This window comes from Acomys minous (assembly GCF_964271855.1).
Source record: "Acomys minous genome assembly, chromosome: 2".
Lineage (NCBI taxonomy): Eukaryota > Metazoa > Chordata > Mammalia > Rodentia > Muridae > Acomys > Acomys minous.
In genome coordinates, this window is record NC_140484.1 from 82770162 (window position 1) to 82842250 (window position 72089).

A 72089-nucleotide genomic window follows, 5' to 3' on the forward strand; every position below is an offset into this window, starting at 1 on the left:
AAAAAAATTTATAGTTAACATAGCCAAAGTAAGGCACTCTCTAGGTGTTCTTTTATACCCTATTCCCCTTTTTTGTTTTTGAAGGCATTCCTTAAGGGTGCGATGTGCTCTTTCAATGATGCCTTGTCCCTGAGGATTATAAGGGAGGCCATGAAGTAATGTAACACCCATCTGTGCACAGAAAGAGGTAAAAGCAGCAGATGTATAAGCTGGACCATTATCAGTTTTATAAGTTTTTGGCATGCCCCAGGCACTCCATGCCACAAAGCAATGATCAATAACATGATGGGATTTTTCTCCTGTATGTGGGGATGCAAATATAATACCTGAGGCAGTGTCAATCGAAACATGCACATATTTTAGCTTCCCAAATTCTGGTATATGAGTGACATCCATCTGCCAGATATGCAAGGGACATAGGCCTCGAGGATTTACCCCCAGGGGTAGTTGAGGCCTAAAAGGAGCACATGCTTGACATTCTTTCACCACAATTCGTGCCTCCTCTCATGTAATGGCAAAGCCGGAAGCTAAAGTTTTCGCATTAACATGGAAATAAGAATGGAATTGATGAGCTCGATCCAGATTAGTCAAAGCAGTTAGGATTAAATGGGCCCTGTGGCTTTATCTACTATATCATTACCTTCTGATAAAGGCCCTGGGAGCCCGGTATGTGCTCGAATATGTTGAATAAAGAAAGGTTGAGTTCCAAATGAGGGTTTGTAATTGGGATATCAATTCTCCAATCACACTTTTCATATTAATTTTCCCTGTTATCTCTAACTCTTTGACTATATTAACCACGTACTTGGAGTCAGAGAGAAGATTAAAAGATTGTGGGAATTCTTGAAAAACAGTGATGACAATTTGTAATTCAATTATTTGAGGTGAAGCAGAGGCAAATTTCTTTATTACCGGCTGGCCTCCATCAACTGAATATGCTCCATGCCCTGTTTTAGATCCATCAGTAAAAATAGTGAGGCAATTTTTTAATGGTTGCTTAGATGTGACCACAGGAAAAATAACAGGATGCTCTGAGACAAACTGGAGAATGGGATCTTTGGGGTAGTGATTATCAATATCACTAGTATAACTACAGCGAAGTATTGCCCAATTATCCAGAGTATGAGAAAGTACTTCAAATTGTTGAGCTGTATAAGGTATAATAAGCTTCTCAGGCCATTGTCCAAAATATTGAAGGCTTTGATGTAAACCTACAAAGGCCAATTGTGCTACTGCATCAGGATAATGACTGAGTGTTTTTCCTGGGGAAATCTTTGGATGAATCCATAATAAAGGTGCCAATTGCCATAACACACCCGTAGGTTGTCTATATGAGGGCAAGGTTAATAATTGGAATGCTATATTGGGATTCCATCTAGTAAGACTTGCAGTAATTAATCCATCCTCAACAAGGGATAAGGCCGCTCTTGCCTCAGTGGTAAGAATTCTAGGGGAAGTTAAGGCAGGATTCCCAGGCAAAATATCATACAGTGGTTGTAATTGGGAATTAGTGAGTTTTAAATAGGGTCGCAGCCATTGTATATCCCCCAGCAATTTCTGGAAATCATTAAGTGTTTTCAAACTATCAGTTCTTAATGTAATTTTTTGTGGGGTAACTCTATCTTGACATATTCTTGTTCCTAGATAATCAATAATTGTAGCCTTCTGCACTTTCTTTGGAGCAATGAACAATCCTTTTACCTTTAAGCTCAGGACTAGCCGGGTGTAAGCTTGAACTAAAACCTCCTCAATCTTTGCACAAATCAAAATATCATCCATGTAATGAAAGCACTTAAGTTGAGGAAATTCTTTCCTAAATCCCTGAATGGCATCAGCGACATATAACTGACACATCGTAGGACTATTAGCCATACCTTGTGGTAACACTACCCATTCAAATCTCTGATCAGGCTCTGTATGATTTATCGAGGGTACTGTGAAAGCAAATCTCATTGTGTCTTTTGGAGACAGAGGAATGGAGAAGAAGCAATTCTTGATGTCTACCACAATAATATGCCAATTTTCATGTAAAGTGGAAGGCAACGGGAGGCCTCTTTGGACTGGCCCCATTGGCATCATCTGGTTATTAATAGCTCGCAAGTCATGTAATAACCTCCATTTGCCTGATTTCTTTTTTATAACAAAGATGGGTGTATTCCATGGTGAAACTGAGGCCTGTAAATGACCTAGTTCCAGCTGTTCCTTAACTAACTCACGAATGGCTTGCAATTTTACTGAGGGCAGGGGCCACTGGGGAACCCATACAGGTTTCTCAGTTTTCCATGTAATGGGAATTGTATCCTCAGTGGCCCCTAGGAAAAACCCAGACCCTTATGGTCAAGCTTTGGAATGCCGGCAACAGGATCCGGACATCCCCGCAAATTTTTTCCAACTCCTTTTCCTCCAATATATCCCATATTATTCCTCATCTCCTGAGACTGTCTGCTGTAGGACTCCTGATTAGTGATCTTATATCCCATTGCATTCAATAAATCTCTTCCCCACAAGGTTATGGGGACTTCTAATACATAGGGTTGGAAAACTCCTCCATGTCCCTCTTCATCTTTCCAATTTAGCATTCTGGCACTAATATTTGGGGTTTTCTCAAACCCCAGCCCTCTGAGTAAGTGACTAGAGGTTTGAACAGGCCATCCAGGGGACCAATCACCTTTTGCAATTATGCTAATATCAGCTCCAGAATCCATAAGACCAGTGATTGCTTTTCCTTCTATTAAAAGTTTTAGAGTGGGGCGATTTTGTAAATTCATAGCCATGTAAACCGAAGCTCCTGAGGATCCAAACACCTTCTCTCCACGTGTTTGATCTTTTGCCGGGAATAAATTATGACAGCTAAGAAGAATGAGCAGCTGTGCTAGACGGTCACCGGGCAAAATTTCGCTCACCCCACGCGGAGATGAGATCATAATTTTTACAGTGCCTGTATAATCTGAATCAATTACACCAGGATGAATAATAAGGCCCTGCAATGTAGTAGAACTACAGCCAATTAGTAGTCCCACTGTGTCCTTTGGTAGAGGGCCAGTGAAATCAGTGGCTACCAACTGAGGCCCCATTTGTGGGGTCAGTACGAGTCTGGTGGTGGAACAGAGGTCAAGGCCTGCGATCCCTCTAGTAGCTGTCCGGGGCGTTGCCATTCTATGGGAGAACGCAGACTCAGCCACTGTTCCAGAGCCCTGGTCTCCTCCATTGCCCCATATATTTGAGAGCCCTGAGGACGAGGGCCTCGTGTCCCGTTTTTTGGCCGTGCTCCCCTAAATCCTGCCGCTAGTGGTTGACCATTAATGTCTTTTAATGACCGACATTCACTAGCCCAATGATTTCCTTTCCTGCATTTGGGACAGAGGCCAGGTGTACGTGGAGGAGGATTTTGACTAGTCTGATTAATCCCTCTGGGACACTGGTGTCTGAAATGTCCTTCTTTGCTGCACTTGAAGCAATTTTGAGGACCAGTAATCCCCTTTCTATTCCTTCCCTGGGCTGCCTGCATCACGGCTGCAGCCAATCCTGTATTTGATAATGGTCCTCCTATCTCTCTGCAGATCTTTAACCACACATCTAAAGATTTATGTTTGTATGGATTTTAGCTTGTCTACACTCCTTGGTACATTGCTCAAAAATAAGTTGTTTTATGAAAGGCATTGCAGTATCTGGGTCGCCGAAGATCTTTCCAGCGGCATCAACTAATCTGGCCACAAAGTCAGCAAATATTTCATTGCTTCCTTGAATAATTTTTGTGAGATTTCCAGATACTTCCCCTCGTTTAGGAAGGGTTTTCCATGCCCTTGTGCCAATAAAATTAATTTGCTCAAAAACTTGCGCCGGATAGCCTGTCTGTTGGTTAGCAAAACGTCCCTGCCCCATAAGCATATCCTGGTCCCATGCCGGTTGTCCGTTAGCTGCATTGGCAGTTGCCTGCTCAGCTGAGAACTCAATGTAATAAGCTTTCCAATCTAAATAGGTGCCAGGTGAAAGGCAGGCTCGTGCTAAATTTTGCCAATCTGAGGGTGTCATGCAATACCTCCCTAGGGATTCCAACTGCGCCATAACAAAGGCTGCAGTCGTGCCATAAGCACGAACAGACTCAGCCAGTCTTTGGACAATTTTAAAATCCAAGGGTTCATGATAACGATTCCCTTGTGCATTCTGAAAGACGGGGTAACAATGAGGGGCATTTTGCAAATGAAATTGCCTCCATACCTCAGGACAGGCAGACCTACCTCCCCCTGGTATTTGGGGCGGCGGGGGGGTCTTATTCCGCCTGGAGATTTAGGTGATTCTAGTTCAGGAGCTGACAGCTGCGTAATCTTGGTCTCCTTCTTTTTTTGTATAATAATGCTACCTAGCTGTTCAGCCAACTCCTCTAATTCTTCGTCCTCGGGGCCAGAATTGTCCCCTTAAAACTGTTCCTCTTTCACTTTCCCCAAAATATAATTCCCCATTTTGTCCGAGTCCTGGAACTTTATTGTCTCAAAGCCTGAGAACTTAACAGTTATGTCCCACCTCCCAGGAACTTAATTCCCCATTTTGTCCGAGCCCCGGGAACTTTATTGTCTCAAAACCTGAGAACTTAACAATTATGTCCCATTGACCGGGAACTTACCAGCTAGCTGCCCTGGCAGCTGCAAGTTCTGAGATTCCCCGTATGGGCCACCAAAATGCCGATGCCGCTCCTGTCCAGCAGGAAAGACACCAACACTGGGAATTCTTCTTGCAGCAGTTTTTATTCCAAAGAAACCAGCCTCAGTTTTCTCTGAATCTGGCAACCAATATACACAACCAGGCCTGTCAGTAGAAATAGTACCCCTAATAGGAATGTGCCGATGCCGCTCCTGTCCAGCAGGAAAGACACCAACACCGGGAATTCTTGCAGTAGTTTTTATTCAGGATCCTGGAGTGACCCCGGGAAAAGCTCCCACAGAACCTTTTATAGTGTGCCTGTCCTATCAGAAACTGCCACGTCGCCACTCCTGGTTGGTGCATTCGGATCACACCACCTCACTCCATGCCTTGTCAGATCACACCACCTGACGCTATGGCTTGTTTGAATCACGCCACCTCACGCCATGCCTTCAGGCATGCGCATAAGGGGCTTGCTCACTGCGCATGCACATAGGGATTACTCACTGCACATGCACAAAAGGGGACGCACTGCGCATGCGCAAAAGGGTTACTCACTGCGCATGCGCAAAAGGCTTTCTCACTGCGCATGCGCAAAGGTTTACTCACTGCTCATGCACAAAAAGCTTTCTCACTGCAGATGCGCAAAAGGGGGCGCATTGCGCCGGTGAAGCAGCACGGGGCGCTGCTGTCTGTGGCTCTCCACAGGAATGCACTAAAAACATGTGCTGAGAATAGATGAGTGCAAGTATGTCATTACCCTCTTATAGATATGCAACAATCTATCCAGCACTTTTTTTCAGGCTAGCCAGAAATGCATTTGTCCTATATTACTCTTCCACAAATGTTCTTATGCTATATTCTATAAGAGTTTCTGCCTTCTTGTGCTCTTTATTATGGGCATAAAAGGCTGAAGTTGTTGCATAAAAAGCAAAGAAATTCCTGGAGCTTCTGTCACTAGGACAGATTCCCAGCAGTGTCAGAGACAATTGCAGCAGCAGTGTGAATATCTCTAAAGAGATGCATAGAGTGGCCATGGACACTAAATACTTGAGTCCTTGGAAGGTAAGAGATCACAATGAGGTTTGACAAGTATTAAGAGTCAAGCGTCTTTGTTCTGTATGTTTAGTGTTTTGATTATTATGTGGTAGGAGGATTTTCTTGTCTTTGACAACACAGATAAACTCCTGGCAACACCCAGGCTCCCTCAAAGAAGATGTTGAGCGTCAATGAACCTCCTTAGGAGATGGCTTTAAATGTAACACACCAGCCACAGGACAAAATGCCCTCATTTTAAACACAGAATTATGCCTTAAAATGCACAAGCTTGGATGCAGGCAGAGTTCACAGTTAAACTCTGCCAAGCCAGTGGTAAGCAAGTCTTCAATAGTTCCTACCTGAGGAATATGCCTGTTAGATATACTGGGCCGGAAGGCTGAAGATGATGCTCAACATTATAGGTTGTAGAGACTCTTGAGTGATTGTTTAGGCAGCAAACTCTCTTTCTGTCACTTTTTAATTTTGGAAGCAACCTGTACTTCTAGTTCACTCAGGTAATCAAGTTTTATTCCCTCTCAAGTCTCTGATGGGGTTGAAGATCAGATAGTTTAGTCTTACAAATAATCTTAGTTGTTGGGGGTTTTGGGGTCTAGATAGATGTTTTAAATTGATAGAGATGAGATATTATAGATATTTATTTTCACTCAGAATTTTAGACTCACCAAGATAAGAATGATGTTTTCTTCAAGTTTGCCAAATACAAATAGCCAAATCACTATGAATACAACATTTACATAAGTCCTGATTGTTTCATGGTTCTTCTTGCTAAATGTAGTTTATTTTACTTTATATTTAATGATATCAGTGTACATGTAAAAATAAATATAATAAAAAAGAAAAAAGTGTGATTGAAGAAAAAAAGAGTTAAGGGTCCAGTCTACAAGGACTCACCACAGTGACTCACTTCTTGTAAGGTCCTACTTTCCGATATTTCCTTACATTCTAATCTACTGCTACTCAAATATTTGTCTGTTGGAAAAATTTCAAATTCACTCTGTTTCAGGCAAACAATTAGGTCTTAGGTGGAGATGATGTCTATGCAGGGGAAGTGAAAAGAACAACAAAAGAGGTAAGCATTGTAGGACAGAGAGATATGGAATGCCAGAAGAAAATCAAAGATGTTACTAGCCATAGCTGGGTCATTGTCCACTGCTTTCATGGTGGATTTCAAAATACGTGGGAAGTGAGTACTTTTCTCTTGAGGCTGTTGAGCATAGATAATAGAGAAATGATGAGAGATGATGGAGCTTTCAGAAACGACTGAGACTGAGAAGGTCCAGGTCTAGTGTTCTTTGAATGAATAAAGTATATGCATCAGAATTATTGGAGAGTTGAGTGTATTTATGTTAATGAAATGATTGTTAGTACTTTTTATTATAGTGTTGTTGGTGGTAACGTGTTTGTGTGCCTGTTTATACATTCTATTACCTTGTGTCTTCTTATTGGAGAGTTGAGTACATTTATGTTGCGAGATGTTAATGAAATGATTGTTAGTACTTTTATTTATAGTGTTGTTGGTGGTAACGTGTTTGTGTGCTTGTCTTCTTTTGGCTTTGCTGTAAGAAGTTATTTATATCCTGAATTTTCTTGAGTGTAGTTAACATTGTTGGGTTGAACATTTTTCTTCTAGTATCTCATGGTGGACTGTATTTAGGCATACATATTGTTACGTTGGTTTGTCATGAGATATCCTGTTTTCTCCATCTATGGTGATTTAAAGGTTTGTTGAGTATAGTAGTCTGAGCTGAAATCTGTTATCCCTTATGGTCTACAAGATATCTGCCCAGGCTCTTCTGAATTGTAGAGTCTCTGATGAGAAGTCAAGTGTGATTGTGATAGCCTTTATATGTTACTTGGACTTTTCAGCTTTCAGCTTTTAATATTTTTCTTTGTTTTGTCCATTTCGTGTTTGGATTATTATGTGAAGGGAGAAATTTTTTGTGATTGAATCTATCTTGTGTCCTGCAACCCTCTTTTATATTTAAAGGCATCTCTTTCTTTAGGTTGGAGAAATTTTATTTTATAATTCTGTCGACAATATTTTCTGAAATACTTGTAAACTGAATCTAAGAACACATCAAAAATATCATTCACCATGACAAAGTAGGTTTCGTTCCAGGCATGGATGGATGGTTCAATATATGGAAATACATCTATGTAATCTATTACATAAACAAACTGAAATAAAAGTATTACATCATCATCTATTTAGATGCTGCAACACCCATTAATGTTAAAAGTTTTGGAGAGATCAGGGATACAAGGCATGCACTTAAATATAATAAAGGCAATATACAGCAAGCCTATAGTCACCATCAAATTTAATAGAGAGAAACTTAAATCAGTTCCACTGAAGTCAGGGACATGACAAGGCAGTTCACTCTGGGTCTCTACAACATAGTATTTGAAGACAACTAAAGGAGATCAAAGAGATGCAAATTGGAAAGGAAGAAGTCAAAATATAACTACTTGCAGATGATATGATAGCATACATAAGTAACCCCAAGAACTCTACCAAGGAACTCCTACACCTGATAAACACCTTCAGTAAAGTGGCTGGATACAAAATTAATAATAATAAAAAAAAGAAAGCCTCACAGCCTTCTTTACACAAAAGTCAAACAGGCTGAGAAAGAAAATATGGAAAAAACATGCTTCACAAAATAAAAACATATCTTGGTGTATCTATAACCAAGAAAGTGAAACTGTGTATGGAAAATAATTCAAGTCTCTGAAGAAATAAATTAAATAAGATATAAGAAGATGGAAATATCTCCCATGCTCATGTGATTTGTAGGATTAACATAGTAAAAATGACTGTCTTATCAAAAGCAATATACTGAATCAATGCAATTTCCATTAAAATGTCGACACAATTCTTTACAGACATTGAAAAAAAACAATTCTCAACTTCATTTGGAAAACAATGAGAAACCCTAAGTAGCTAAGGCAATCCTGTACAATAAAAAATCCACTTGAAATATCCCCATCCCTGATTTCAAGATGATTTTATGTTCAGTATGTGAGAATGAATGGATTCATGCTTCTTGTGATTTCTCTTGGGAACATTTTTCCTTCTATTGGATTACTTTGTCAAATTTTAATGTGATGGTGTTTGTTTTGTTTATTTCGTTTTTATTTAGTTATATTTTGTTCTTATCTCCTAGAAGCCTGTTGTTTACTAATAAGGAAACAGAAAATAAATATATCCAGATATAAAGGGAGTGAGTGAAGGCCTGGAAGAAGTAGGGAGAAGGGAATTGTAATGAGGATACAGTATAAAAGAAAATAATTCATTTTCAGTAAAGATATATTTTAAAAGCAAGCAAGACATGATAAAAGCAAAATCAACATTCTTTTGTTTTAAAATTAAAAATTGAAAATGTCATACTTACATTTTTATCATTATTTAACATTCTTCCTTTAAGTCATCTCACATCCACCCCACCTTCCTAATATTTAGTACAATTTGTATTGCTCAAATATTCCTGAGTGGAAAACTAGCCTTTCTGTATGTTAAACATGGCAGAAATGTAGTCACACAGTTAAAACAAACTGACCCTTTACCATTTCCAGAAGTTTTCAAATGTTTATAGTACTTTATGTAGTGGTGGGACATTATGGCTGTCTCATTCCTCCTTCCTCAATGCTGGAATATTGATTGGCTTAAACTTGCACAGGTCATGCAACCTTGTAAACCATAATTGTGAACTTATATATGCAGCTTCAAAACTTTGTCATAAATCTTAGAGAAATCAATCAGGTACTGTCATTAAATCTTTCTATTGTCCAGCTCATATTATTGGAAGATCCTCTGAATTCTATAGGAGGGAAGTAATATCAAATAGCTGTGTGTTCTCTGAACTACAATGATAACAGGCCTGACAAGGTAGGCTCACTTTTGCAACACAGGCACAAATATGCTAAAAGTAACTAATCAAATTTGTGGATTAAGGCTCACTCAATGAGATGCGGTCAATAACTATCACTGTTATTGTTGTGAGATCCTGTGTCTAGACAGATTAAGCATATAAGTGAACATATCCTACTCTTATTCTTTGACATTAATACAATGTTAAAACATTATCTCCCATAAATTATAATTTGATTGTTTGAAAGACAAGAATGACTAAAGCTTGAGATAATGTGTATAAAAGCTATAATTTGTATGCCTGTGATAAGATTAGAGTGTTTTTTTTTCCTCCTTATCTGGTAAAAGCTGAATCTGGAGACCATGGTGTCATGATTCATGAAAAAGACCTAATGGAAAAACACATAAAAATCATGACTGTGATTTTTCTTAGTTAGCAGCTGGCCATATGTGAAAGAGACATAGATTCCTTGTAAGGTGGATGAGAGGAAATAAAACAACTATCAAATTGGACCCCAGGACATGATGATCTGTGTGGCTTTATTCTGTAGGGATTGTCTGGGATGAACATGTGAATGTGCTGAACTTCTGCTTGTGTCTATATAAAATAACAATCATGTAGCTGCTGAAATAGCCAATGGGCACAGCAAACAAGAATTCAAGAACCAACATTACTGCTGTATACAGTAATTCTACAATTTCATCCTAAACTACAGAGGAGCAGAATTCAAAATCTCTTTTACATGTCATATTTTTGTTAATCTGTTTAAAATATACATACATATATGCATATGTATATATGTGTGAGTGTGTATGTGTGTGTGAATGTGTGTATGTGTGTGTGTGTAAGTAAAATCATATTTCCACTATTTGTAGGACCCTGCAGAGAGAAATGGAGAGGCCAATGAATTTTAGAGCGTTGACTTTAACATCCTTCTAACAGTAGTTATTGGGACTAATGATGATTGCCTGGAAGGGACTCAAGATAAAAAGGTTTCTGATATATATGCTGCTGCCAAATCCAAAACCATATATCTTGGCATCAAAAATCACTGACACCACATTTCTATCCCCAAAGCTCCTGTTACCTAGGGCACTCTTTTAGAAAAAAATAGTAAGGAGTTGTCTCTGAACTGGTGTGTTACAATCATATCTATGGGGTTTAATGAGTACAAAGAAAAGAAGAATATTCATCATAATTCCAAGTACACACAAAACTACACCTGCAACCTATGTTCAAATCAGAACATCATGAGTGGATGGTACTAATTAGTAAAAAAGGGATTTTTTAAAATGTGAAATCAAAGTGGAGTAAATGGGTCCAGGAGTTAAAGGATCATTTCAGGAATCTCCTTATTAACACTGTAATGTTCTCTTGTGATGTTCTAATATTATTGGACTGAAGGTTTGCCTCTTTAAAGTCAATAATTTACCATGCTCATTCTCAAGGAACTCTTCCACTCTAGATGTTTCTCTGTCTGCTGCCTCTGCTGCTACTGCTGCCACTGTAACAGAGTGACCCAGGTACTTATTTGTGCTCTATAGGTAGGTCTCTCAATCTGTTCCCCCATGACAAACAGGATAGATGAGAACATTTAGACAAAACTTTTATTGGGACAAGCAACATCAAAAGAAAACACTCATAAGCTACAATGGAGATATAGCCAATTATACAAATACAGTAATTATAGCCATCACAGCCTTGCATATATACTGCCTCCATATCCGTGTACCACAATTATTATATATTGATCAGACACAAACCTTATATAAGAACCAATCATAAGCCATGTGTAGGGCAATCCTCTCGTTAGCTGATCAGATCATTTTAGAACAGATGTTGTTCTGTCACCCATGCTATTTAGCAAACTTCCATGACTGTGTTCAAACCACTACAGCACACTATGCAGAAACATATACAGGCAAGTCATTGGGTGATTACAGTTTACGATAAGTTTCTTTTTCTGATAAAGGCTGGGACACTTGTGATGAAGCAGAATGTCCACAAGGTAATTTTGTGACTTTGGCAGCAGGCACACTGCTGTACTTTGAAGCTGAAGTGGATGTTCTCAAGGTTCTGTGAAATGTGAAATAACTAAAGCACCTAGAATACTTCAATGATACTCATTCTTTTGGACAAGAATTGACTCAATAATAGGTCCATATCAGGCTGTGGAGGACAAGGAAATTGATTGAAATCTGTCTATAAAAGGGAAAAATTGCCCACCAGCTTAGCCTAGTTGAAGCAAAACTACATACTACAGTTTGTTTAACATACAGATTAATAGCATTATTTTTTCTTTTACTTACTATAAGTTATTAAGAATACATAACAATTTTTATCCCCTCACTTTTATCTTCCCATTCTCACCTGTTCTCTCTCTTCTCCCCTATTCCCCTTCCCTAGACCTCTGACAGAAGGAGACCCCTTCTCCACCATAAGATCATGCCCTATCAGGTCTCATTTGGACAGCATTCATCCCCTTCCTCTGTGTGACTGGAGGACCTCCCTACCAAGGGGAAGTGATAAGTTGGGGTCACCATGGATCATGTTACAGGCAGTCACCATTCACCCCACAACTATGGAGAATAAGCTGTTCATTGCCTATATCATAACAGGGCGGAGTCTAGGTTCAATGCAGGCATTACCCTTGGTTTGTGCAACAGTTTGTGTAGTCCCCCATGGGTCCAGATACACAGGCCTAGAGAGTCTCTTTGTTGGGCTCTTGAACACACTGAGCCTTCCATAATCCCATTAATCCATTCCACTATCAGCACTCCACCCAGAGTCTAAAAGGAAGTCCCAGAATTTGCCCTGATGCATGGCTTTGTACAATCATGCAGAAGACAGCTATGTTGGGCTAACAACCACCTATATGAGTGTATAATATGAATGTCTTTCTGGTTCTGGGTTACCTCACTCAGGTTGATTGTTTCTAGTTCCATCCATTTGCCTGCATTTCAAGATTTCCTTGTTTTTAATAGCTGAGTAGTATTCCATACTGTTCATGTACCACCATTTCTTTATAATTTGCTTGAGGGACATTTAGGGTGTTTATAGACCCCTGCTATTATGAATAAAGCTGTTATGAACACAGTTGAGCAAATGTACTTGTGTGTTGGAACATTTTTTGGGTATATGCCCAGGAGTGGTATAGCCTGGTCTTGAGGTAGAACTATTTCCAAATTTTTGAGAGCACATCAGATTGATTTCCAAAATGATTGTATGAGTTTGCATTCCCACCAAAAATGGAGGAGTATTTCCCTTTCTTTCATGTCCTCCTCAGCATGTGCGGTCAGTTGAATTCTTGATTTTAGCCATGTTGGTAGTTGTAAAAGGAATCTCAGAGTCATTTTGATTTGCATTTCCCTCATGACTAGGGACATTGAGCATTGAGCATTTTTTCAAGATGTTTTTTGGCCCTTCAATATTCGTTTGTTGAGAAGTGTCTATTTATCTCTATACCACATTTTTAATTGGGTAATTTGGTTTGTTGGTGTTTTAATTTTTAAATACTTTACATATTTTAGATATTAGCCCTTGTTGGGTTTAGGGCTGCTGAAGATGTTTTCCCAGTCTATAGCCTGTCATTTTATTCTGATGATAGTGTACTATGCTGTACAGAAGCTTTTAAATTTGACAAGGTCTCATTTACTAATTGTTGATCTTAGAGATGGAGGTGTTTATGATCTGGTCAGGAAGTTGTCTCCTGTACCAATAAGATAAAGGCTCTTCTCCATTTTTTCTTCTAGCAGATATATTGTGTCTGGTGTTTATGTTGTAATCTTTAATCCACTTGAACTTCAGTTTTATGCAGGGTAATCAATTTCCATCTACTTGCGTTTTTATACATGAAGTTCTCCAGTTAGGACAGCATCATTTACTGAAGAAACTATCTTTTTTCCTTTATACAATTTTGGATCCTTTGTCAAAAATCAGTTGTCCATAAGTGTGTGAGTTTATTTCTGGGGTTTCAATTATAATTATCAACCAGTATATTTCTATGCCAGTACCATGATGTTTTTATTATGTATGCTTTATAGTACAGCTTGAGATCAGGAATGGATATTCCTCCAGAAGATCTTTTATTGTACTGTATTGTTTTAGCTCTTCTTGTTTTGGTTTGCTTCATATTAAGTTGAGAATTGATCTTTCAAGGTCTGTGAAGATTTGTGTAGGTATTTGATAGAGATTCTATTGAATCTGTAGATTGCTTTTGGTAACATGGCCATTGTTATTAGGTTGATCCTTCTGATCCTGGAGCATGGGGAATCTTTTCATCTTCTGATATCTACTTCCATTTCTTTCTTCAGAGGCTTGAATTTATATATATATATATATATATATATATATATATATATATATATATATATATATATATATATCTTCCACTTGTTTGGTTAGAGTAACACCAAGACAGTTCATATTAATTTTGGATATTAGTAAGGGTGTATTTTACTTAATTTCTTTCTCAGCTTTTTTTGTCATTTGTATATAGAAGTGCTACTGACATTTTCAAATTAATATTCTTTTTAACTACTTTGATGCAGGTGTTTATCAGCTGTGGGAGTTCTCTGGTGGAATTTTGGGGTCACAAATGTACCAAGGCATATCATATATGACTAGTGATACTTTGACTTCCTTCTTTCCAATGTCAATCCCTTAATTTCCTTTTATTGACTTACTGCTCTAACTAAAACTTCCAAGAAGCCAGAACTTCTCTCCAAGAAGAGCTATGGAGAGAGTGAGCAGCCTTTCTAGTCGCTGATTTCAGTGGAACTTGCTTGGGTTTATCTCCATTTAATGTGTGTTGGCTATTGGCTTGCTTTATATAGTCTATTTATGATCTGTCCAGTACTTTAAACATGAATATGTTTTGGAGTTTGAAAAGTGCTTTTTGGAATCTAAGGAGAGGATCATGTGTTTTTTCCCTTAATTTGTTTATATGGTGGATTACATTAATAGATTTCTATATATTGAACCATCCCTGTATACCTAGGATGAAAGCTACTTGATCATGCTAGATGATATATATGATGTGTTCCTGTATTCATTTTGCAAGTATTTTATTGAGTATTTTTGCATCAATGTTCATAAAAGAAATGTAGCTGCCATTCTCTTTCTTTTGGGTTTTTTTTTTTTTTGTGGTTTACATATAAAATGACTGTGCCCTCATAGAATGAATTTGGTAATCTTCATTTCATTTCTATTTTGTGGAACAGTTTGAAGAGTATTGGTATTAGCTCTTCATTGAAAATCTATTAGCATTCTGTGCTGAAACCATCAGGCTCTGGGTTTTTGTTTTTGTTTTTATATTTTTGATGTCTGCTTCTATTTTGTTCAGGAGATATAGGACTATTTTATTTCTTTATCTTGCTTTTGATTCAACTTTGGTATCAGGAATCTGTCAAGAAAGTTGTCAACTTCTTTGAGGTTTTCAACTTTTGTAGTGTATAGGCTTTTCATGTAAGACAAATAGTCTTTGTATTTCCTTAGTGTTTCTTGTTATGTTTCTCTTTTCAGTCTGATTTTGTTGATTTGGATAGGGTCTTTCTACTTCATGGTTAGTTTGGCTAAGGGTTTGTTTATTCTGTTGATTTTCTCTGAGAACCATCTCTAGGTTTCATTGATGCTTTAAATTGTTCTCTTTGTTTCTAGTTTATTGAGATCAATCCTAAATTTGATTACTTTCAGCCATCTACTCTTCTTGTGTGTTTCTGCTTATTTTCTTTCTAGAACTGCCAGATGTGCCAGTAAGTTGTTTGTATGAGATGATTTCAATCTCTTTATGAAAGCATTTAGTGCTTTAAACTTTCCTCTTTGTAGTGCTTGCAATGTGTCTCATAAACTTGGGTGTGTTGAACCTTCATTTTCAATGAATTTTAGGAAGTATCTAATTGGTTTGTTTCTCCCTTGACCCAGTTATTATTGAGTAGAGTTTTTCAGGCTCCATGTGTGCATGATTTTTTGTTATTTCTTTTGTGGTTGAGGTCCATCTTTAGTCCATGGTGGTATAATAGAATACAAGGTATTATTTCAATCATCTTGTATCTGTTGAGGGTGGCATTGTGACCTAGTATATGGTCAATTTTGGAGAATATTCTATCAGAATCTGAAAAGAAGGTGTAACCCATTGTGTTTGGGTGAATAGTTCTATTGAAATGTTAGGTCCATTTGATTCATGATGTCTGTTGCTGTCATTATTTCTTGTTTAGCTTATTTTGGTTTTGGTAGTGTATTTGTAGGCCAGACTGATTTTTGTTTTGCTGTAGTGATGGTATCTATTTCTTGTGTTTTCCTACATGTAGTTAGCTTCCTTAAGTTGGTGTTTTACTTCTAGTATACTCTGTAGGAATAGATTTGTAGATAGGTATTGGTTAAATTTGTTTTTGTCATGAATATCTTTTATCTATATATGATTATTGAAAGTTTTGCTGAGTATACTGGTGTGGACTTGCATCTGTGGTCTTTTAGGGATTTCAAGACACCTGCCCAGACCCTTCTGTCTTTTATGGTCTCTGCTGAGAAGTTGTGTGTGATTCTGATAGTTTTGTCATAGTATAATACTTGTGCATTTTCCCTTATGGCTTTTAATACTCTTCTTTGTTCTATATATTTAGTGTTTTTATTATTATTGGTGGGAGGGTTTCCATTTCTGAACTACTCTGTTTGGTATTCTCTAGACTTTTACTCTTCTGACTGAGTTACACACTGCTCCTATTCTTAACACGTTTTTTGAATAATCATTAATGTTTTTCTGAGGTGAACTCATGAATACAATTGTTAAGATAGACTAATTTCTGAGAGTAAATGTAAAATATATGAGTGGTTCCCTCCTTTTTTGTTTGTTTGTTGGCTTTTAAAATGGTTTTGGAGTTTTATGAGATTACAATATAATTACAAAATTCCTTTTTTCTCAATTCTCCATCCAAACTCTCCCATATATCCTTCCCTTCTCTACATAAAATTAATAACCTCTTTTTCAATAATTTTCATTGTGTTTCTATATGTGTGTACCTATACATTACTAAATATAACCTGAGAATTCTATTTTTATCTGCTTTTCAAAGAATTTATTGAAATATTCTCTTTGTACTTGACTTCTGCATGTGTCTTCTGAAGCATTCTTTTTTGCTTGGAAGCTCTTAGGATGTCAATTAGTCAATTTATTCATTAGCAGAAAATAATGGTCACAAAGCTACCTCAGAGCTAGGAAAAAAAGAGCTATTAATATAAGTTAACAAAAGAGTGCTTAATTTAGGCTATGGCCATGAATTCAAGTGGTTTCCCTAGTAGAGTTGTTTGATATCTTCTAATCAGACTACAAACATAGGCTCAGGAAGAATAAGACAGTGCTCAGTACTTATATTGAATTAGAGTTTTGCTGTGAACAGTGTCAGTTTGAAGGTAATTCAAAAATAAACTGAAAGCAGGGACCCAGACTCAGGAACTGAAACAGAGGCCATGAGGAATACTGATTACTTGCTTCTGTGTGCTGGCCTTGAGAAAATATGTATTTTACCTTCCTGGCTGTCCTTTTCATCACACCATTTCAATTTCTCAGCCCCATCTAACAAACAAGGATTTTACTTAAGTGGTGATAATTTCTTGTTATTTCAAATTGGTTCTTCATCCTTAGCCATTGCAATACACACTAATTTAATAATGACCATGATAAAAATCATTACTTATCCTTGAAACTTTACAAGCCTCCACCGTATTCATTCTTGTAAATATTTTCTTCCAAGTAAAAAAAAAAAGCTTACTAATTTCCTAACATTCAATGACCTTCTTCAATGAAAGATTATTCAAAACCTTTAACTATATGTATACAAACAAACTACGTATAAGTATTGGATGCAATTTTTCTGTACTTGTGGAAGTTTGGTGTATATTCTACTGGAATTATCAGAATATATTGGTTTCTTTCCTAAAATTTTAGTAAACTATGTCACAGAGATGAAGATGAGTCATAGAGGCTTTGTTTAACAAAAACACAGAGACCTCTAATTATTCAGCATTTTCTCTAAAAATCCAGAACACCTGTTGAAGTTTTGCTTAATAAAGTTCCAAAGATTTTCAGCTGATTATTACTGCCCTTAAATATTATGTATTGTCCAGGTAATTTTATCTAGAAATCTACTTTTTCTCCTAAAACTGTCTTTGTCTTTATTTATCAGGGAAATTTTTTCCCACAGAGAATATTGAATGAATGCATCTGGCCAAATGCTTGAGACAATGACAGAGTTTTTGCTCAGCCTGTAGGAACACAAGCATAAACCGGTGTGGTGGCACACACCTTTAATCCCAGCAATCGCACTCTGGAGGCAGAGGCAGATGGATCACTGTGAGTTTGAGGCCATCCTGGTCTACACAGTGCGTCCAGGACAGCCAAGGATACACAGAGAAAGCCTGTCTTGAAAAACAAAACAAAACAAACAAATAAAAAAGAACACAAGCAAAAATTCTTGAAAGAAAGTTAAGACCTTGACATAACAGTACCTGGCTAGATAGTGTTACCTGTAGAAAAATTTCTTTAAAATCTCCTTTGAATGCAATAGAATGTGCACTTGGAATGTCATGCTTTACAGATATTTTGCAATTGAGGACCTCATTGGTAGTTAGTCTAGGCTTGGCTAGCACACCTGTTGGTTTGGGACTCGGAATAAATCTTTGTTCATTTTTGAATGCTTGGTTTCCATTATTCATCTATTCACTGCTTGCTCAACTCTCCCTACCATGGATTTACCTCTCTTCTTGCCTCTTCACTGTTCTTGGAGATTGTCAGTGGGAGCAGCAATATTACATATTGGCAAAAGTCAATATGCAATGAAAATTTCTAGACTCAACCAATTTCATATTTCTTACATGTTAAGGTGTTCCTAGTACATTTATAACAGTAAATTTACTATATAAATGTTTCAACTGTACTCACTACAGAAATGTTCACTGGAATAAAAAGCACTTGCTTCTACCAATAAAACAATCTAGTATAGTGACAAAAGCTAGCAAAATTTTCAAACACTTTGCCTAGAATGAAAATATTAACTAATTTTTTCTATATTTAAACTTTTTGGCCATACAATTTTGACATCCAAAAAGATGGACAGTTTTTGTGTTTGTTTCTCTTGCCCAAAAATCTCATTTATAAGAGAATAGCAAAAATAATACAGGCAAAATCGATGTATCAGACATTAACATACATAAGAAATCACAAAAATTTAATTCCTAATAGTGGCAATGACTTGTTTTTCACTGTTAGCTTTACCAAACTCATATAATGCATGTATTATTTGGTTAGCTACATTGTGGAAGCTGACACTGAGTAGATAAGATATAACTCATTAATTTTACTCAAGAACTACTAGGAAAACATAGACATCATTGTTCTATAATAGAAAATTAACTTTCAAAATTCTGTTGTGCTGTAATCATATTAGGAGCACTTTCAACAAGAAGATAATCCAGTTGATCTTAGAGCAGAGGGCCTACAGGGGAAAAAAGAAACCATGAGTGAGGACATCTCTGTGAAAAGCTAGAAACCTACCACAGGACAGGCTTCTAGGAGGATATGGGGGTGACTCTACCTGAGACTCTTAGTAGCAGCAGTCCTGGAATCTGAACAAGACACCCTCAAACTAGATAGGAATCCTTGTGGAGGGGAGAGAACACCAACTCACCAACAAAAACTTAGGATTTACCTTGCTTACAAGATATGCAAGGACAAAGATAGAGATTGAGGATGTGTCCAACTACTGATTGGCCCAACCTGAGACCCACCCTATGTGAGATTGCCAACTCCTGGCACTATTAATGACACTCTGGTTTGCAGATAAGAGCCTAGCAGACATATCCTCAGAGAGGATCATCCAACAGTGGCTAAGAAACATTCTTAGAATCACAGATAAACATTGTGTGAAGCATAGGAAGTCTTGTGGAAGTTATGTGGGTAAGGGGTAATTAAGACATGGAGAGGACATGAGATCTGAAAGAAGGCTATCAAAGGCAGCTAACTATGGCCCAGAGAGGCTTGTGGAGACTGAAGCACCAACCATGGACAATTCAATGACTGTACATAGGCCCCCCTACACAGTGTAGCTAATGAGCTGCTCAGGCTCTAAGTGGGTCCCTTAGTAAGGGGAGTGGAGACTGTCTAGGGCATGGACTCTGTTGCTTGCTTTTCAATTACTTCCCCCCTGGCAGAGATGCCCCAGCTAATGTGATCTTTTGTTCTGGGGTAGGTTATTGAAGGATGCTTCTCTTTGGGGCAGATTTGGGGAAGAAAAATAGTGTGAAGATGGAGGGAGGGTGGAACTAGACAGAGAAGAGGGAGAGGATTATTGTCAGGATATAAAGTGAATATATTAATATATTATTTTTAAATGAAGATAATAGAAATACATCTGAGGCATTAATTTATACTGATGAAGGGCTTTCTTCATCATTTTCATGTTGACTTTTGGATGGACAAAGGTGACTAAATAAGGTGCAAAGAATACACAATCCACTTACCTTTGATGTAGTTATTGGATTTTGACATTATTTACCCATAATAAGAAGAATCTGAGTACGATGTAGTCACGACTCACAAGGAAAGGGCTCAAAGTGGGAAAACACATAGAAATGAGAGCTGTGATGTTTAGCAACCACCAACTGGGATCATGTAAAATAGCAATAAAACCTTGTAATATGGAGGATAGGGTATAAAACACTAGAAAAGTAGACACAAGAAACAGGATGCTCTGGGTGGCTTTAGACTCAGGGGAGGTTCTGAGGAAAGATCGGGTGCTCCGGATATGTTGAATGTGTTGCTTGTGTCTGTATAGAATGGAAATCATTGAGCCACTGGACCAAATGATAAGCACAGAAAGCAAGACTTCAGGAAATACCAATAATGCTGTGTATAGTGAATCTACAATTTTTTCACGACCCCAAGAGGAGCAATATGAAAATTCCCATTTTTCTGTTGTATTTTTGTGAGTCCTTGTGATATGCACAAACACAGGGAAAATGAAATGTAGCATAATGTACAGAACCCAGCAGATGGAAATAAGAAGACCAATGTTGTTTGAAGATTTGGCATTATGATTCTTCCAGAATGATTTTTCTGGGCTGATGGTGATGGCCTGGTAGACACTCAAGAGGCAGGTAGTTCCCATAGACATGCTTCTTCCAAGTCTTTCAATATACAAAACAAGTTTGCATACAAAATCATTGAAAAACTGCTTCATACCAAAAGCTGCCATTATTAGGGGCACACCTTTAGAGAGAATGATCAAGGAGTTGGCTGTGGTCAGGTGTGTTAGAATTAAATCTGTAGGCTTCAATGTATGCTCCTTATGGTAAATAATTAGATAGCGGTAAAGAAGAGAGGTATTTCCCAGAATTCCAACTGTACTTTGTGATAAGAACATTATTCCTATTGCCAAAGTTCTGGAGTCCATTGTGTTGTCTATCAACTGATCCTTTAAATTACATCATCATTTACTTCTTTCAGCAAAATGATTAATTCAGTATTTTATTTGCTTGAATATCATTATGGTAGAATTACTTGATGTGAAGAAGAAGAAGAAGAAGAAGAAGAAGAAGAAGAAGAAGAAGAAGAAGAAGAAGAAGAGGAGAAGACGAAAAGAGGAAAGGAAACCGAGCTGATGTTTACAATATAGCAAGATCCTAGCTCAAATAACAAATTTTATCAACGATAATAACTTCCACTAAGATTGTCACATTCAACAAAGGTAGAAAATTCTCAAGTATTTTTCTGGAATATGTGTTATTTAGAATGCAGCATTGCTCTCTTGGGTAAAACAGTGGCTAGTCACTACAAATGGAAAGATCACTAAATTATACATTTCCAGCATAAACTTTGACAACCAATAGTATCAGGAAAGAAGACTACTGTCACCATCTGCATCAGTAAAAAATTCCATTCTGACTAGAATTATTATCTAAAGTACTAACTTACATAATGAAATGTTATAGCAATATATACAAATATATTTCTCTATGCATAAATAATAAAATATTTTTTACTTAGATAAAACTAACTGAAAATAAGATTCAAATATCAAATTAGATGTTATGTTCAAAATTAGTGCTTAGTCATTTTTTCTTCACACTCACATGAAAATAATATCTATGAATAAATGTGGTAAAAGATATTACTGAAAGGAAATATGAGTTGGGAGAAAAGTTCTTCGATTGTGTCTGAGCATTGCAGGTACTTTTTATAATACATATTGTGGAACCACAGACCAACATCATGAGGCCAAGCATAAAACATCCATGAATTTTAATGATGCTACAATTAAAGCAACATGATGTTTACTAAATCTTTTGTAAGATGCTCATGAAATTTACAGTTCACTATCTTTCAGGCTCCATTAGATAACAAAACAGACAAGTTCACTATAATATACAATCTTATGGAGATAACTTTAAGCTGACTCTTCTTAATAGCATTGTAACTCACCATTTAGAGTTTCTGGATTGCTGCAATGCCTTAACATACACAAATGATGTTTCTATCATCTATCAGATAAATCATGCCAAATCTTGCATGGCAGTAAAATAATGCTCAAACAATGGAAAATGATGATCTAAAACCTTCCATGGAGCTGGAGATATCTGGAAAGATAATAATTTGAAAGTGAATTGCAACCAATATTTGAAAATTAAATGTTATTACTTTAGCTCATTTAGTGTAGAGAAGAAAGATATGTAGAAGAGAGACATCAGTGTTCTACCTTCTCAGACTCATGATGTCCAATTTATTAATTGTTGACATTTATGTCTGGGCTGTTGGTGTTCTGTTCAGGAAGTTGTCTCCTGTGCCAATATGTTCCAGGCTCTTCCCCACTTTTTCTTCTAAGTGACTTAGTGTCTCTGGTTTTATGTTGAGGTCTTTAATCCACTTGAATTTGAGTTTTGTACAAGGTGACAAATATGGGTCCAGTTGCATTTTTTTCATATAGATATCCAGTTAGACCAGCACCATTTGTTGAAGATGCTATTCCTTTTCCATCAAATGGATTTGGCTTCATTGTCGAAAATCAAGTGACCATATGTGTGTGGATTCATATCTGGGTCTTCGATTCGATTCCACTGATCAACCAGCCTGTTGCTGTGCCAGTACCATGCTGTTTTAATTACTATTGCTTTATAGTACAGTTTGAGATCAGGTATGGAAGGCAGGAGACACTGTCAAGAGAACAAAGTGACTGCTTACAGACTGGGAAAAGATCTTCACCAACCCTACATCTGACAAAGGTCTAATATCCAAAATATATAAAGAACTCAAGAAATTAAACTCCACCAAACCAAATAACCCAATTGAGAAATGGGGCTTGGAACTAAACAGAGAATTCTCAACAGAGGAATATCAAATGGCTGAGAAACACTTAAAGAAATGCTCAACCTCCTTAATCATCAGGAAAATACAAATCAAAACAACTCTGAGATTCCATCTTATACCCATCAGAATGGCTAAGATCAAAAATTCAAACGAAACCACATGCTGGCGAGGATGTGGGGAGAGAGGAACACTCCTTCATTGCTGGTGGGAAAGCAAACTAGTACAACCACTTTGGAAATCTATCTGGTGCTATCTCAGAAAAATGGGAATAGGGCTTCCTCAAGACCCAGCTATTCCACTCCTTGGAATATACCCAGAAGATGCTCCAGCACACAACAAGAAAATTTGCTCAACCATGTTGGTAGCAGCCTTATTCATAAGAGCCAGAACATGGAAACAGCCTAAGTGTCCCTCAATAGAAGAATGGATAAAGAAACTGGTACATATACACTATGGAATACTATTCAGCTATTAAAAACAAGGAATTCTCAAAATTTGTGGATAAATGGATTGAGCTAGAAATGATCATAATGAGTGAGTTAACCCAGAAGCAGAAAGACTCAAATGGTATATACTCACTTATATCTGCATATTAGCTCAAGGGGCATGTCCCACCAAAGCCTTCACTTACCAGGAAACTGAGACAGAGGGGAGGACATTCTAGTGGGACTCTAGATGACAGAATCATGGGAGAATGGCAAAGTAGAAGGATCCAGAGGGTCCTAGAATCCTACAAGTAAAACATTATGATAGGCAGATTTGGGCTCGGGGGTCCCGCTCAAACTAAGGCACCAGCCAAGGACAATACAGGCGGTATACCCTATCCAGATCTAGCCAATGGACAGAACACTCTCCACAGTAGAGTGGAGAGTGGGATATTACTTTCTCACATACTCTGGTGCCTCACCTTTGACCATGTCTCCTGGAGGGGGAGACCTGGTGGCACTCAGAGGAAGGACAGCAGGTTACCAAGAAGAGACGTGATACCCTATGAGCATATACAGGGGAAGATAATCCCCTCAGGAACAGTCATAGGGGAGGAGAATAAGGGGAAAATGGGAGGGAGGGAAGAATGGGAGGCTACAAAGGATGGGATAACCATTGAGACGTAGCAAGAATAAATTAATAAAGGAGAAAAAATTCAAAAAAAATATTCTACCTTCATCCTGAGATTCCTGGATCATTTCTATTTCACAATATCTAGAATCTTTCTACCCAGTCCCAATGCCCAAACTTTGTCTTTAGGTTCTTCAGAGCATTTAGAATTCAATAGATGACCACTCGGTATGATAGCATTTATCACATCAACTGCAATCACATATTCTTACTAAAAAAGACTGACTTAAAACTTTACTGTTCAAAGATGCTTTCTGGAGTGAAAGCTAAAAATTGTAGGTCACGTGGTGAGGACATCCTAATGGGACTCTAGGTGAGAGAAGTATGGCAGAATGAGGAAATGGAAGGATCTAGAGGGTCCTAGAAACCTATGAGAAGAACATTATGATGGGCAGATCTGGGCCCAGAGGTTCTGCTCAAACTATGGCACCAACCAAGGACAATACGTGCAGTAAACATCAAACCTCTACCGAGATCTAGCCAATGGACAGGACATTCTGCACAGTTGAGTAGAGACTGACTTTTAGATGAACTCTGGAGCCCCATATTCGACCATGTCCTCTTGATGGGGAAGCGTGGTGGCACTAAGCATAAGGATAACAGGCTATTAACAAGAGACTTGGTACCCTATGGTCATATAGAGGGGGAAGTCGTCCCCCTCAGTCATATACATAAGAGAGGGAAATAAGTTAAAAGAAGGAGTGAGGGAGGAATGGGAGGAAATAAGGGATGGGATAACAATTGAGATGTTACATGAATAAATTAATATAAGTTAAAAATTAAAAAATAAAAATTGTAAACATAATTTGCAACCATTTTTTCATGAGTGTCTTTAATGGTTTTCATGAATATTTGATGTCAAATTTTATTCATTGCAGATTAAAGTTCTTGGAGGATGTTTGATGAATGTCAAAATTCATAACAATTATGAGTTTTACAGGACATGAGAAATGTGAACAAATAATTGCTTCATATAACATGTTATGCAAGTTTGTGCTCAACAATGCTAAATAAGAAACATTTTCAAAGTTTCAATCAAATCAATCAATAGGTTGATTTATAATTTACCATTGAATCTTAACTTCCTGCCAGTATATAAAAATGCACTGCTAAAATTATAGTCCAATGTTGTAGAAACTACTCTTGTCAGAATTTGATTTCATGAGTGCAAATAAACCCAATTTTCACTATTCATCAGACATACTTTTTACATTCTATTTCAAAAACAGTAGTTTCTGTCAAATGAATTGTTGGGCATTGCTACATTGACACTTAAAACATGAAAACTAGTATGTGATAAAGCAGTGTGTCATAGAAATTATGTTACTACTTGGGCTGGGAGATAGTTCAATCCATAAACTGCTAGCATTCTGAACATATAGATATGAGCTATCTCCCCAGAATTGATATTAAAAGACCTGGTTCTCTTGGCACACACCTGTACTTAAACACTGAAGAGATATGGACAAGAAGATTCCAGGGCTGGCTCACTAGATAGAGTGCAATGCCTGGGAAGAGTCTTTCACAGTTTAAAAAAAGGATACAAGAGCCTGGCGTGGTGGTGCATGCCTTTAATCTCAGCACTCGGGAGGCAGAGGCAGGTGGATCACTGTGAATTCAAGGCCAGCCTGGACTACAAAGGGAGTTCAGGACAGTCAAGGCTACACAGAGAAACCCTGTCTCAAAAAAACAAAAAAACAAAAGGATACAAATTGTATGTGGAACGACTGACATTGTGCTGTGAACACAGATACACTCAACTTATTCAGGTACATGAATTCAGACATACAAACATACACATTACACAAAGAAAATAGAAGTATCAGTAATTTCATATATAAAAAATTTATATGCTTGGTCAAACTATTAGTTATTAGTAAACAAAATTATGAGCAATCATAAATATAATACAAAGAGAATAAGCATTATATAGTGTATTATGCTTTGTAAAACTGAAGGTGAATATAGTCCATGAATTTAGGCATATGATTATTTCCTTGCCTGTCAGGCACAAAGCCTTTGATTTCAATCCAAGTAATGAAAACTGGAACACAGACCCAAGGACAAGCGTAACATTTCTATTCCAGCAAATTAAAAGAAATGACAGGAGAGATTTGTTCTAAATGAAGGTTATTCAAAAGTCATAATGACAGTCAACTTCCTTTCAACACTCAAGTTCAAGAAGGAAAGCAAAGTTAGCAGTCATCAAAACTGACTTTTAGGACAGGCACAGCTCCTGGTCAAGTCATGGACATAGTGATAAACCACATGGGATTTATTCTGGAAACCAGTTCATACCATGCTTCACTCAAGGATGAGATAAATCTTACACTTATATTATAGACTTTATTACAAATGTGAAACCATTATTCTAACAACAATGATAATTATACAAGAAGTCATCAATGATTTATTTAAAATATAAAGGTTAAAAATCACATTCAAGTGTGGTTTCAAATGTAATTAAGAATTATAGTAATTAGGACATTAATATTTTACTCTAAACATAATTTGAACACAAAGATGATTTGACTCCATAATATTAGCTATGTGAGGAATTAGTATAATCACAGTAAACTGAGTTCTCCAGTTGCTTTTAACACAGCTTAGAAAAATTGACATGATTGGCTTTATATCTGTTTTTCACTCTAGAAGTTTATGTGGAACAACTGACTAGATTCTCTAGATTTAAGCACTTACCAAGCCTCCTTTATTGCTGAAACTGTCCTCCAGGCTGTGATACAAATGCTTGCTTGACTCCTGCTCTGTCAGAAACCTTAAGCTCAGTATGTAGCTCCTGGTATCCTGATACCCAGCGTTGTCAGAGGGGAAGGCGTATTAATGCTTAGATAAAACTATGCACCTCTGTGACTTCATATCCCTTCTGAATTGTAATCTTCACTTCACCTGCTGTGGACATGACAGTACTAGCCTTGGGATTGAGAAATTATAACATTTCCTCCAGTTGCTAATTACCTACAGCAATTGTGAGTATCTCCAAAGTGACAGAGTGCTTTGAAGAGGTTATTTTTTTATTATTATTGAAGGCTTATTAAGCGGAAATGTTCAGGAACCCATCAACTGATACACAAGAGTTTTGGAAAGAACTTTGTGTCCCAATGTACTTCAACTTTCTTTGTGTTCTTTCTCCAGAAATCAATTTAATTATTATTTTATATCTTACTGCTGTCCCATGTTATAGTATTTAGCAGAGTAGAATTAACAATATATATATCAGTAAAAGAAAAAACATGATGTCATAACCTGAACTAAAAATTAATGGCAAGTGTGGTGGTGCAATCCTTTAATATTAGTACCAAGGGGGCATGGGTCGGTGGTTCTCTGTGAATTGAAGGCCACTGTGGTTTGTGTAGCAAGTTTCAGGACATCCAAGACTCTATTTAAAAAGATCATAAAGCAAAATCAAATAAAAAAAGAATAAAAATGAAAAGAAATAAATGACTTGTTTCTTTACAGCTGATGAAGAATTAATTAGAAATGTGATTTAAAAGATATTCAGGGAAAAATTACAGATATCTTCCTGAAAACGAGAGACTCCTTGAACACAGCCTTATTTCTAGAACAATTTTCCTGTACCTCTCTCTCACAAATCAAGTCATTGTATCTATGAAATATCACATAAGGACATACTATCTTCTAATTTTTAAAATACTTCAATTCAACTGAACAATGTGTATTCATCTTATTATTAAAAAATGAAAACCATTCATGATTTAGCAAACAGAACAAAAATATATTTCTTTGCACTTATTATACCCATGCGAGAGTTTTAAGTTAACAAAAAACATAGAGAAGTATAATTTATACTAAGCAACATTAGTTTTAGCTTACTTGTTATAGCTCTTAGCATAGCAGAATTACTATATATATATATATATATATATATATATATATATATATATATAGAGAGAGAGAGAGAGAGAGAGAGGGAGGGAGGGAGAGAGAAAGAGAGAGGGTAGAGGTGGGGTGGGGGAGGTACCAGTAACAGAAAAAACCCTGGACTAAAAATTAATGGCAAGTGATGCACTCCACTAATATTAGTACTAAAGAGGCAAAGGAAAGTGACTCAATTCCCAGAAAACCTTGAATCTATAATTCACTAGAACAATTTGCAAGAAGAGAATACTTTTTGTTTGATCTTTGCAAAGAAATATTGGTTAAATAAGCCAAAAGAAAATGGAAGTTGAGCAGAAGACAGGAAATACAGTTTTGTCTTATGAAGGAAAATTATGCTCTTCCTTGTCCTGTGTTCTACCACTAGTGTACACTTCAGCTAAAAACATTCTAAGTGAAAATAGAGAACACTGATAGGTTGTGAGAGGGAATGAAGAAAGAAGCCTCCATCATTCACAAATGATGCACTGTACCAGGTGGCTTCATGCCAGATTGCTCCTGGAGACAACATAACACTGAGGTGAGTTGCTCATGTGCAAGCATAATAAGGTATTATTACAGGTACGAGTTTTTGGAAAATTAATATAGAAGAGTGATGAAGGCACAGAGGTCCACGCAGGAAAGCACTAAGAGTGCCAGTAAAATTAATTAGGCAGAGGTGTCTTTTCAGTGAAGGATATAAAAGTCAAAAACTGCATTCCATGCAGAAAGCTGAGATTGGATCATGTTAAGGACCTGGTGACCACTGTGCGGTCTGTGAAGGCAGGCCTTACCCTATTTTTGCCATAGAGGCAGACCTTGCCTCTCAGAATGATTACTTTAAATACTCTTCCCATGCACATCCATTTGGAAGATGTCACATATATGTTAAGGTCTACTGATCTGTATGATAGCAGTCAGAGAGTAGCCTAGACTCTAGAGCATTTAGCTACAAAACCCACTCCCATGGCCATGTGCATTTGTATGGGAGTTTCTCTACAGTCACACCTCAAACTTTTTTGTGTATCTACAATTGGACTAATTAGGCTGATTTTTGCATGGAAAATTTTCCCCATGTTGTACTGCATATTAAATATTCTACAAGGTACCACCTGGCATTAGACCATGAAAAGTCTGATTCACAAAATTTATACCTGGTTGTTTTTATTCTTATGTCTTCTTGGATCATTGCTTGTACTGACATCTTCCATGATCCTCTCACAATGAGTATGATATTCTCAGGAAATATGACAATGGCATGAGAAGGAGCCCACCTTTGACACTGTTAATGATATTCTGCTTTACTTCCAGACAATAGCCTAACATAACTACCATTAGAGTGGCTTCATCCAGCCACATATGGAAACACATACAGAGACCCATAACCAAGTACTAGGTAGAGCTTAATTCTGTAGGCATATTGTAGAAGAAGAGGAGAAGAATCAGAAGAAGCAGACGGACCAAAATACCACAAGAAAACCCATAGACTCAAGTAAGCTAGGCCATAGGGACTCACAGAGACTGAACTGCCAACCAGGGAGCATACATGGTACTGACCTAGGCCTTATGAACATATGCAACAGTTGTGGAAATTGATCTTCATATAGTACCACAAAAAGAGAGAGCAGAGCTGCCTCTGACTCTTGCCTGCCTTTAGAACACTTTTTCCTTAACTGAGCTGCCTCTTCTAGCCTCAATAAGAGAATATACCCTTCTTCTGAAGAAAAAGAAAGGAGGCTTGGGAGAGGGATTGAATATGATTCTATTCTATGAACATGAAACAATAACATGAGCTTTCTATTGTTAATCTATGTTGGATGGCCTCATATTTGCAAGCATTAGGTCTATTACAAAATGTTGTGGTTTGAATAGAAAGTCCCCCATTGACTCCTGTGAATGGATGTTCTGTTTGGAGTGGAAATATTAGGAAGTGTGTCCTTGTTGGTATAGATGTGTCCTTGTTGAAGGAAGTGTCTCATTGCAGATGAGCTTTGAGGTCTTAAAAGCTCAAGTCTGGCCAGTATGTTACAATCACTCCCTGAGGCCTGTGAGTCAAGTTGAAGAACTCTGAGCTCTTTTTCCATCACCATGTCTACCACCGTGCCACTGTGCTTATTATGCCATGATGATCATGGAGTAAACATTTGAAACTGTAAACTAGCCCCAGTTGGATGTTTTATTTTATAAGAGCTGTGAAACTCATGGTGTCTTTTCACAGCAATAAAACCCTAACTAAAACAGAGTTTTGTGATAGGGACTAGGGCATTGAAGTATAAAAGGACTTTGGAACTTTGGATTAGAAAATGAGTGGAATGCTTTAAGTAAGGCTTAATGGGGCATCATAGTAGAATTATGGAAGACAGTGGTGCTGATTGTAATTTGAACTGAGGAAGCCTGGCTCAAAGAGATTTTAGAGGAGAAAATTTAACTATGTTCTCTAGAGATCCTTCTTGTGATATTTTAGTGAAGAATATGGCTGCTTATTGTCCAAGTTCTAAGAGTCTGCTTAAGGTTAAAGTGAAGATTTTTAGATTAATTGAATTGGCAAAGGAAATCTCAAAATAGCCTAGTATAAACTTTATGGTTTGGTTACTAGTGTTTACTCATATGAAGAGCATTTTGTCAAAAAGGATGAAGCCAAACAAGGAAAAATATATGGGTTGAGGAGAAAAGTCTCACCAGTTAATGGAATGGAGCTAAATCTTGTTTTAAAGAACATAAGCAAATTAAAGATGTTAAGTGGAATCAAGAAAGTGGTGTCTCAGGGAAAGATGGCATGCAGATAAGCCTCCATCTTACTAAAAGGAATTAAAAAAGAGTTTACATCCAGATGTGGTGGTATAAGGTTTTAATCCTCACACTGAAGAGAAAAATGCATGAAAATCTCTGAGTTCCAGGTCAGCCTGATCTATAGATTTAGTTGAAGGTCAGCCAAGCTAAAGTATTGACATAAACCATGGAAAACAGAAAGCTGGTGATGATGCAATTGGACAAGGGTTCCATGTTTCAGTCCCAGCATACAGCAGACTTGAGAGTTTTGGCCATGTGGCTCTGGTTTTAAAATCAATCATAGAAGAACTGGGTTAGAGAATCTACCTTCCCAACTGAAGAAAAGCTGTTGAGGCCAGGAATATGTCAAAGGTGTCCCTACAGAAATGGAATTGTGTGACTTTTCAAAGATGAAGTCTGGATGCTTTGGAGATCACAAGATGTTAAAGATGCCATAGGCTTAATACACCTGCCAAGGAGTGCTTCTGATAGTAAAGACAAAAGTGTGTTCAGTCAACAAAGATGAAAAGAGTTGAAGGTCTGAAGATGTTTTGGACATCAGACAGAGGGTGTGGAGTATGGCCACCTTGTTTTTGGTATTGTTGTGGTCCAGTATTATTTTCACTATGATCCCATTTGGAATGGTAGAATATATATTGGGGCATTTTATGTGGGCCTTGCCATGATGATAATGGACTAAGCCTCTGAAACTGTTAGCCAGTCCCAATTAAATGTTTTTCTTTAAAGGAGTTGCTACAAAGGGAATTGTTCCATATACCAAGAATACACATGTCTTCATCAGCTGTATGATTGCATACTCTGTCCCTGATGCCGCTGGCCTGACTTCCTATCCTTTTGACACAATTCACAATGATGCAGTCAAGATGCAAAGGAACAGATATTATTTCTACAGACAAGCTTGACTGCTGGCTGAAGATCACTCATGATGAAGGAGGTAAGGCTTTTTTCAAGGACAAGTGGTCCAGTGTTCTCAGACATGTGGGCTGTGCCTTTGTGCTTGTATTGAATGATGAGATTAAGAAATACACATAATTATGATCTAGGTGTTCTCCCTAAGAACAAGCATGTTGTATAATATATTATATCTTGAACATTCTGGACAGATTCTCTGGGCTTGTCTGTTTTTCAATGGCAACTGACCAGTTGAAAATTGAGAAGCTGTGCTGGTACTGACCTTTACTTGTTTTTTGTCATTACTTGTTTTTGTCTGTGGTTGAAACATTGTGCTCCACTAGTTGCCTTCATTTCCTTGTTTTGAGTCTCATGATTTGGCCACTGGATTTCTTCCTCTTGGGGACTTTCCACAGTGCTGTTAGTTGTTTTTCCATTTCTGGTTCCTCCCCTATATAAGCAGCTCTGTTACTTCCAAGAAATGTCATTCACTTAGAATGTGTCATCTTTTCAATCTGCAGGCCCTCACCACAGCCTAGACTAGTAGCTTGGGCCCTACAAGTGGAGGTTCCACCAAGAAACGGAAAGCAGGGCAGGTCTGAGTGATCGCCTGGAGTAGCTGGCCAGTGCTCTCGGAGGTAAGACATGGGTGTATTTGAATGGGGGCCGCAAGCTCAGTTTTTCCACCGTTCTGGTGGGGCAACTGGTGAAACTGCTTAAGGAACAAGGTACTGGAATTAAGTAAAGGATGGCAAGAGATTTTATCCAAACTGTGGTACAGAGCAGCCAGTGGCTTTTAGTCTCTGGGGGCCTAAATCTTTCAGACTGGGACCAGGTAAAGTCAGATTTTCAAAAGACCTTACATAAGGAAGGCCTACAGATGATTCCTATAGCTACCTTTTCTCTCTGGAGGTTAGTGAGGGGGAGGCTGAAGCTGTTTTGAATGAAGTCCAGGAACAAGAATCCATACTATCCATGAAGTCTGCAGAGTCTGCAGACCCTTCAGATCAGTCCACCAATGCCGCATCCTCATCCTCTGAGGATGAGGAGGAGATTGTGTTCCGGGAGATAGCAGTGTTAAGGAAAGTACTTAAAAAAACGTAAAATAAAGGAAAAGGAATTAACATGTCCTCTCGCCTTCAATCCTGATTTGCCTCAAATACTGTAGAGGGAATCACTGGAGCAATGAATGTAGATCCAAGACAGATGTCCAGGGAAATTCCCTGCAGGGAAACGGGAACCAGGGCCCACTCCGGGCCCTGCAGAGACAGGTGTACAGAGCCTTGAAGACGCCTGCCCAAGAGAATGTTCAAACAATCACCCCTTCTATCCAGTATGTCCTGCAAAGAAATCTCTTTCTATCCAAGACGTCGTCTGAGGCACCCCAGGAAAAGCAGGATTTGACCTCTGTGCCTCCTCCTGAGTCATACTAACTCCTCAAATGGGATCCCTGGCTATAAGTATGGGAGTCTTGGGGGCACCTACCTTAAGGAACCTTCGACTGTTACTTGGAAGAAGCAGTGCTGTCATGAGAGGGGTACAGGTGATTCCTGGGTTAATTGATGAAAATAGCATGGAAGAGATTAAAATTATATTTGAAGCAACTAAAGGGTTTTTTTGGGGGGGGGAAATTGGGCCTATTTTATGAGTCCACACTCAAGCCTCACTGGCTAAAGTGGTACTCTCTTACCCTCAGGCTATTATTTTACTCTTGTTTAAAGCCATAAAGATTAGCCTCCAAACTTTTGGCAAGGAACCGGATTTGATTATTTCACCCCTGACTGCTTCACAATTGACATGGCTGCAGAATTCTAATGATGATTGGGCCATATTTTTATCCTCTACGACCTGCAATTTTGATACTCATTATCCTCCTACTAAGTTGGTTGGTTTTTAAAAACTTCATCCTATTATTTTTCCTTGGGTTGTGTACCATTCCTCCATTCCTGGAGCTCAAATGGTTTTTACTGATGGCACCTCTAAAGGTCTTGCTGTGATTGTGTCCAGGTCTATAGTTAAATGGGTACAGATCACCCTATCACTTTGCCCAAGTTTCAGAATTAATTGCTGTAATTACCGCCTTTCAACTTTTTCCTCCTGTGCCTTTAAATATTTATTCAGATAGTGAATATGTTACCCAAATTGTTCCTCTTTTGGAAACTGCAGCCTATATAGCCTCTCTTCCACAGTACATGATAGTTTGTTACACCTTCAGTGGCTCATTTGGTCATTTGTTTCTTGGCTACCTCAAGGCCCATACTAATCTTCCTGGACCCTTGAGTGATAGAGATAATCTAGGTGATGCATATGCATGAGTGACCATAAGTCTTGCTGCAGACGATTCTTTAGAAAATAATTTTCATAAGGCATGTATCTTACATTCTGGCTTCCATTTAAATGCTGGTTCCTAAAATTTCCATACTTCCATTACTAGAGACTAAACCATTCAAATTGTTAAAAATTTCCCCTCCTGTGCAGAGTTTCTACCCTCTCCTCAAACAGGAATTAATCCAAAAGGTCTTATGCCCAGTCACATTTGGCAAATGGATGTTACCCATATTCCTAGTTTTGGGAAGCTTCAATATGTACATAGTTCTACTGATACCTTTTCCTATGCTTCTGCCCATTCGGGAAAAAAAGTTGAAGGATGTAAGGCTCATTGTCTACAAACATTTGCCTACATGGGTGTTTCAAAACTGTATAAAACAGATAATGGACCTGCGTATACCAGTTCAGGATTCCAAGCCTTTTGTAATAATTATGACATGATTTTTTTCTTTCTTTTTTTATTAATTTATTCTTGTTACATCTCAATATGACATGATTTTTAATACTGGAATTCCCTACAATCCACAAGGCCAAGCCCTATGTGGAAAGAGCTCATTGTACTCTTAAGGACTATCTAGTTAAAATAAAGAAAGGGGAGCACCTTTCCTCCCCCATATTCTTATTTAGCCCATATTCTGTATATCTTGAATTTTTTGGCTGTTGATCCATCAGGTCATTCTGCTGCTGATAGGCGTTGGAGGGCCCCTGTACAACACAAAGGCATGGCCTGATGGAAAGATCTAGCCACTGGAAAATGGAGTGGCCCAGACCCTATGTTGGTCTGGGCCCAAGGGTCTGCTTGCATATTTCCAAAGGAATTGCTTATTTGGGTGCCTGAACATTTTGTGCATCCTGTGGGTGCTTCCCGTTTTCAGCCTACAGGAGAATATATGGGCATTGGTGAAAAAAATGCCCCTACTCATGCCAGTGGGAATTCACAGTATGGCCACAAAAGATGAGTACCAACTTGAGCATGGAGAGGCAGTGATACCAGAGGATTCACAGAGAATTGCTCCCAGAAGACATGCCATCTCCGCACTGTTGGACTAATGAAGAAACAGCTGTTGTTGTTTGAGTCCCTGGGATTGAGCCTTTACCTTGAAATAAGACTTTGGTATCACCGCAGCTATTGTCCTTGTCATTTCATTGGCTGCAGCTGCTGGCACAGTGGCAGGGTTTGCCATTTCTCAATCAGTAACCGTTGTCAACACTGTGGGTAAGTTGTCAAGGGAAGCTCCCAATTCTTTGGCTACTCAGAATTATTTGAATTCTGTGATACAGTATGGCATTTTGAATTTGAATCAGCAAACTGCATTGTTGCAGGAGCAGTTTGACACGCTGTGGGACATGCACATGGCTACTTGTTCCCCTGTGTACTCCCATACTCATGTCACCCCTGTTCCAGCCACTCACACTTCCCATCACCTTCACACACTCAATCAATATTGGCCGGACCTTGGAATGTAAATTTTACAAATTATACAGGACAATTGGCTACCCAAATTATCAAAATTAACAAGACTCGGATCCCCCCTATTATGGGAGACACATTTTTGCAAGGATTGCAGACTTTTGGCAACCTGGTGAAGGAGTGGAGTGGAACCTTAGCCATTGGTATTATGGCTTGTGGCATAGAAGGTTTCTCCCTTATGCTTCTATGTCAACTACACACACAACATGCTGCTCACCAATTTAGGCTAAAGCCAGCAGTCTTGTCCCTTGCTATGGACAGTCTCACTCCCAAAATCTGGATAAATGAGTCTTCAATGACAACTAAGATCTGGGGGGGATGTCTGATCAACCTAAGATAGAAATTTCATGATATACATGGGCTCTTCCATGACAGGTAAGACATACATTGACATCCTGGATGACCTAGGACAGGAGTTCATTTTATTTACAGAAGGGGGAATTTTGGGAAACTGCAACTTTGCTGGTACTGACCTTTACTTGTTTTATCATTTCTTGTTTTTGTCTGCGGTTGAAATATTGTGCTCCACTGGTTGCCTTCATTTCATTGTTTTGAGTCCCATGATTTGGCCCTTTATTTGCTTCCTCTTGGGGACTTTCCACAGTGCTGCTCTGTGTTTTTCCATTGCTGGTTCCTCCCCTATATAAGAAGTTCTGTTACTTCAAAAACATGGCGTTCTCTTAGCCGAATGACCCACTGTTGTGTCGTCTTTTCAATCCGCAGACCCTCGCCATAGCCTAGACTAGTAGTGCAGGTGCTACAAGAAGCAATAATATTCATCTGACCAGTTTTCTCTGAAAGCCATTTCCATAATGACAAAAATGATGGTATTCAATTATATCTTTTATTTCTGTCACTCCTGAAAATAAAAATTGAAGAAATAAAAAATCTTTTTAAAAAGTTGTCATGGAAAAGAATTTTCATGGTCATGGTGACATTTCAGAGGAATAGATCCCTAACTAAGACACAGCATATAAACTTTGGAGTTTATCTGTAATAATAACAGTAGAAATTTGTTTTAAAACATAACATAAAAGTGGGATTTTTTTTTTGCTTACATGTTTTGCAGTTATGAGGCTCCCTGTCAATCACCATCTACAGTAAAGACATGCTTCTCTGGAAAGGAGAATCACTGATCTATGAGCATGAAGAGGGAAATTATGGATCTATTTATTACTGTGTGAATTTAGTAAAATAATAGTATGAGCTTATTCCCACTACTTAGAAGCCACTATGTTGTCATTGTTGCCTTTTTTCAGGGTTGAAGCACCAGTCCCATTTTGTGGAGTTGCATTTAAATCTAATAGAAGAAAGTAGTTTGGTACTCCCATAACTCAATATATTACAAAGAAGAGAATATTAAATATAAAGAAAAGGTAGGAACAAAGCTAATAAATTGGTGGTGTGGGAAAGGATTTGTTTGATCAGTATACATACTATCATATATAGAATTCTCAAACAATAAACATAAGATTCTTTTCATGAAGGTTTCTGTGTGTTCCACATAAACAGGAATTACCAGTTTTCAACATGTTTGTATCAATATAAATACCCACTGTCAGTGCATGAACATTGTGGATGTTCATGGAAAGCCACATAAACCACTCAGACAATGATTTCAAGCAAATATGGGTGGTTTATTGGACACACAGCACAATACTGACTGGGATGAAGGATATAGTCCAGATGTGCAAGCTAAACGGAAATCTCGAGTGCTGCTCAGAGTTAAATTTCAAAGTCAAAAACTTCAATTAGTTAAGAGGGCATAGGCTTCTAGGACCCTCTAGATTCTTCTACTTTGCCATTCTCCCATGATTCTCTCATCTAGAGTCCCACTTTTGGGCCCAGGGGTCCCGCTCAAACTAAGGCACCAGCCAAGGACAATACAGGCGGTAAACCTTAAACCCCTACCCAGATCTAGCCAATGGACAGAACACTCTCCACAGTAGAGTGGAGAGTGGGATATTACTTTCTCACATACTCTGGTGCCTCACCTTTGACCATGTCCCCTGGAGGGGGAGACCTGGTGGCACTCAGAGGAAGGACAGCAAGTTACCAAGAAGAGACTTGATACCCTATGATCATATAGAGGGGGAGGAAATCCCCCTCAGGAACAGTCATAGGGGAGGGGAATAAGGGGAAAATGGGAGGGAGGGAGAATGGGAGGATACAAGGGATGGGATAACCATTGAGATGTAGCAAGAATAAATTAATAAAGGAGAAAAAATGAAAAAAAAAGAGGGCATAGGGAGTGGACAATGGAAAAGGGTGGTCAACTCTGACTCACTTTATTTCTGTTAACTAGACAAGCAGTTCTAGTTGTCTTTGAAAGTGTGCCTAGAAGCTGGGGCTATCTGTTTTTATGTGGGAGAATTTCCAGGAACAACAAAATCACAGAGTTTCTCATTGAACATAAACGTACTTTATGGTCAACCTGACACTGCACAGCTCTTTATTTTGTCAGCAGCAAGCTAAGTTGATGTGACTGGTAGACCTGAAACAAAATGCCTATAGTTATACCAAAAGAGCAGGTCTCAGCATTCCATCCTTGAGTTATTTCTATAATCAAATCATTGACTCAAAATCTTAAGGGGACTGATACAAGATGTTAGTCCGAGACACAAGCAAGTCAATGCCTTTTGAGGGCACCAGGTAGTAAGGGGAGGTCACTGTAGCTAACATGTTTAAATGGATTGTTTTATTGTAGTATATACAATCAACAGTATTGTTTTATATTGTAGTCTGCATATAGACTACATATGCATATAGCCCTATCCTTTGACCCCCTCATAGAATCAGGGTAGATTTGAGTTCTCAGGGACATAGTTGGCACATTTTTGTGCCCATTTTTTGTATGTCAATTGTCATTACAGCTAACCAATTGTCTTTATTGTCTGGGAGCTCCTTTTGACATAACATTTCTGGCTATTAGGTGGGACAATGGACAATGTACTTTTTTCTGTATCTAAATGCAGCTGACATTAGGAGATTTTTATTGGGGCCCAGGAAGGCTGAAATGCTGGCAAAAGGCTGGGCAATGTGACATTTATCAAAACCATGTGGTTAACTCTTCCAGTTGAAAAGACAGAGAGAAGTCACATCAGTTGGACTGGTTTACATTAGCTTCCACGAAGCTATTGTGCAGTCTCAAGGTGATCTCTGGATGGAGTCTTTCAGTCAAATGAAACTCTGCTGAGACAAATATATACTAGGAACAGTGTCACAACCCCTCCAGTGGGGTGTCTGTGACAAACATTACTATAGAGCCTGAGGCAATGACCTCTACCATAGGGAGCATCTCCTGGAAATGGGTATGATGTCCCTGGCAGGAATAACTAATTGCAGCCCCCCTCTTCCTTCTTCTCATTTTGGAACATTCAGCCTTTGTTTTTATTTTTCTTAACAAAGAACTTTTCAGACATAACTGTGTTGCTAGGTGACCCTTGACTTGAAACTGCAGCCAAGGGTCATTCAGTCAAGTTTATGACTAAATTCCGTTCCACTTGTCAGTAAAAACATGGCTGAAAATTAGTCACCAGTGAAGACTTTATATTATGACTTACAAATAAGATGCTTAAGAAAACTCCAGATAGTGGCAGAAGAGCTAATAAGAAAAGCTTTTCTGACTCACAGATGTTTGGCATGAGAGAGCATTGTCCTTTGATAAAGAGGGCATATGCACTGATACCAATCTAATGACTTATGAATGATTGTTCAAGACTGATGACAACATCATTACACTGCATCCTATATTTTTGAATTGTATGGAAAAATAATGTAACCATGAGAGAACACCCCCCGTTTCAGGAGAACACCTGGCTTGCTTGTCTCCAATATACACTCAGACTCAAACTTCCCCTGAGTTTGTCTCTGTCACTCGCCTATCTCTTGTCCATGGACACTTGGAGAACCACTGTTCCCAAGGACCTATACACAACTGAGATGGTCTGCAGCAAGTGGTGCCTGATTGTGGAACTAGAAGTAAGGAAATCTTTCTCTCCTCTTCTTAAATATGTTTTCAGGCAAAGATAAGGACCTTGCCTAAGACTGCTGCTGACTCCTCAGCAACGGAAAGGCTGAGCTAAGGGGTTGAGTAGGTAAGAATTATGGGGCATTCACAGTCTAACAGGGTTATGCTCATGGCAGTATTGAGTCATATGTTAGAAGACTGAGGTATTAAAGCCTCAGAAAAGAGTTTGGCAGCATATTATGATTTTTGTTGTTGTTGTTGCTAGAAGACACACTAGATAGGATGCTTCCTCGCTCTGAGAGATCTGATAAGTTTTTTTATTATTAATTTATTCAGATTACAACTCAACTGTCATCCCATCACTCATATCCTCCCATTCCTCCTGTCCTTCCACTCCCATCCTATTACCCTCCCTTAGGTCCATGTCCAAGTGGGCTCTCCTCCCCCACTTTGTGGTCACAGGCTAACAAGTCTCATCTTGGTGGTCTGCCTATTCTTTATTTGAGTGCCACCAGGGCTCCCCACCAAAGCGAGGTTGTCAGATATGGGCCACCAGAGCTCATGTCAAAGTTAGTCCCTGCTCTCCACATAACTGTGGAGGATGTCCTGTCCATTGGCTAGACCAGAGTAGGGGTTCGCTGTTACTAGTTGTATTGTCCTTTATTAAAAAAAACTTGCATGGGAAAATGCCAATGCTCTCTGCCAAGAACTAATCAGAACAACAACAAAAACAAAAACAGAGACTGTGCAAGATTATTCCTCAGCCAGCATTGGTTCCAGGGTATAGCCTATGCTGTAGCTTTATAAGGGAAACATTTTCATGACTTCAGAACTTAAAAGGAGGTAACATAACAAATTTCATGCGTCTCTTGTGGTCACAGGGGCACATTAGTCATGATTGCACCAAGTGAAAGCAGACATCCTATAAGAAAAACAAGTCTCTGGGGTTATGTCCTCTGTGTAATAAAGGAAAGTATTGGAAACCTGAGTGAAACCCGCTTTGCAAAGATGGAACCCTCCTTACAGTTAGGGAAACACAAATGGGATGAGGGGCAAGCTCTCAGCCCTGAAATAAAAAGAGAGTATAAAGAGGAGAAACAAAGTAACTTGAATCCTCTCACTCTTGAATTGAACATCTTAGATCTGCCAAGAGCAACACCAGGAAGCACAGAGTTAAATTTTACAGTAAACAAAAATTATCTGCTCTTTTTTTATGACGGAGTACAGTTGGTAAGGAAAAATTATGTTTAGGCCTTTAAAGGAAATTGTACAAATAAACAAAAACCTTTAATAACTATAAAGGTAGAAGGAAAACATAGAAGGAATATTGAATTATATCCAGATAAAATTTCCCAGATAAATGAGGAGCCTGTTTGGATTAATCAGTGGCCCCAAACACAAGAAAAGGTAGAAGCATTAAAGCAACTTGTTATTGTGTTCTTTATTCTCCTTTTCCTTTTGTTTAGGTTAGGTTATAATTGAGGTATTCTTGGTTAATAAGTCTGTAATAAAATATAATTGTTAAGAAAACTGAGCATACACCCAACAATCATTCAGGAGGCAATGACAATCAACCTGCATGTCCTGAATCATCTTTAACAGCCCAAAATAAATGATGACTAATGAACCGAAGCTTTTTCCACATCAAGATACCTAAGTGTAGAGAATGGGACCTTTCTTGACCACAAGATGACACACCATCACAGAACATAACAGTCCCTTGTATTACACAGCTTACAAAAACAAAAGCAAAACAAACAAAAACTCCCCTAATAATGCTCATAAACACAAGGAGGCCAAACATATCTATCTTTAAATCTGTCTCCATCAGCCTAAATAGCATGAGCTAATGATTCTCATTTTTCTTTCAAGGTTATAACCTTTTAAGATACATAAATATCTGATATGTAGATAATTATAGGCTATTCCTGTAAAAAGATCTTTCAAATCCCTGCATAAAGGGTCAAGAAACTGTTCTATGTTCTTTTTTAGACTTTCCAAGGTCATTGTCTTACTGCATTATAAGATTGGAATTCTTCAGTTTCTTGTGTATATTTTAAAAATATTTTATTACTTTATTCATATTACATCTCAATTGTTATTCCCTCCCTTGTATCATGTATCATCCCATTCCTCTCTCCTTCCCACTTTTCCCCCAACTCCCCTCCCCTATGCTGTGACTGAGGGCGACATCCTCCCCTTCTATATGCTCATACTGTATCAAGTCTCTTCTTGGTAGCCTGCTATCCTTCCTCTGAGTGCCACCAGGCCTCCCCATCCAGGGGATGTGGTTAAATATGAGGCACCAGAGTTCCTGTGAAAGTCAGACCCCACTCTTCACTTAGCTGTGGAGAATGTCCTGTCCATTGGATAGATATGGTTAGGGGGTCGAAGTTTACTAAACATATAGTCATTGGTTGGTGCCATAGTTTGAGCAGGACCCCTGGGCCCATATCTGCCTTTCATAATGTTTTTCTTGTAAGTTTCTGGGACCCTCTGGATCCTTCTATTTCCCCATTCTCCCATGGTTCTCTCATCTAAAGTCCCAATAGGAAGTCTTCCCCTCTGTACTACTTTCCTGGAAAGTGAAGACTTTCATGGGACGTGCCCTTTGTTTTTAATAGCTGAGTAGTAGTCCATAGTGTAAATGTACCAGTTTCTTTATCCAGTCTTCTACTGAGCGACACTTAGACTGTTTCCAGCTTCTGGCTATTATGAATAAGGCTGCTGTGAGCATCATTGAGCATATGTCCCTGGTGTGTGGTGGAGCATTTTCTGGGTATATTCCAAGGAATGGAATAGCTGGGTCTTGAGGAACCCCTGTTCCCATTTTTCTAAGAAAGGGCTATATAGATTTCCGAAGTGGTTGTACAAATTTGCATACCCACCAGCAATGAAGGAGGGTTCCTCTTCACATCCTCGGAAGCATGATGTGTCATTTGAATTTTTTTAATCTTAGCCATTCTGATGAATATAAGATGGAATCTCAGAGTCATTTTGATTTGATGACTAAAGACATTGAATGTTTCTTTTAAGTGTTTCTCAACCATTCCATATTCCTCTGCTGAGAATTCTTTGTTTAGTTCTGAGCCCCATTTCTCAGTTGGGTTATTTGGTTTGCGGGTGTTTAATTTCTTGAGTCTTTATATATTTTGGATTAGACCTTTGTCAGATGTAGGGTTGGTGAAGATCTTTTCCCAGTGTGTAGGCTGTTGTTTTGTTCTCTTGACAGTATCTCCTGCCTTACAGAAGCTTCTCATTCTCATGAGGTTGGATTTATTAATTGTTGACGTTAAAACCTGGACTGTTGGTGTTCTGTTCAGGAAGTTGTCTCCTGTGCCAATGTGTTCCAGGCTCTTCCCCACCTTTTCTACTAACTGATTTAGTGTCTCCGGTTTTATGTTGAGGTCTTTAATCCACTTGAACTTGAGTTTTGTGCATGGTGAAAAATACGGGTCTAACTATTTTTCCACATGTAGACATCCAGTTAGACCAGCACCATTTGTTGAAGATGCTATCCTTTTTCCATTGAATAGGTTTGGCTTCTTTGTCAAAAATCAAGTGACCATATGTGTGTGGATTCATTTCTGGGTCTTCAATTTGATTCCATTGATCAACCAGCATATTTCTGTGCCAGTACAATGCTGTTTTAAGTACTATTGCTCTATAATACAGCTTCAGGGTGTGGATGGATATTCCTCCTGAGGATCTTTCATTGTTGTTTAGCTATCCATTTGAAGTTGAGAATTGATCTTCCAATGTCTTTAAGAAATTGTGTAGGTATTCTGATAGGGATTGCATTGAATCTGAAAATTGCTTTTGGTTAAATGGCCATTTTTATTACGTTAATTCACCTGATCAATGAACAAAGGAGATTCCTCCAACTTCTGATGTCATGTTCAATCTCCTTCTTCAGAGATTTAAAGTTTTTTCAAACAAGTCCTTCGCTTGCTTGGTTAGAGTTACTCCTAGATATTTTATATTGCTTGTGGCTATAGTGAAGGAGGTAGTTTTCCTAGTTTCTTCCTCTGCATGATTGTCATTTGTATATAGGAAGGCTACTGACTTTTTTGAGTCAATTTTGTATCCAGCCAATTTGTCGAAGGTGTTTATCAGTTGTAGGAGTTCGCTGGTGGAATTTTGGGGGTCACTTATGTACAGTATCATATCAACTGCAAACAGGGCTAATTTGACTCCATCCTTTCCTATTTGGATCACTTTGATCTCCTTTTGTTGTCTTACTGCTCTGGTTAGAACTTCAAAAACTATATTGAAGAGAAATGGAGAAAGTGGGCAGCCTTGACTGGTCCCTGATTGTAGACAAATTTCCTTGAGTATCTCTCCATTTAATTTGATGTTGGCTATTGGTTTGCTGTATATAGCCTTTATTATGTTTACGTATATGCATTGTATTCCCAATCTCTTTGAACCTTTAAACATGAATGGGTATTGGATTTTGTCAAATGCTCTTCTACATCTAAGGACATGATCATGTGTTTTTTATTTCAGTTTGTTTATATGGTAGATTACATTGATGGATTTCCATATATTAAAACATCCCTGCATGCCTGGAATGAAGCCTACCTGGTCATGGTGAATGATGTCTTTGATATATTCTTCTATTCATTTTGCAAATATTCTGTTGAGTATTTTTGTTCATAAGAGAAAATGGTCTCTTGTTGGGTCTTTGAGGCATTTAGGCATCAAAGTGACTGTGGCTTCATAGAATGAATTTGGTAGTGTTCCATCTTTTTCTATCTTTTGGAATAGCTTGGAGAGTATCAGTACTAGCTCTTCTTTGAAGGTCTGGGTAGAATTCTGTACTGAACCATCTGGCCCTGCCCCTTTTCTGGTTGGGAGACTATTAAGATTGCTTCTATTTCTATAGGATTAATAGGACTATTTATTTTGTTTATCTGATCTTGTTTCAGTTTTGGCAAGTGGAATCTATCAAGAAAATTGTCCATTTCCTTTAGATTTTCAAATGTTTTGTCATATATGCCTTTAAAGTAGGGCGATCTTATGATTCTTTGTATTTTTCAGAGTCTGCTGTTATATCTACCTTTTCTTTTCTAATTTTGTTGATTGGATATTGTTTCTCTACCTTTTGGATAGTTTGACCAACAGTTAGTCTATCTTGCTGATTTTCTCAAAGAAACAACTCCTGATTTTCTTGATTCTTTGAGTTATTCTCTTTGTTTCTAATTAATTGATTTTAGCCTTGAGGTTGAATATTTCCAGATGTCTACTCCTCTTGGGTGTTCCTGCTTCTTTTTTTTTTCCCTAGGGCTTCTAGATGTGTCATTAAGTTGCTTATGTGGGATGTTTCCAATTTCTTTATAAAAATACCTAGTGCTATGAATTTTCCTCTTAGCAGTGCTTTCAATGTGTCCCACAAATTTGGGCATATTGTTCCTTTATTTTCATTGAATTTCAGGAAGTCTTTAATTTCTTTCTTTATTTCTTCCTTGACCCAGGTGTCATTAAGTAGAGTTGTTTAGTTCCCATGTGTGTGTAGTCTTTTTGTTATGTCTGTTATTGTTGAAGTCTAACCTTAGGCCATGATGATCTGATAGGATACAAGGTATTGTTTCAATTTTCTTGTACCTGTTGAGGCTTGCTTTGTGACCTACTATGTGATCAGTTTTGAAGAAGGTTCCATAGGGTGCTGAGAAGAAGGTATAAATCTTTGTGTTTCGGTGATAAATTCTTTTAGATCCATTTGATTCATGGTATTGGTTAATGATGTAATTTCTCAGCTAAGTTTCTGTTTCAATGACCTATCCTTCAGTGAGTGTGGGGTGTTGAAGTCTTCCACTGTTAATGTGTGGGGATTGATTTGAGGCTTAAGCTTTTTAAATAGATTTTTTACAAATGTGGGAGCCCTTGTACTGGGAGCACAGATGTTCAGAATTGTGATGTCATCTTGGTTTGTTTTACCTTTGATGAGTATGAAGTGTCTTTCCTCATCCTTTCTGAATAATTTTGAAAGTCTATTTTATTCTATATTAAAGCTGATACACCAGCTTGCATCTTGTGAGCATTTGCTTGGAATATTTTTTCCAGCCTTATACCTTGAGGTAATGTCTGTCCTTGTGAGTGAGATGTGTTTCTTGAATGCAGAAGACTGTTGGATCTTGTTTATGCATCAATTCAATTAGTTTGTGTCTTTTTATTGAAGAGTTGAGATCATTGATATTGAGAGATGTTAATGACAAGTGACTGTTAAGTTCCTTAATCTTTGATGTTGGGTACAGTAGAGAATTTGTGTGGTTGTGATTTTGTGTTGGTGTAGATATCTATTTCTGGTGTAGTTTTGGTTGTGGCTTGTCCCTTTGGCATGGAGGTTTCCATCTGGTAACTTCTGTAAAGCCAGATTTGTAGATTGGTACTATTTGAATTCATTTTTGTCATGGAATATTTTGTTTTCTTCATCAATGGTTATTGATAGTTCCCTTGGGTATAGTAGTCTGGCATGGCATCTGTGGTCTCTTAGGGTCTGCTGGACTTCTTTCCATGCCCTTCTGGATTTTATGGTCTCTGCTGAGAAGTCAGGTGTAATTCTGATGGGTTTTTACATTGTATATTACTTTTCCTTTTTCTCTTGCTGCTTTCAATATTTTTCTTTGTTCTGTATATTGTTGTGCTTTTATTATTATGTGTCAGGAAGATTTTTTTTCTGTTCTATTCTGTTTGGTGTTTTAGGCCTCTTTTATGTTTATATGCATCTCCTTCTTTAAATTGGGGAAATTTTCTTCTATGATTTTGATGAAGCTATTTTCTGTGCCTTGGAGTGGGGTCTCTTCTCTTTCCTCGATGCCTATTATTCTCAGGTTTCATCTTTTCGTGGTGTCCTTGACTTCTTGGATATTTTGTGTCACAAGTTTTCCAGATTTAGCATTTTCTTTGATGGTTGCTTTGAGTCTACAATTATATCTTCTAAAGAAGCTCACTTTTATGTTGCTTAGTTTCTTCTCTACGGTTTCTCATTCCCATTTTTCTTCTGTCTGTACTTTTATCACTGTTTCCATTTTCATCTTCAGATCTTGAATGGTTTATTGATTTCCTTCATCTGGTTGTTTGCATTTTTCTGAACATCTTCCAGTGCCTCTCTATAGGCTTCTTTTATATCTTTCACCTCTTTGACAGTGTCTTCCTGCATTTGATTATGGATTTTATTCATTTCCTCCATTATCATCTTCATTACTAAGGATTTGAGGTCATTTTCTTGTATTTTGACTGTGTTTGAGTTCTCAGAGTTGTTTTGGTTTTGGTTGTTTGAATTCTCACGCTGTCCTTTAATTGTCTTGCTATCTCTGATGTTGGATGGTATTAACACAAGAGAAAAAATAGGCTTTATATTGGCAATACTATAAGGGTGTAAAGGTAATAAATTTATTATCATTTTATCATTCCTACTTATTGATAAAAACACAATAATGCAAAAGCAGAACTTTAAAAAAAGTTTTATACAAAGAGTCTTCTATTTGAAACAATGTAATTTTGATTGCTTTCTAAATACACCTTGTCGAATATACAGACCAGTCTTTGTTTCAAACAAATGCTGTGGTAGAACTTAAGGATACATAGTCTATAAGGATGAGAGATACAGTGGTCTAAAGTGAACATGGGCAAATTATGATAAGATTCTCACATACAAAACAATCTACTGGTGTTTGCTATATGTAAAATATGCTTTAAATTTTCCATGATTTCAGTCTTTATATAGGAAAAGCAGGATATTTTTAAAAGAGAAAGGCCAGATTTAATAAGTCAGCAGGAAGAGGCGATCAAGGCAGAACAACTTAGTTGAACCAGCCAGCCAGAGCTCAAAAATAAGTAGAAAGAACGAGTTTATTCTTTTTTTTTTTTTTTTTTTTTTTTTTTTTTTTTTGGTTTTTGGAGACAGAGTTTCTCTATGTAGCCTTGGCTGTCCTGGTCTCACTTTGTAGACCAGGCTGGCCTCGAACTCACAGCGATCCGCCTGCCTCTGCCTCCCGAGTGCTGGGACTAAAGGCGTACGCCACCACGCCCGGCTAGAACGAGTTTATTCTGTAGTAAATCTCAGAGGCTGAAAAAAATTATAGGCCTAGATTAGGTTGTATTATGCCTAGAAGCTTCCAGGAATAAGTCTAGGTTATCAGACAGAGACAATAAGCCTCAGAGATGATAACTGCATCAAGTGAATAGAAGTTGATGTTATACCTTATCACTATGAATATGCTCTTTATTCCCTCCTAGAAATTTCCCAATAGATAGATGCTGGTTTCATTTCTTTTTAAGGTAAATTTGTTCATAGTCAGCCCCATGGTTTTGTGCATTTCATGTTCCAGACCTTCATTCCTAATATTTGCTTAACGTTCCTGATTTAAAATTGAGTTGTAATTTGAACTGAGGACCTTCTGCTTGTAAAGCAGAGGTTATAACCACTACCCTGTGCTTGTGCTGGGTGGTTGGTGGTGCATGCCTTTAATCCCAGCACTCAGGAGGCAGAGGCAGGGGCATTGCTGTGAGTTCAAGGCCAGCCTGGTCTACAAAGCCAAGTCCAGGACAACCAAGAAAACATATAGAAACCCTGTCTTGAAAAGCCAAAAATAAAATAAAATAAATTGAGATTGTGCATATCATTCTCTCATCTCGATTCTTCTTACACTACCCAAGAACTAGTTCCACTATAGCTTAGTCCATTTTTATTTTTATAGTTATTTTTAATGTAATGAACATGAAAAGAGAGTTCCATCCTATGGTTACTATGAAGTGATCTTGTAGCTTCTGGAATTTCCCATAGGTTAGGGAAAACCTGACCAAATGAGGCAGAGAATAAGAAGGAGCATGAAGATTAAAACAGATTGCTGGAGTTAGTTTGAGGCAATAAAGCTTGTCTGCTTTGTGGTATGGACAACTTGGCAAGTGCTAAGAAAAGATTAGTAGGAGTACTAGAGGTATGCTGTGCAGTTTCAGTCTGAATTCTTGGAGAGAGTGAAGTCATGTCAAATGTATATGATTAACCCTTAACTAAAATTCAGAACATAAAACACCTTCATGAGCTTCTCATGTTGGCTAAACCATGTGCTGCCACACATGTCTAAGCTAATATAGTGTTTACCCACAGAAAGCACTATGAAAAGAACTGCATTTGACATTTATTCAATTAAATATAATCCAAAATTTCTGCCACTAAGTAAACACCCAGGAAAAATCAAATCATCATAATAAAAAGTTGAACAAACATGTTCATAATAATACAATTTATGAAAGAGAAAAGTGAAAATAGCAGACATGTTCCTCATTAGTTGAACAGATAAATAAAGTTTTATGTGTCCATTAAATGGAATGTTATTTGGCAACAGATAATAATACTAGGAGGATCAAGATAACTCAGAGAGTAAACCACCTTCTTCCATGGCTGACACCTGAGTTTGATCCCTGGGACCAGCATGATAGAAGTAGAGAAATGAAATCTTACCCATTGTCTTGTGAGTTCCGGACATGCACCATGACACCTGACATCCTTTAATCCCACCTAAATGAACAGATAATTAAAATGTCTTTAAAAGAATGAAATACTCTTTATCCATTTTTCGACTGAGGGACACGTAGGCTGTTTCCATGATCTGGCTATTATGAATAAGGCAGCTATGAACATGGTTGAGCATATGTTCCTGTTGTGTGGTAGTGCATCTTCTGGGTATATTCCAAGGAGTGGAATAGCTGGGTCTTGAGAAAGCCCTATTCCCATTTTTCTGAGAAAGCGCCAGATAGATTTCCAAAGTGGTTGTACTAGTTTGCATTCCCACCAGCAATGAAGGAGTATTCCTCTCTCTCCACATCCTCGCCAGCATGTGGTGTCAGTTGAGTTATTGATCTTAGCCATTCTGATGGGTGTAAGATGGAATCTCAGTGTCGTTTTGATTTGCATTTCTCTGATGACTAAGGAGGTCGAGCATTTCTTTAAGTGTTTCTCTGCCATTTGATATTCCTCTGTTGAGAATTCTCTGTACACTATGGAATACTACTCAGCTATTAAAAACATGGAATTTCTGAAATTTGTGGACAAATGGATTGAACTAGAAATTATCACAATGAGTGAGTTCACCCAGAAGCAAAAAGAGTCAAATGGTATATACTCACTTATATTGAGACAGTAGTCCAAGGGGTACGTCCCCATGAAAAACTTTACCTACCAGGAAAGTGGGTCAGAGGGGAGGACATCCTATTGAGACTTTAGGTGTGAGAAGCCTGGGAGACTGAGAAAATAGAAGGATCCAGAGGGTCCTGGAAAACTACAGGCGGATCTGGGCCCTGGGGTCCTCCTCAAACTATGGAATCAGCCAAGGAAAATATAGGCAGTAAACTTTGAACAAGTTACCAAGAAGAGACTCGATATTCTTAGAGCATATATAAGGGGAGGAGGTCTTCCTCAATCACAGACATAGGGGAGGGGAGAAGGGAGGAAGTAGGAGGGAGGGAAGAATGGGAGGAAACGGGAAGGGCTAACAATCAAGATGTAATATGAACAAATTAAAAGAAAATTACCTTATAAATATAAAAAACAAAAAACAAAAAAAGGCCAACCATGATTCCACAAGCCTAAAATCTCAAAATTCAAAGTGATTATGGAGGAATATTGTAAATAACAAACCAATCTAGTATACATAGTAAGACTCTGCTTCAAAAATCCTAAATAAATAAACTAATAATCAATTATAAGGGAACACCAAATAACTTAGGAAATAAATAAAATCTTAAATTTTAGGATCAGCTAAAGGAAAAAAATACCAAATGCATTGAGGAAATAAATTGAGAAATACATAAACTGTGGCCTTATTTGAACCAGAAGTAACATATGATATCCTTCTCCATTAGTGGACATAAGTATAACACCAGTATAAAGAGATCATATGGTTTATTGTGCTGTAGAAAAAAAGCAGCATAATGGAAAATGTTTCTTATAAAGGAAAGCTGGCTCCTAGTTCCCACTCCAGAAATGGAAAGTCACAGGTCACTGCTGTGGAGAAAAGAAAAATGTAGAACCAAAATACAACTTAAATGGCATTATCCATACGGAAGGTAAAAGGGGAGGTGCTTACCTGCAAAAGAGAAAGAGTTGAATCAAGAGAAGAAAGAAATATAAAAGAGGCAGAAGACCTAATGAATAATATCAACATGGAGAAAATGGTTACTAGGGAAACAGTCACATGCCTAATAAAAGAGTTACTATGAAGGTAGAAGGTACAGGTGGAACATGGGTATCAGGAAGAGTCAGTGTCCATTACAGTCCTAGAAAACACAGCAGATGGCAATTACAGTTGAAAGGTCTGTGTGTAGAACATGGTTTTGTAAGTCAAATTTCAGCCTCAGAGGTGGAAGGAGTATCAAGCAGACACTGTAGTGGCTGTAAAGGAGGGGGTTGTGACAGAACCAAAAAAGAATGCAATTAAGAAAATAAGCAAGAGGAAGTACCAAGGGAAAATAGGGAACAACATTCTGCCTCTAAAGACCTAGATTCAATATTCAGAAATAGGAAGAGAGATTCGTGGACATTCTGTCTTGAACCCTTAGACGTACCCACACACTAACCAGGGTGTGAGTTTGTCTCATGTAGAATACTCTGCTCAGTTCACTGAACTGATCAGAGTATGATACTCTTCTCTTTGAGTAGTTCTCCTCATTGCAATTTGACCGTGATATCTGGTCCTGTTGGAGGGAAATGAGAGGTCAAAGGGCAAAACAACTGATTGAAAATGCCAAAGTGGAAAATGCTTATGATTAATGAAACAGAAGTAGAGATTGATGATTAATGATTAAAAAGAATTTAATATATATGAACAAAGAAAAGAAACTACTAATGATTTAGACATGATGGCACATGCCTGTAATCACAATACTTATGAGGTTAAGACAAATGATCACTATTCTGATTCAATCATGAGCTACAATCAAATCCGTGGCAAAAGAGAAAACAAACTGTAGAATTTCCACACTTAGAGTGGTTATAATACTATGCCTAACACTTGTGGAAGCCTAACCCAGACAAAATTTCAACATAAAGAGAGAAGTTGGGCTTTAAGTTAACCTCTCCAAAAGAAGAGTTATTATCAAGTTGCACTTGCCAGGAGTAAAAGGGTCAATCCTCTCTAAAGGTGTTGCCACTTCCTGATAAATTAACAACACTCTAGTGGTATGCTACTCATACAGGAAAATTTGGATAGCACAAACTAGCCTAGATTAGGAAAACTAAAACTAACACAAAGTTGGATGGAAAGAAAGTAGAAGATGAATCTGAGGAGAGTTAAATTATGAAGGTAAATATGATAAAAAAAAACATGCATAATATTATAGAATAAAATTGTAAAAAAGAGGGAAGATAAAGTTAAAAACTGAAATGTTAGTCATAGCTTTTATAAATATGTATCAAATAAACTGGTACATGCACATATATTTATGAATAAAGGCTTCGAAGTATAAATTTGTGGAAATACCAAAGAAAGAGTATACTAGTACATACACCTAAAAGTAAGAAATGAAGCAGCTATACAAGGAGACAGAAAATATAGATTTTAATAAATAAGGGCTAAATTAGTATATAGTATTCTAAAAATGGAACAATGTGAAGGCCATTACTATTAAAACAAATGTAATATTTATCACTAGAGAATATACTAGAAATTAGTCTGAGAACTGGATTCACACCTTCCTCTCTCAACAGGCTTGCAGAAAAATCAAAGCTTGCATGATCTAAGGTAATCAGTTGGGATTATCTATTCCCACGCAATCATAGAGATAACCACATAAATTTTGCATAAGATTTAAAGTAGCTACAACATTTTTCATTTAAAAACATTTCTAAATGTTTTGATTTTTCTTTTTCATGCTAGAAATCCAATCCAGAGCTTCACAGTCGTTTCCTAAGTGCTGTACTATTGAGGTGTTCCACAGGCCAAGAGTCTTTCTGGATGTTGTTGGTCTTATTGAATTCAATGACTTCACCTCATATAAATTTGCAAAATACACATGTCACAAGTTATATATGTGAACAAGATAAAAACATGAGAGGAAATATTAAACATTTTTTCACTGGAAAAGATGCAATAAATACAGGGAAAGCAATAAGATAAAAATGGTTTAATAAACAAAACAACCAAAATATGGTAAATATAAACAAACCACAAAAATATGTAAGAAAAATAAGCTTGTTTTTAATGTTTAAAAAGATATTTCACAAAAAGTTTTACAAATGTTCAATAAATACATAAACAGTATTCTACCTTTAATGGTAATATAGAAAATAAAAAGAATGCCAAAAGAATACGAGACCACTAAGAATATTAAAACTTAAGCAATCTGAAACTATTAAGTATTGGAAAGGGGTAAAGGCATGAATAATTCCATACATCATTATGAGATGGACATTTGAATGGTTTATATTAAGAGTTACAATAGATTGTTGGAATTTTAACATTTATTTATTTACTTTACAACCTGATCATAGCCCAATCCCTCCTCACCTCCCAGTCTCTCCCCCTCTTCCTCTCCCACAATCCTCTACTCCATTCTACAGAAAAGGGCAGCCACACTTCCTGTCTTCCTCAGTTCCTCAAGTTGTATCAAGTTGTTCCCTTCCATTGTGACCTGGCAAGGCAGTCCTGCTGGAGGGAAGTAATTGAAAAGCTGACAAGAGAGTCCATGTCAGAGAAAGCCTTTCTCCCCTTAACAGGGGACCCACATAAAGTCTGATCTGTCCGTTGGCTACATTTTTGTGAGTGGCCTAGGTCTCATCCATACAAGGTCCTTGGTTGGTGTTTCAGTCTCAGCAGGAGCCTCTGGGCCCTCGTTAGTCGGATCTGTTGGCTTTCCAGTAAAGCTCCTGTCGCCTTCTGGTCCTTTTCTCCTCCCTTTCTTCCCACTTTCACACAAGACTTCCTATGTACTGCTCAGTGTTTGGCTATAAATCTCAGCAGCAGCAGCTGGGAGCAGCCTCTCAAAGGACAATTTGAATGGACTTCTGTCCGCAAGCACAGCAGAGTATCGGTAACTATGTCAGGAGTTGGGCTTCTCCCATGGAGTGGGTCTTGGGTTGGGAGAGGCATTCGTTGGAAATTCCCTCCATCCCTATTCTATTTTTATTCTTGAACATTTTGTAGGGAGGGTGGATTTTGGGTCAAAGCTTTTTGGGTGGGTTGGTGTTACCCTCCTACTACTTGTGAAGTTAGAGGGTGTCCTCTTTAGTCTCTGTGGCTGCTGCTTTTAGCAATCTCTGCTAGATAGCCTCTCATATCCTCCTGGGAAACTGCTGTAATGTAAGCCTCCAGGTTGTCATATGATGCCCTCACCCATAGTTTCTCTTTTCTCTACTGGCCTTCTGTCCTCTCTCCCCTGCAGTCTCCTCTCTCATATCTCTCTTTGCCTCCTCTCCTACATTATTACCTCTCTTCAAGCACTGCAGCTGTCTATTCAGTTTCCCTTTGTCAGGAGATTTAAGCATCCTCCCTTGGAACTACCATGTTATTTATCTTCCTTGGGTTTCTTCATTGTAGTATGTTTATCCTGTGCTATATGACTAAAATCCACTTATAAATGTATACATATCATATGTGTCTTTTCTGGGTCTGAGTTACCTCAGGATGATCTTTTCTAGTTCCATCTACTTGCCTGTAAATTTCATAGTTTCATTGTTTTTGTTTGCTGTTTGTTTTTCTTTTTTCTTTTTCTTTTTAGTTTTTCTATCTTTCACAGTTTTATTTTTACACACACACACAAACTCACACACACACCTCACTCTAGTAAGAAGAACCATGGCACAATAGGGAATTATATACATGTTACATTTTTAGGGTTTTGGCTACTTGTTAAGTGGAGACTGGGGACTGACTTTCACACTATCTCTGGTGCCTCATATTTGGCCATGTCCCCTAGTTGGGGAGGCCCAATGGCACTCGGAGGAAGGCACTACCAAGAAGAGACTTTATACACTAGCATCATATTCAGGGGGTAGAGGTCCCCCTCAGTCACAGTCAAAGGGAAGGGGAATGGGGTGAAAGCGAGAGGGAGGGAGGAATGGGAGGATGTATGGGATGGGATAGCAATTGAGATGTAATATGAATTATTTTATTTTTCAATAAAAATGTGTTAAAAAAAGGAAGTTGTCTCCTGTATGCCAATGAGTTTAAGGCTCATTTTCATATTTTCTTCTGATACACTAAACTACCAATTTAGCATAGTTGGTTTTATGAAGAGGTTTTTGAACGAATTGGACATGAGTTTTGAGCAGAGTGATAACTATGCATTTTTCTACATGTAGACTTGCAGTTAGGTAAGCACCACTTGTTGAAGATGCTGCTTTTCAACATTGTAAGATTTTGGTCCTTTGTCAAAAATCAAGTGTCCATAGGTGTGTGGGTTTATTTCTAGGTCTTCGATTTGATTCCATTGATCAAATAGTTTATTTCTATGTGAGTACCATGCAGTTTTTTTTCAGTCACTGTGGCATCCAGTTTCTATTCACAAAGGAAAAGCTCCAGTCCATCTTCTAATTTTTTTTTAAAAAGTTCCTGACATTAGAGAACTAAACTGAAATGTATTAATATTCCACTCTTACATTTCCATGACAAACAAAAATTCATGAGCCAAAAAAAAAGGAAAAAAAGGGAGAAGATTATAATACTAAATATGGATTTCAGCATAACTGCTGAACAGAGAAAGGAATTAAAACACTTTAATTAAAATTATGAGTGGATGATAAAGTGTGTAGAAACTGAAAATTTACAAACTATTTAAAACCTGGGATCGCTGACTGTTGAGAAACTGCACAGATGGATCATGGGTGGTGGTGAACAGCAAAGAGGGTTATGGGTGAGTCTGCACTGTTCTAGGGGCTCCCCATGCCACCTGTCTCCGAGGAAAGCCTGACATTGATCAGATACTGAGCCAGGCTAATGCCGGCAGCAGATCCGGTGATGGTGACCTGAGGATCAGTAGACCCTTCCACTGGGTTTGCAATTTTGATCTGCGTCCCAGACATCTGACGGATCTCATTGATTTTAGCGCCCTGACATTCAATTATGCAGCCAATCAAATCATTTGGAATGGTGTGTTCATGAGAAGTCATTTGAGCAGATGCATCCAAACCTGCCCAATAGCCTTTCACCTCTGGAGAGCTGGATTCAATGCCACTGAATCCGGCGTTGCCATGGATCATGGGAAAATGGGCTGTTGCATTGCCAACTGGTGCAGCTTGGTCAAATCTGGCTGTGGAATGGCGTACTGTCCTTGAATGGTGTAGGCCTGACCACCTGCAAAGATGACTGGAGAACTGGAGGGCTTGGGCCGGTATGGGATGGTCACGCCCTTCGGGGGGGGGCACTGGGAGAGAGTCTCCAACATGACAATGCAGATCTGTTTGACACACTCAATGATGGACTGCGGAATGCCAGCAATAGAGATTGCTCGCTCAGTTGAGTTGGGGAGCATCTCCCCTGCCACCTGGACCTGAGCCCCTGTACTCTCTCTTATTTCCTTGATCTTGCAACCACCTTTTCCGATGAGGGAGCCACACTGACTAGCAGGGACCACCAGCCGTAGGGTCACAGGGGTCGACTGGCAGCTGTGCTATTGGTCATAGAGCTGCTTATGTCCTCTTCCAGCTTGTCAATGAACATAGCAAAGGCTTTGAAGATGGCATTTGTCGGTCCAGACAAAGTGATAATTCTTTCAGGACAGTTCCCTTCTGAGATGTTGATACGTGCACCACTCTCCTCACGCATCTTCTTAACAGATTCTCCTTTCTTCCCGATGATGCTGCCAACTTCCTTTCCATGCATAAGTAGTCTGATGGTGAGAGTGACATTTAATCCACCTTCAATCACACCGGTGTCCATTTCTAGCAGTTACAGGGAACTGGACTTTGAGTGGTCAAGTCTTTGGTCACTGGAGGGCACGAGTCGACTGAGGGGAAAAGGGGAGCGGGCAGGAAGGGGAAGGGCAGGAGGCCGGGGGGGCCGGGGCAGAACAATGGGGCGGGCAGGAAGGCGAGGGGGGCCCCCGCTGGCGGGTGGAAGAGGGGGGTGGAGGAGGAGGAAGGGGGGAGAGAGACCCCGGGGCGGGTGGAGGGCAGCGGAGGGCAGGCGGGCGGGAGAGCTACCATGCAGTTTTTATTACTATTCTTCTGTAGTATAGCTGGAACTCAGGAATGGAGATAACTCCAGAAGTTTTATCATCATATAGAATTGTTTTACCTATAGAGTGGGTGTTTAATTTAAGTAGAGTCAATGTTTTGAAGTAGGAGTTATGCCTGATTTTAAGTGTGGTGCTGGAGACTAAACGCTGGTCCTCTAGCAGAGTAACCAGTTTTTGAAACCACTGAGAAATCTCTTCTGCATATGCACTTTCCCTTTTCATCTTTCTTATTTTGCCTGTGTTTATTATGTAAAGGGTGGAAATGATTAATTTCAGGGTAGAGATCACTATATTCCTCTGTTTCATATTGGTGGATGCATCCTCTACCCAGGTCTCCTCTACTATCCATGTTTTCTCTAAAACCATGTGGAGTAAATTTGTGACAAGATTACCGTGGGAATTTCTAGTGGTCCAGGGCCTCACTGTTGATATATCAATTGGAGGGTCCTAATGAGGCAGTTAGGAGGACTTCAAGACTCTGCATCACCTGTGATGACTACAGTCTCTGGTAGAAAGTGGGCCTTTGGTCAGGTGAGTCTCAGAGACTGGTTAAGAGAAGATTTAAAAATTAGAAGTTTATTTTTGTAAGTGAAGTATTAAAAGATGTGAAAGTAAGAATATAAATAGCCTGTTCTGGTACCCTTGCTTAAGAAATGAGAAAATGGGGACTGGAAATGTGGCTCAGCAGTTAAGAGCACTGTCTGCCCTTCCAGAGGTCCTGAGTTTAATTTCCTGCAACCACATGGTGGCTCAAAACCATCTATAATGTGATCTGTTGCCCTCTCTGGTCTGCAAGCATACATGCAGGTGAAACACTGCATATGTAATAAATAAATAAATCGTTTTTAAAAAGAGGAAAAAAAGAAATGAAAAAATGTTTTGGAGTGGTGCCACACACCTTTAATCCCAGAATTCAAGAGTCAGAGGTAGGCAGCTCTTTTTTTTTTCCGTTATTAAGAAGGCAAAAGTATATTAAGGTCCCAAACAAGAAAATGACCCACAATCCTAACATAAGACAGTCAAAATATAAGGGTGTGACACAGTGGGATGGATGACAAAACTGTGTGTGATGCAAGATGATCCACAGTTTTGGTAGGCAGGTCTTTATGAGTTCAAAGGAAGCCTGATCTATATAGTGAGTTCCAGAGTTTCCAGAACTATAGAGTGAGATGTTTGAAAAATATAGTTCTGCGCACACACACACACACACACACACACACACACACACACACACACACAATTTGACCTCAGTGTAGTAGTAGTAATAATAATAATAATAATAATAATAATAATAATAATAATAATAATAATAATAATAATAAATGAAGAACCCTCAACTTGAGAGTGAGAGCTCTGGGTAAAACTTGAGAGATAAATGGGAGAATCTAGAGAATAGAAAGGAAGCAAGGAAAAGCTATGTAATTTTATTTCAATTAAAAGTGTTAAAATATAAAATAAATATTTGGAGTCAAGTGTGGTAGTACAGGCATTTAATCTCAGTACTTAGGAGACAGACATAAGCAGATCTCTGGAATTTTGAGACCAGCCTGGTTTACATAATGGATTCCATAACAGCCAGAGCTGCAAAAAGAAGGACCTCCTCTCAATCTTTTCAATACATCCATCCATCCATCCATCCATACATACATAGAAAAATGATAGATGATAGATAGATAGACAGATAGATAGATAGATAGATGATAAGGGTTTTTGGCTGCCTACTACTGTTATTTTCATATTGCTTACTTACTAATTTCCTTTTTCTATTTTCATACTTAAATAAAAATGAGCCACATGATGGTACTGTATACTTTCCTCATATACTGGTTTGCTTCCAACATTTATCCATAAAATGATTTTTATAGTCACTGTTACAATGTTACAATCAATGTAACTACATTATTTCATATAATGAAACATTAACATATATCATAAAATCAAGATAAATAAATTTATGTAATGCATTACTAGTTCTATGTGTGTATTAATAAATACGCACATGTTTAAGTTTTATAGTCATACCTCATTAGAGGTTCTTGTTTGATTCCTCTTGTTTTTAGAATAAATTCTTATTCTGAAGACTCACCAAAGTGTCTCTGAAGGCTGAGTGACATTTTAATTAAGTCACAGGTTTGGTACATGACCTAGGATGGCCCAGGACTCCTGATTTATTGAATTAGTCTTCTGGGTAGCTGGTTTCTTTTCACCATTTTACACCACAGGATTTATTGAGGCTGTAGTTACTCATTAAGTTTTGTTAATCTAAATCAAATAGGACCAACTTTCAGTTTGACCAATTTACTTTTATTGTAACATTTGTTACTATTGTTTTAGTTAGATTTTATTTTTCATTTCACATTTCTGTTCATTCTTCAGGTGTTTGTTTATTGCTTAGGGTATTCATGAATTGCTTCAGTTTAATGCAAAGTATTTTCACACTTCTAACTTTCTTCTATCTTCAAGGAAAATAGTGCCTTTCTTATGATAGTATCATTCAGTATATTGAGTGATAGGATATACTGTGATGCTTCTTATCTATTATGCATTTTATAAGATGATGGCTACTTTTTATTAAATTCTTTTACATGTACATTTATATATACACATATATGCAATAAATTATGTACAGCAAGAATAACTGCAAAACAATCAAGAATCATACAAACACACACATATATACATGTGTATATAAATACAAATATATATATGTGTGTGTGCATGCATGTGTGTATATGTGTGTGTGTGTGTGTGTGTGTGTGTGTGTGTGTCTTATAATCATAATATTTTGGCTATTTGTATTTGGCAGCCTTGAGGAAAACAACTTTTCTATCTTGCTGAGCCTAAAATTCTGAATGTAAATCAATATCAATCATATCTCATCATTATCAACTTATAATATCTATATATCCCAATCTAGTAGTCTATTCATGTTCACACCTTGAGCAGAAAGACCAATTCCCATGTAGCCATCTCTTCCCTTACTGACGATTATTACTTCAAAATAATAAATCCCACAGGCTGCTGGTATCGGATGCATGGCTTGAACAGATGCTGCATCTTTGGGAGTTTTACCATGACCTTTGCAGTGCACCTGCATGTTGATGGAAGAAATCATTTTTAATGTGTACTGTAAAACTTGAAATACTCAGGAGCTGAGTGAGTATGTTTGTTGCTACTTACAATCCCAACCTGTTATTCCCAGTAGTTTAGTTTTAGCATGGTCATTTTCAACTTCGTTTCCTGTGTAACTACAGATGTCTTCTGTTGTAGACTCGCAAGTTTAATTGTTGTATTAAACAGTATTAGATTGTCAGCAGTGTGGTTATGACCTTTCTTTATATAAAACCAAATAGTTAGTCAATTTACCATGTCATAATTTAATCTTTGTACACCTTCCATTTTTAAGGGCTTAAATGAGTACTATATTGCAATAAAAATGTAGTAATATAATTAACAACCCATTAAAAATTTATTTCTACAAAAAACCCCACATATATCTAGTCCTAAAAACATCTTAACCCATAAACAACTAAGCTTAATTGTAAAACTAAACTACCTGGTCTTCATCCCTATCAGACTTGAGAAGGAATAAAATTAATTATTTGAGTACACAGGGAGTGCCTGTTAGCAGCTTCCCAAATGAAAAGATGACAAACACAGTTTGCTGCCTTAAAAGTCACCCACAATTCTCTGTAACTTTGGAGCATCATCTTCAGCCTTCTGGCCCAATATATCTGACAGACATATTTGTGAGGCAGTTGACTATTGAGGACTCATTTACCCTGTTTGGCAGAATTTGACTGTCGACTGTGCCTGCATCCAAGTTTGCCCATTTTTAGGCAGAATTCTGTCTGTGGTATAAATAAGAACATTTTTTCCCAGTGGCTTGTTTGCCACATTTGAAGCCACCTCCAATTGGACAAAAATGTAGATTAATGAATGTACTCCTAAACTTAATGCCTTAATTGTTCCTCACAAGGTTATTTTTAACTAATTGCTGTAGTATTTTGTATATAGATGCAAAATAAGTTTAATGTTAGATACATTGGTATAGAATCGAAATGTAAGATTATTCATATATATTTATTTATTTCCTACTCTAATGTGCCGTATTGTAAAAATACAACTCAATTATAATACAATGTTTGCTTCTAATACTTTGAAAGTGCTATTGTGTGCCGTTTAGGATAAGTTAGTTATACAAGTTAATTGTTGGTTGAACAGATCATGGATATATCAATTACTACTGTACTTTTATCACAAGGATATGCATCCTAGGTGTAACATATATGACTCTATAGAAAGATAATATAAAATAGATAAAGTCTTCAAAATCTTCAGCGACATACAGAATATAGTATTTAAAGATGTTTTTATTATTTCAAAGATACATTTACTATGAGACAGGTTAACTACTGACAACACCTAGCCTGCCTCAAACAAGATGATGAGCATCACCTATTATGCTTTATGGAGAAAGAAGAAGGTTTTTTTACATTTAAATCTCTCATAAAAAGATTAATAGTACATGAACCCTTTGCTTAGATGAAGGGATGGATTATGATAACACATCCATTCAGTGATTCAATAAGGACGAAAGAGGAAAGCAGTGATGCAGAAGTTCAAAGCTCAAACTGTCAACAGAAAACTTGATTTCTTTCCTAAAATTAAATTTCTCACTTTAATTACTGAATTTAGAATACCTTTTGTTTTGCACAAAATGAGAAGTAAAAATATAGGATGGGGCTACATATAGTACTGCATATATATATTAAAGGAAGACACATGTTGGTACTTTTTGGTTTATTAAGCATGATGCCCCACTTATTTCTATGAGGCCTAGCGTATCTTTTTACTGGATACTCTCTGATGTAGCATATTTACATCATTTTCAGTAGATTTCATATGAAAAATTTCTTTATTTCTTATGTTGAAATATATGCTTGGATTCTGTTTTCCTGTTGAATAGTCTTACAAAGATTAAGCAATGATTTTTTAAACTAATTTTAATCTCCATATCTTATAGATGAAATCTCTTCACCTTAACTAGTCTGTGGCACTCCATGGCTTCTATATTTTCATGTTTGGTATTCAGAAGAAGGAAGATTTGATCAAAGGGACTCCATTATTAAGCTGTGTTCTAGAAGTTGATTTATCCAGTAAAAATAAGCGATGCCAATAAAACCCACTGACTCCTGAATATTTGGTATAATACGTGTGTGTGTGTGTGTGTGTGTGTGTGTGTGTGTGTGTGTGTTAGATTTCCCTGTGTTAGATGCTGAAGATTTGAAAGAGCCAGATTGCCAGAAATTTGGAACACTCTATTTTATAAAAATATCTTCATCTGTCTCATATCATTGATCTTAATCGTTTGTCTGATTATCACCCTCATTCTCAGACATCTTCCCTATGTCTCATTTCCAATATGTTTTCTTTATTTTATGAATGCACGATGAACATAAATTTACTGAGAGAGTAGCAACCCAGATATGTTTCTTTTGGAATGTCTGATTATGGGATACTGTCAGGCAGATCTGTTTGAACTTTATTTATTCAGTCAAACAAAAATAGTCATAATTCATTTTAAAGGAAATATAGTGTACTTCACTTCAGAAAAACAATCAAACAGCACTAGATATCCATACAATTGGAATCTCAAGGAGAAGAACTTTGATTGCACTTTCCTGTGAATGCACGAGGAAATAAAAAAAATGATCGCAGCCATGCTGTGAGCCTCTGGCTAAAAAATGTATGATAGAAACCCTACATTTCAAGGTGTACAATGTGTGGTCATCATGAAATTACTGTGTATTTGGTGAGGCTTTATGGGGTAATAAATCATCTAATTATGCAAAATAGAGTAAAGAAAAGATTCAGATGTAAAAACTTGTTGGATATTGAAAATATCTTAACATATGTTATTTGAAATTACCATAGCAAACATTGTCATAAAATTTCATGCCTAGGTGAAATAATTTTTATGGGAGTTATTTCTCAGGAACCATATTTTATTTAGAATAAGTTTACAAAATTGTTTTCCACTGTCCATCATATTCTAAAACTAGTGGAGATATATTTGGATGCTAATAGCCAATCTCCAACTGCATAGTTGCTAAAATTCCCTGTACTCTTTTTCTCTGCTCTTCCATCTTACCATCTCAGACTCCACTGTGTCTCTGAATTTTGCAACATTAATCCTATGCCATTACAGCACCTTTTTTAATGGTTGGTTGGTCCACTATGTACAAAAGGATAGTGAACACTCAGAATGAGTTAATTGATTATGTAATTGGAAAAAGACTATATTAATATAGCAAAATGTTATTTTCACTGTAAAAAGTTAACATGGATTCTTATGCAACACATTTTTCCCTATATTGTGTTTATATGATGTCGCACATGAAAGGAGTATATACCTATTTGCCAGAAACATGCCTATAATCCCAGCACTGAGGAGGCAGATGCAGGCCTATGTCAGTGAGTTTGAGGCCAGACTGGTCTACATAGTGATCCCAGGAAAGCCAGTGCTACATAGACAAAGAGCATCTCAACAACAACAGTACCACCACCAACAGCAAAAAGTCTGACATGCTTCAGATTAAATATTTCCCTCATGACTAGGGACATTGAGCATTGAGGATTTTTTCAAGATTTTTTTAGCCCTTCAATATTCCTTTGTTGAGAAGTGTCTATTTATCTCTATACTGCTTCTTTAATTGGGTAAATTGGTTTGTTGGTGTTTTAATTTCTAAATTCTTTACATATTTTAGATATAAGCCCTTGTTGGGTTTAGGGCTGGTGAAGATGTTTTCCCAGTCTGTAGGTGTCATTTTATTATGATGATAGAGTACTATGCTGTACAGAAGCTTTTAAGTTTGATGAGGTCTCATTTACTAATTGTTGATCTTAGAGACCGAACTGTTTATGATCTGTTCAGGAAGTTGTTTCCTGTACCAATAAGATCAAGGCTCTTCTCCATTTTTTCTTCTAACAGATATATTGTGTCTGGTGTTTATGTTGTAATCTTTAATCCACTTGAACTTCAGTTTTGTGCAGGGTAATCAATTTCGATCTACTTGCGTTTTTTTACATGAAGCTCCCCAGTTAGGACAGCACCATTTGTTAAAGAAACTTTCTTTTTTCCTTTATATAGTATTGGATCCTTTGTCAAAAATCAGTTGTGTGTGAGTTTATTTCTGGGGTTTCAATTCAATTATATTGATCAACCCGTCTATTTCTATGCCAGTACCATGATGTTTTTATTACGTATGCTTTATAGTACAGCTTGAGATCAGGAATGGATATTCCTCCAGAAGATCTTTTATTGTATTGGATCATTTTAGCTATTCTTGTTTTTTTTTCATATTAAGTTGAGAATTGATCTTTCAAGGTCTGTGAAGACTTGTGTAGGCATTTGGTAGAGATTCTGTTGAATCTGTAGATTGTTTTTGGTAACATGGCCATTGTTATTAGGTTGATCCTTCTGATCCTGGAGCATGGGGAATCTTCATCTTCTGATATCTACTTCCATTACTTTCTTCAGAGGCTTGAATTTTTTATATAAGTCTTTCACTTGCTTGGTTAGAGTTACACTAAGATAGTCCATATTAATTTTGGATATTAGTAAGGGTGTATTTTACTTAATTTCTTTCTCAGCCTTTTTGTCATTTGTATATAGAAGTGCTACTGACATTTTCAAATTAATATTCTATCTAACTACTTTGATGCAGGTGTTTATCAGCTGTGGGAGTTCTCTGGTGGAATTTTGGAGTCACAAATGTACCCAGGCATATCATATATGACTAGTGATACTTTGACTTCCTCTTTTCCAATGTCAATCCCCTTGATTTCCTTTTGTTGACTTACTACTCTAGCTAGAACTTCAAGTACTATATTGAAGAGCTATGGAGAGAGTGAGCAGCCTTTCTAGTCCCTTATTTCAGTGGAACTTGCTTGGGTTTATCTCCATTTAATGTAATGTTGTCTATTGGCTTGCTTTATATAGTCTATTTATGATCTCTCCAATACTTTAAACATGAATATGTTTTTGAGTTTGAAAAGTGCTTTTTGGAATCTAAGGAGAGGACCATGTGTTTTTTCCCTTAATTTGTTTATATGGTGAATTACATTGATAGATTTCTATATATTGAACCATCCCTGTATACCTGGGATGAAAGCTACTTGATCATGCAGGATGATATATATGATGTGTTCCTGTATTCATCTTGTAAGTATTTTATTGAGTATTTTTGCATCAATGTTCATAAAAGAAATGTATCTACTATTCTCTTTCTTTTGGGGTTTTTTCTGTGGTTTACATATAAAATGACTGTGCCCTCATAGAATGAATTTGGTAATGTTCATTTCATTTCTATTTTGTGGAACAGTTTGAAGAGTATTGGTTTTGGCTCTTCTTTGAAAATCTATTAGCATTCTGTGCTGAAACCATCAGGCTCTGGGTTTTTGTTTTTGTTTTTATATTTTTGATGTCTGCTTCTCTTTCCTTAGGAGATATAGGACTACTTTATATCTTTGCTTGCTTTTGATTCAACTTTGGTATCAGGAATCTGTCAAGAAAATTGTCAACTTCTTTGAGGTTTTCAACTTTGTAGTATATAGGCTTTTCATGTAAGACAAATTGTCTTTGTATTTCCTTAGTGTTTCTTGTTATGTTTCTCTTTTCAGTCTGATTTTGTTGATTTGGATAGGGTCTTTCTACTTCATGGTTAGTTTGGCTAAGGGTTTGTTTATCCTGTTGATTTTCTCAAAGATCCATCTCTAGGTTTCAATGATTCTTTAAATTGTTCTCCTTGTTTCTAGTTTATTGAGATCAACTCTAAGTTTGATTATTTTCAGCCATCTACTCCTCTTGGGTGTTTCTGCTTCTTTCCTTTCTAGAACTTCCAGATGTGCCAGTAAGTTGCTTGTATGAGATGGTTTCAATCTCTTTATGTAAGCATTTAGTGCTTTAAACTTTCCTCTTTGTACTGCTTTCAAAGTGTCTCATAAACTTGGGTGTGTTGAACCTTCATTTTCATTGAATTTTAGGAAGTATCTAATTTGTTTGTTTCTCCATGACCCACTATTATTGAGTAGAGTTTTTCAGTGCACACATGTGCATGATTTTTTGTTATTTCTTTTGTGGTTGAGGTCCAACTTTAGTCCATGGTGGTATAATAGAATACAAGGTATTATTTCAATCTTCTTGTATCTGTTGAGGGTGGCATTGTGACCTAGTATATGGTCAATTTTGGAAAATATTCTATCAGTATGTGAGAAGAAGGTGTAACCCGTTGTGTTTTGGTGAATAGTTCTATTGAAATGTTTAGATCCATTTGATTCATGATGTCTGTTGCTGTCATTTGTCTTGCTTAGCTTATATCGATGTTGGTTTTTGTAGTGTATTTGTAGGCCAGACTAATTTTTGTTTTGCTGTAATGATGGCATCTATTTCCTATGTTTTCCTACATGTAGTTAGCTTCCTTAGGGTGGTATTTTACTTCTAGCCTACTGGTAGGGACGGATTTGTGAATAGGCACTGGTTAAATTTGTTTTTGTCATGGAATATCTTGTTCTATCTATATATGATTATTGAAAGTTTTGCTGACTATACTGGTGTGGACTTGCATCTGTGGTCTTTTAGGGATTTCAAGACATCTGCCCAGACCCTTCTGGATTTTATGGTCTCTGCTGAGAAGCTGTGTGTGATTCTGATAGTTTTGTCATAGTATAATACTTGTGCATTTTCCCTTATGGCTTTTAATACTCTTCTTTGTTCCATATATTTAGTGTTTTCATTATTGTTGGTGGGAGGATTTTCATTTCTGAGCTACTCTGTTTGGTATTCTCTAGGCTTTTATTCTTCTGACTGAGTTACACAATGCTCCTATTCTTACCACCCTCTTTTGAATAATCATTAATGCTTTTATGAGGTGAACTCCTGAATATATTGTTAAGATAGTCCAATTTCTGAGAATAAATGTAGAAAATATGAGAGGTTCTCTCCTTTTTTGTTGGCTTTTAAAATGGTTTTGGAGTTTTATGAGATTACAATATAATTACAAAATTCTTCTTTTTTCAATCCTCCGTCCAAACCCATCCATATATATTTCTCTGCTCTAGATAAAATTAATGACCTCTTTTTCAATAATTTTCATTGTATTTATATATGTATATACCTATACATTAAATCTAAATAAAACCTGAGAATTCTATTTTTTACCTGGTTTTCAAAGAATTTATTGAAATATTCTCTCTGTACTTGACTTCTGTATGTGTCTTCTGAAGCATTCCTTTTTGCTTGGTAGCTCTTAGGATGTCAATTAGTCAATTTGTTCATTAGCAGAAAATTATGGTCACAAAGCTACCTCAGAGCTAGGAAAAAGAGAGCTATTAGTATAAGGTTACAAAAGAATGCTTAATTTAGGCTGTGGCTATGAATTCAAGTGGTTTCCCTAGTAGATTTGCTTGATATCTTCTAATCAGACTACAAAGATAGGCTCAGGAAGAATAGGACAGTGCTCAGTACTTATATTGAATTAGAGTTTTGCTGTGAACAGTGTCAGTTTGAAGGTAATTCAAAAATAAACTCAAAGCAGGGACCCAGACTCAGGAACTGAAACAGAGGCCATGAGGAATACTGATTACTTGGTTCTGTATGCTGACCTTGAGAAAATATGTATTTTACCTTCCTGGCTGTCCTTTTAATCACAACATTTCAATTTCTCAGCCCCATCTAACAAACAAGAATTTTACTTAAGTGGTGATAATTTCTTGTTATTTCAAATTGGTTCTTCATCCTTAGTCATCCAGAAGCAAATTGCAATACACACTAATTTAATAATGACCATGATAAAAATCATTACTTATCTTTGAAACTTTGCAAGCCTCCACAGTATTCATTCTTCTCAACATTCTCTTCCAAATTAAAAAAAACAGCTTACTAATCTCCTAACATTCAATGACTTTCTTCAATGAAAAATTATTCAAAACCTTTAACTATATGTATACAAACAAACTACCTTGGTGTACCTAAGTATTGGGTGTAATTTTTCTGTACTTGTGGAGGTTTGGTGTGTATTCTACTGGAATTATCAGAATATATTGATTTCTTTTCTAAAATTTTAGTAAACTATGTCACTGAGATGAAGATGAGCCACAGAGGCTTGTTTAACAAAGTCACAGAGACCTCTGATTGTTCAGCATTATCTCTGAAAATCCAAAACATCTGTTGAAGTTTTGCTTAATAAAGTTCCAAAGATTTTTCAGCTGAACACCACTGCTCTTAAATATTGTTCATTGTCCAGGTTAATTTTGTCTAGAAATCTGCTTTTTCTCCTAAAACTGTCTTTGTCTTTATTTCTCAGGGAAAGTTTTTTCCCCACAGAGAATTCTGAAGGAATGCATCTGGCCAAATATTTGAGATAATGACAGAGTTTTTGCTCTGTCTGTAAGAACACAAGCATAAGCTGGTGTGGTGGCACACACTTTTAATCCTAGCAATCGCACTCTGGAGGCAGAGGCAGGTGGATCACTGTCAGTTTGAGGCCAGCCTGGTCTACAGTGAGTCCAGGACAGCCAAGGATACACAGAGAAACCCTGTCTTGAAAAACAAAACAAAACAAACAAATAAAAAATAACATAAGCATAAACTTCTTCAAAGCAGGTTAAGACCTTGACATAACAGTACCTGGCTAGATATTGTTACTTGTAGATAAATTAATTTAAAATCTCCTTTGATTGCAATAGAATGTGCACTTGGAATGTCATGCTTTACAGATATTTTACAATAGAGGTCCCTTTTGGTAGTTAGTCTAGGCTTGGCTAGCACATCTGTTGGTTTGGGACTCGGAATAAATATTTGTTCATTTTTGAATGCCCCATTGACTGTAAAGGATGAGAAAAATCATGACACAATCTGTAATGAAAAAAAGAACTTGATTTTAATAAAATACTGTGGTTGGCTGAAGGAGAACTCAAAGCAAGGAGACAGTAAGCTAGAATGAGACAGACAGCAAGATGGATTATAGACGGGGAATAGCAAGAAGAGAGGTAGAAAGATGGGTAACAGCAAGCAAGAAGAGAGATAAAAAATGTTAAAGCAAGCAAGAAAGAGACAGAGAGACAGAAAATAAAGTTCTCCCAGGCTTTAAAAACATCAGCTTGTGCCACATATGCCTGAGTCTCAGAGTATTTCTTTTTCCTCAATTTCTCACCTCTCTTCAACAACTAGTTCCTCTAGCTAGTTGTTCAACCAATGCTTAGTTTCCATTATTCATCTGTTCACTGCTTGCTCAACTCTCCCTACCATGGATTCTTTCTCACTTCTTCACTGTTCTTTGAGATTGTCTGTGGGAGCAGCAATATCACATATTGGCAAGAGTCAATAGGCAATGAAATTTCCTAGACTCAACCAATTTCATATTTCTTACATGTCAAGGTGTTCCTAGTATATTTATAACTGTAAATTTACTATTTACTATATAAGTGTTTCAACTGGCTTCACTACAGAAATATTCACTGGAATAAAAAGTAATTGCTTCTACCAATAATACAATCTAGTATAGAGACTTAAATTTAACTATACTTTAGTAAGTGTTAAGTAACACTTTGCAGTTATACATAAAATTTATTTGGAATGGCAGGGCTAAATATTTAAGGGTCTTTGAAAGATTATTCTGTAGCCATTTAATTTACATGGATTAAAATAATAGGATTCCTAGAATATAAATAAAGATGATTAATTCTTTGGAAACAGAAGACAGCATGAAAATTCTGATGGTACTCTATCCCTTTGCCAACCATTTCAAATCTCAATGGAATGGAGTGAGGTACACAAGCATTTTGTATGTGCTAAATAATGTCCCTGAGAAAAGGCAGTTTCATAGTGACAAAAGCTAGCAAAATTTTCAAATACTTTGCCTAGAATGAAAATATTCACTGTAATTTCTTCTGTATTTTCACTTTTTGGCCATACAACCTTGACATCCAAAAAGATGGACAGTTTTGTGGTTTTTTTGTCTTGCCCAAAAATCTCATTTATAAAAGAATAATAATGTAATACAGGCAAAATCTATGTATCAGCCATTAACATACACAAGAAGTCATAAAAATTTAATTCCTAACAACAGCAATGACTTGTTTTTCACTGTTAGCTTTACCAAACTCATATAATGCATGTATTATTTGGTTAGCTACATTGTGGAAACTGACATTGAGTAGATGAAATATAACTCATTAATTTTACTCAAGAACTACTAGGAAAACATAGACATCATTGTTCTATAATAGAAAATTAACTTTCTAAATTCTGTTGTGCTGAATCATATTAGAAGCACTTTCAACAAGAAGATAATCCAGTTGATCTTAGAGCAGAAGGCCTACAGGGAAAAAAAGAAACCATGAGTGAGGACATCTCTGTGAAAAGCTAGAAACCTACCACAGGACAGGCTTCTAGGAGGATATGGGGGTGACTCTACCTGAGACTCTTAGTAGCAGCAGTCATGGAATCTGAACAAGACACCCTCAAACTAGATAGGAATCCTTGTGGAGGGGAGAGAACACCAACTCACCAACAAAAACTTAGGATTTACCTTGCTTACAAGATATGCAAGGACAAAGATAGAGATTGAGGATGTGTCCAACTACTGATTGGCCCAACCTGAGACCCACCCTATGTGAGATTGCCAACCACTGTCACTATTAATGACACTCTGGTTTGCAGATGAGAGCCTAGCAGACATATCCTCAGAGAGGATCATCCAGCAGTAGCTTAAAAACATTCTTAAAACCACAGACAAACATTGTGTGAAGCATAGGAAGTCTTGTGGAAATTGTGTGGGTAAGGGATAATTAGGACATGGAAGGGACATGAGATCTGAAAGAAGGCTATCAAGGCATCTAACGATGGCCCAGAGAGGTTTGTGGTGAGTGAAGCATCAACCATGGACAATTCAATGACTGTACATAGGCCTTCTACACAAGTGTAGCTAATGAGCTGCTCAGGCTCTGAGTGGGTCCCTTAGTAAGGGGAGTGGGGACTCTCTCGAGCATGGGCTCTGTTGCTTGCTTTTGTATTACTTCCTCCTGGCAGGGTTGTCCCACCTAATATGACCATTTGTGCTGCAGTAGGTTATTGAGGAACAGTTCCTCTTTTCTAAAGATTAGGGGAAGAAAAATAGTGTGACGATGGAGGGAGGATGGCACTAGACAGAGAGGAGGGAGGGGATTATTATCAGGATATAAAGTGATTAAGTCAATTAATTACTTTTTAAAAGGAAGATAATCCAAATACATCTGAGGCATTAATTTACACTGATGAAGGGCTTCCTTCATCATTTTCATGTTGACCTTTGGATGAGCAAAAGTGACTAAACATGTAAATAAGGTGCAAAGAATACACAATCCACTTACCTTTGACATAGTTATTGGATTTTGACATTATTTATCCATAAGAAGAATCTTAGTACGATATAGTCACGACTCACAAGAAAAGGGCTCAAAGTGGGAAAACACATAGAAATGAGAGCTGTGATGTTTAGCAACCACCAACTGGGATCACGTAAAACAGCAACAAAACCTTGTAATATGGAGGAGAGGGTATAAAACACTAGAAAAGTAGACACAAGAAACAGGATGCTCTGGGTGGCTTTAGACTCAGGGGAGGTTCTGAGGAAAGCGCGGGTGCTCCGGATATGTTGAATGTGTTGCTTGTGTCTGTATAGAATGGAAATCATTGAGCCACTGGACCAAATGATAAGCACAGAAAGCAAGACTTCAGGAAATACCAATAATGCTGTGTATAGTGAATCTATAATTTTTTCACGACCCCAAGAGAAACAATATGAAAATTCCCTTTTTTCTGTTATATTTTTGTGAATCCTTGTGATATGCATAAGCACAGGGAAAATGAAATTTAGGGCAATGTACAGAACCCAGCAGATGGAAATAAGAAGACTAATGTTGTTTGAAGATTTGACATTATGATTCTTCCAGAATGATTTTTCTGGGCTGATGGTGATGGCCTGGTAGACACTCAAGAGGCAGGTAGTTCCAATAGACATGCTTCTTCCAAGTCTTTGAATATACAAAACAAGTTTGCATACAAAATCATTGAAAAACTGCTTCATACCAAAAGCTGCCATTATTAGGGGCACACCTTTAGAGAGAATGATCAAGGAGTTGGCTGTGGTCAGATGCATTAGAATTAAATCTGTAGGCTTCAATGTATGCTCCTTATGGTAATTAATTAGATAGTGGTAAAGAAGAGAGGTATTTCCCAGAATTCCAACTGTACTTTGTGATAAGAACATTATTCCTATTGCTAAAGTTCTGGAGTCCATTGTGTTTTCTATTACCTGATCCTTTAAATTACTTCTTTACTTCTTTTACTTCTTTCAGCAAAATGATTAATTCAATATTTTATTTGCTTGAATATCATTATAGTAGAATCACTTGATGTGAAGAAGAAGAAGAAGAAGAAGAAGAAGAAGAAGAAGAAGAAGAAGAAGAAGAAGAAGAAGAAAAGAGGAA

General features: G+C 37.4%; 2 protein-coding genes and 1 pseudogene across 3 annotated transcripts; all 3 read right to left on the bottom strand.

Moving 5' to 3' along the window:
- Positions 1–20092: 20092 nt before the first annotated feature.
- Positions 20093–21013, bottom strand: LOC311609789 (vomeronasal type-1 receptor 4-like; the record flags this gene model as incomplete). The annotated part of the gene is made up of 1 exon (XM_084803148.1): positions 20093–21013. One exon carries the CDS (start codon positions 21011–21013, stop codon positions 20093–20095), a length of 921 nt encoding a protein of 306 aa, XP_084659274.1.
- A 33859-nt stretch (positions 21014–54872) lies between these two features.
- On the bottom strand, positions 54873–56372 carry LOC311592607 (poly(rC)-binding protein 2-like; annotated as a pseudogene). The gene has a single exon. The product of its transcript is annotated as a poly(rC)-binding protein 2-like (transcript).
- A 14609-nt stretch (positions 56373–70981) lies between these two features.
- Positions 70982–71899, bottom strand: LOC311609796 (vomeronasal type-1 receptor 4-like; the record flags this gene model as incomplete). The annotated part of the gene is made up of 1 exon (XM_084803158.1): positions 70982–71899. The coding sequence occupies one exon, from the start codon at positions 71897–71899 to the stop codon at positions 70982–70984; it is 918 nt and encodes a 305-aa protein (XP_084659284.1).
- Between the last annotated feature and the right edge of the window lie 190 nt (positions 71900–72089).